General features: G+C 38.3%; 1 protein-coding gene and 2 pseudogenes across 1 annotated transcript; 1 reads left to right on the top strand and 2 right to left on the bottom strand.

Annotated features, from left to right (window-relative positions):
* Nucleotides 1–12353: 12353 nt before the first annotated feature.
* On the bottom strand, nucleotides 12354–15803 carry LOC132288466 (uncharacterized; annotated as a pseudogene).
* A 25488-nt stretch (nucleotides 15804–41291) lies between these two features.
* LOC132288453 (probable glutathione S-transferase parA) lies at nucleotides 41292–47495 on the top strand (annotated as a pseudogene).
* Nucleotides 47496–48371: 876 nt separating this feature from the next.
* Nucleotides 48372–49117, bottom strand: LOC132288442 (defensin-like protein). The gene is made up of 2 exons (XM_059789855.1): nucleotides 48960–49117; nucleotides 48372–48752 (listed from the first exon to the last, which is right to left on the bottom strand). Exons 1-2 carry the CDS (start codon nucleotides 49111–49113, stop codon nucleotides 48583–48585), a joined length of 324 nt encoding a protein of 107 aa, XP_059645838.1. The 5' UTR covers nucleotides 49114–49117; the 3' UTR covers nucleotides 48372–48582.
* Nucleotides 49118–72089: the final 22972 nt, after the last annotated feature.

Below are 72089 nucleotides of genomic sequence, written 5' to 3'. Positions count from 1 at the left end.
AATTGCAAAAAGGTTCTTTTTGAAAATATCTTCCAAATAAAATTACAAAATGGTCCCTAAGACGAAAAATAATTACTTTACAGTAATTACACAAATGACCCCAAAGGAAAGAGAAATTACAAGGAAGTGTGCATCCACACATCTAAGGAAGAAAGACCACAACTAGCATGTTTTTCTACAAAAGTAAAAATACACATAGCATGGAATTTAAATATTGTGGATGCATGCAAAACTGGAATCAAATCCGAACACGAAAAATGAGGTTATTCCAACAAAGTGACAACCGAGAAAAAGACGAAAAGTGAATAGTGTCACAAAAGTGAAAACGTGAAAATGACTCGGTCCTCAAAGGAAGTCGTTAAACCAAAGAAAAGAGTATCGGAAACCATTCCCGAGCACTCAAGATGACACTAAGTGACGAGAAGCCGAACCCATAAAAGAAAGATCAACGAAAAAAAAAATATCTGTAAAAATCAGAGGAAATGAAAGGAAGGAAAATGACCGGGTCATTACATTATGGGTATCATTTCTGATAAACCCTCACCAAACTTCACTCGTCCTCTAGGGATACCTAGGGGTTTAAAAGGATCGTCACTCCCACGGAAGAGGAGAAATGTGGATAATTAATTGTGTGTTTCATTTTATTTTTGCTAAGGGACTAGAAAAATGTAAGTTTAGGAGTGTGATAAGCGCCAAATATTGCATATTCAAGTGCCCTTAATTGCATTAGTTAAGCCCATTATTTGATCTTTGTATATAGATTATCTTCATTTTTTTTGTTTTTTTGTTTTTGCAAGTTTATTTACTAAAAAGAAATATAAATAAGGTTTTAAAGGTTTTCGAAGAACAAGTCATATCAGGCCTAAATATCAAGTGTTTTCCAAAAAGACATGCCCAAACATTTAATGGATGTATTTAGCACTGCAGAAGAAGGAAACCAAGCCAAGCATTAGCCTCGGGTCCGGACACCACTTCTCGCATCCGGACGCCATCTAGCTACACCTCGCGTCCGAACGCCATGTTTTGCGTTCGGACGCCAGTCTACGAGCCCCCATTTTGGATAAGTCAAAGTTTATTCCTTTTTAAGTAGGAATTCAAATTTTGACGAGTTATTTTGTTTAGAAACTCACTTTGGGATTAAGAGGGGGCAGAGGCCTGGATTTAATTAGTTAGTTTTGGATTCTAAAACGAGATAGAGAGGGAGAAAAATTTTCCTTAGGGTTTTTATGCTGAGTTTTGTAACAATGGGGCTGCAAGGAGAATCTTCTTCTTCTTCAATCCTTGATGTTGCTACTGTGTCCATGAGGAACTAACTCCCTTCCCAGGGAGTTTATGTAACCTAGACCAAGTAAATATGTTGTAATTGCTATTTCAATTTAGGAATTCATCTTCTATATATTAGTTTCATAAATTAGAAGTTGTTTACATTGAATTGATGTGTTTTTACATTGAATTAATGTATATGATTTTTATTTGAATATATAGTTATGTTGATATGTTTATCTTATCTTAGAAATCATATTGGCACAATTATGCACTTGATTTCCTATAGTGACAATGGAAATGAATTTATGAAATGATTTTATTGGCATGTTAATTGAGGATTTGAATAGATTATACATAAGGAAGATGGACCATGCTACACCTTTAGATTAATTTAGTTAGGTAGATGGTCCATACCAACTGAAGATAATTTATGATAGATAATCGAATTTCATGTGCTTCAACATACAATTGAATGACCTTGATAGGCCATGCCTAGGGAAGATGGTTAATACCACAACCTAATTTAGGTAGATAAGCCATGCCAACCAAAGATGGGTTATGCTTAGTCCTGAAATGTATGATTTTCTGGAAGATGTTGTGGTTATTTTTATACTTCTACACATCATTTTATATACATAGTTGTTTATCCCCAAGTTGAGTGCAAGTTAGCATGGTTATGAGGTTTTAGTGAAGTCAACTCCCTAGCCTTTATCTCTACAAGTTCAATCCATTTGAATTCATTTGATTTACTGTTTTTATGCAATTCCATTCCATAGTTTTAAGTGACAAACCAATCAAACTATCATCTCTTTTGTTAAACTAAAAAACAATTTTATAAATTTGGCTGCCATAAACTAGCAATCATTGTGGTTCGGAAACCCCTTACTATAGCCTTATTCTACATTGAATTGTGCTATTGCAAGTGGTATTTTAAGTGGTAACAATTTATATCACATCAAATTACTATCCTACGTCACAAATACTAAATAAGCTACAATTTAGTAACTAGCCTTCAAGGTAATCAATTGTAATATTCTAAACATGCTATATACCTACACAAGATATATCTACTCAAATATTTGATTATATCAAAAGAACCATTAAATAAATTTTAATTAATCCATTTAATTAAAATCTCTAGATTTCAAAACTTATTCGAATATTCTCAAATTCATATATGTTGAAGATAATAACAAAGCCTAATTTAATATCACATTACAAGTCAATTTCATACTAGATACAATCATGCGAATTCAATTTTCATACAAGAAAATAATTAAATAAAAGTCTCAATACTTATTCAAATATTCTCAATTTAATATATGTTAATAAACATATTAAGGCCTAATTTAATAGCATGCCACAATTTAATTCTAAACTATATACTGTAATACCCCTAATTTTAAAAGGATAGTTTCGGTATTTATTTATTTGTTTTAATTATATTTTTAATTATTTAATTAATTATTTGACTAATTGCTTATGTGTTTAATTGAATTAAGTATTACTTGATTATTTGATTATGTGTCTATGTATTATTTGTATTTGTCTATGTGTTAATTGTTTAATTAGATTATGTGCTTCAATGGTGTTTTGATTAATTGTAAATTAAATGTTTTCTTTTCTTTTATTATTTTATTTTATTTTTCTTTTATGGTTATGGTTAGTAGTAATGGGCCAACCAATTGGGTCCCATGGACTACTTGGATAGGAAGTTGGATGTGTATGGATTATTACTCATGGATAATGTATGTATATATATAGATATATATTATATACATATATAAAAAGGAAAGTAATTTATTAATTATTTTTATGGTAACTTGGGTAGTAATATTTAATCTGATATATATGTTTTATATTTAAATAATAAAAATATACATAGATTTGATACGTGTTATGTTTTAAGTTACTTTATAATATTATGGTAACTTAAGTATTATTGGATAATCCATTAATAAATAATGGAATGTGTATAATTTATTTATTTAATAAATATATACATAAATTATATACGTAACATATTTTACTTACCTTTTTAATATACATATAAAAGATAAAGTAATTTATTAATTACTTTTATGGTAATTTGGGTAGTAATATTTAATCTGATGTATATGTTTATTTAAATAATAAAAATATACATAGATTTGATATGTGTTATGTTTTAAGTTACTTTATAATATTATGGTAACTTAAATATTATTGGATAATCCATTAATAAATAATGGAATGTGTATAATTTATTTATTCAATAAACATATACATAAATTATATACGTAACATATTTTGCTTACCTTTTTAATATTTTTATTTTTATTTTTTTTTAGTTGCCTTGGATTGGGAAAAGAGTTAGGGTTATTTTATTTAGCCTATAAATATATAGCTATAGGTTGTAAAAGGGGGTTAGAAATATTCACGTGATATATGCTAGAGAGAGGAGAGTTAGAGAAGGAAGGATGAGAAAAACCCTGTAGAGAGAAGATTAAGGAAGAAGAAGTTTAACTTTCGATCCGAAAGTTTAAGGCAAGTTCTTCTTCTATCTCTTTCCCTTTAATTCGTGTTTCTGTACATGCCTAGGAAATTCCAGAATTTATAAAACACATAAAATTAAATAATTATGCATGTTTAATTGGGTTAGAACATAGGTTTTATGAAATTGGTTCATATCTGTTCTTGTGTTATGAATTGATAAAATGCATGATTTTGATTTGATTTCTTATGTGAATTTTTACATGTTTAAATTATGTATTTTTCATATTTATGGAATGATGGAACGTAGAAACAGGCCTAGGATTCCTGAACATTAAATAGGGACTAGGTTTGGGTTTTAATAAATTTAAATAGACTCAATCATAATGATACTTGCTATTTGAATGTTTTAAACAAACGAATGGATTTAATTTTTTAAAATATTTTAGCAATTGAGATTAAATGTGTAGGATGAATTGGATATAGAGAATCCTTATTTAACGGTATAATAAAATATCATCATGTATAAGATTCAGTTTGTGTAGGACATATGATATAGGAAGTTTAAAGAAATAATAAGTCATTCCTATTATGTGATAACTTGATATCATATTTATCATAGTTATTTATGGAATGTTTGATGTATTTCCTTAATTGTTACATCAATTGTTGGATTGTGTGGTTTAATGCACTGGTATGGGACGGTGGCATTCTAGGGATGGATTAACTTATCAGTTAAGTCCTACCTATTTTACATAAGGGAATGGATTAACTAAAACTAAAAAGTTAAGTCCTACTTATATTTAAGTCAGGTCAGCTGAACAAGTTGAATGACTTATGGAGGATTAATTTATTATATAAGGGAATGGATTAACTAAAATGTTAAGTCCAACTTATATTCAAATCAGGTCAGCTGAACAAGTTGAATGACTTATGGAGGATTAATTTATACTGGATAGGATGGTTACTGATCGGTTGGTCAATTAAACATCAACCTTCGCAATAGCACGAATCATTGTAAAATAGGGCTATTGGTCGGGTAAGTCGAACCACTGGGACTGCGCTAGTCTAAGGCAACCTAAATGTCTAGAATCGTTCTTAGAATGATGAAGGGGAAATAAGGAGTTGTTTGTTTGTCACTAAATTGAATATGTGAAGTGCATGAAATAGAAACTTGCAATAATTGAAGCGAGATAAGATACGAGTAAGAAAAACTAAGGAAGTGAATCCGTCTCCATCCCTATACACATGCTAGGCTAAATTTAAATTCGGGAAATCAACATAAACGATGGTCATGATACATAACAACCCTTGGTTGCTATAATATCCTCAAGAGGTTCATTGAATCAAAAACAAGAATAATCCATCAAAGAAATACATGCTTAAACTACCTAAACTAGGGTGTAGTCTTCAACATGCTCCCTAAGCCAAAGATTATCAAGCCCTTAATTGAATGATAAAAGCACATAAAGTTAGGAATCAAGAATAGACCATCAAAGGGGGAACCTAAGCAATGGACTATCAAATTTCTCCAACTTCATGCCATTAAAACTATTCCATGATCTCACTACCATTGTCACCATGAGAGTGCAAGCACTATGATTAAAAGAATAAACCATCTAAGATAGATAATTAATTCAACAATAATCATTAAAATACATGAAGATCCATTACAAGAAGCAAAATGCTCTAGACCATGAAAAGACCATAGGTTATACATTGAAATCCCAAAATAAAATCTACACTAGAACATGCTTACAAGGGAGGGACTTCATCACCTCCCTAAAAGAAGAGTTAGTTACCCATTGGAGCCTTAGAATGAAGAAGAAGCTTGAAGACCTCCTCCATTTTCGTGCTCCCTTCTTCAAGCTTGGAGAACTCTCTTTCTTGCTCTCTTCTCTCTCCTCTAATCTTGTAGAATTCAAGGATAGGATCCATGTGGCCCTTAGTTGCCTTATATCTATCAACTAAGCTCTCTCCCTCCTCCAAAGACATTCCCAACCACTCCATAAAGAAGGAGGGTGGAAATGTGGAAACCAATGCACAAGTGGGCTGAAGAGGGGTGCATTTCTGAGCTGCAATCTGGCTGATTTTTGAGCACTCGAAGAGTGGTCTCGAGCACTCTAAATTAGTGTAATGTGCAACATGCTTTTCTTGCTCAGCACTGACCTACTTTGGCAAAACTACTATAACTTTGTGCCCCGAACTCCGAATGATGATCTATTTGAAGATTTAGAGAGCTAATTCAGTGCTTCAAAAACTTCATGTTTTGATGAAGACCCAATTCTCAAGTCTGGTTGGTCGAAAATGGGGAGAAAGGCAGTACTTTAGTGCTGCCAGGCAGTTCTGTGCACCTCTGTTAAGAAGATCATAACTCTCTGTTCCGAACTCCGAATGACAAACCGCTTGAAGATTTGGAAAGCTGATTCAGAGCTCTAAATCTTTCATGTTATGATGGAAGTCCAGTTCTTGATTTTGCTAGGTCAAAATTGGCGACAAAAGTCAGGTTCTACCGTTGCCAGAAATTCAGAATTGGCACCCTTTTTGTTCGTAATTCCACAAGGCATCATTTTTGCTTCCTTTTTGCACTTTAACTTGAAAATGCTCAAAAACATGCAAATGGAGTTAATCTACATAAAATAATCAATTAATGGACTTTGTTAATGTAATTTAGGGCGCCTGAATATACAGTATTCAGCGCTTATCACACCACCAAACTTACATTTTGCTAGTCCCTTAGCAAAACCAAAATGCAAAGCTCAATGGAATGAAAACATGGGAATGCTATTACAAAAAATATTCACCATGGAAAAAATAAACATAAACATAGCTCAAATACAACTTGGAACAGAAAAAGGGCTGGAGATGGGATCATTGGGAAGACTACCTTGTATATATGAAGCATTGATACAAAAAATTGGGAAAAACCATTTCAACATGCATGCATCAACATCATAGTCCATATAAATAATTCAATTGTCATCTCTTAAATGGAAATAACTCAAACTTCAGTGAAAGTGAATTGAATTCTCAACATGCGGCTTTTACTTTCTTTTCCAATTCCAAAGCACAAGTTTTCAAATCATTGAATTCCCCTTTAAATGAGGTCCCTAAGGCATGATTTTATTTACAAGACAACTTTTATTGCTTGTTGATAATTTATTGTAACTCATAAGCGAAACATATAATGGTTGTGTAATGCTGAAGTCCCTTAAGCTTTCTAACCAACCTATGTAGCAAGCGTTAGGCCAACAGCTCCCAAACTAGATGGCTTTAGGGTGTTAAGTGTAGAGATACTCCTAGGGCTTAATAGCTCAAGTTGAAAAGGCTACGAACTCCAACGAACCATGTTTATTACAATTTTTTTTGAATGATCGTGCAATGTTTAAGTCCTTTAAGCTTTCTAACCAACCCTTGTAGCAAGCGTTAGGCCAACAACTCCCAAACCAGACGGCTTTAGGGTGCTAACTCCTGGGGCTTAATAGCTCGAGTTGGAAAGGCTACGAACGTCAACTGGTCATTATTTCAATTTTTTTTTTTTATATTTTATAATAATAACCTTGCCAAAGGTATCCATCTATCAGGTTCATCAAATCAGATTAACTAGGCTAAGGTCAAGGTCAATCAAGTTGCATGCCTCACAGTTAAGTTTCCAATATGCATCTGTGCATTGTGAAGCTTATAAGAGTGTAAATCCAGCAAGAATCTAATTGAGGCATTTATACAGACTACATTGTATTTGCATGATCACTTCAAATTCAAATTTCTTTATTTTCAAAAATTTCTCAATTGCTTCTATACACAAGGTATTAAACATATGCTTTGTCTCCGACAAGTTCCAAGTTACACTATCATTGCTTTACAAAAATATGATACCAAAACTATGCCAAGAATGCTTTGATGCACCCCCAAACTTAAACTACATAGTGTCCTCAATGTGGGACATGGATGTAAGTTAGAGACAAAAATGACAAAGAGTATAAAAAGGAACAACAATACCCAGGGGGAGGAAACGGCATGGTGATACAAAAACCCCCAAACTTGAATTGGACTGCGCAACCTGGAGAGCATCATGAAGAACAAAAAGAAACAAGCACAAACAGCATTAATAGCACAAGCAGAAATACAGAAAAAGAATGTACCGAAAGTTAACAGAACAAAAAGAATTTGCATTTCAAAAAGAGTTTACATGATTACAAAAAGAGCGGGACAGTGATCATGTCTACCAGAGCAACCTATACAGAGCAAATTCTTACTGTTCAAAAGGAAAACAAAAGATACAAGAGAAATAGTTACATATGAAACAAAAAGATAAGAGGCAACACTCGCAACAAGCTACGGTCCAGAGGGTAAACGGGTGAGGATGGAATGGAGGAGAGATTGAGTCTTACGCCGTTCAGCGGAAGCTAAATGACGTTCCTCGCTGCGACACGACGGTCTTCAGCAGCAAGACGACGATCTTCTTCAGCACGTGAAGAAGTCTCAAATAGAGTCCGAGTGTATGCGGACAAAGAATTCTCAAAACGATCCAGTCGCTCATGAATACCGGCAATGCTAGCCCGGATGAAAGCCTGGTCCTGGTGAGGGTCGACCGGAGGCTCTACCCTTGCAGCGGCTGCTGCGGTGGAAGCATCCTCAGAAGGAGGAGGAGGAGCTTGGATGAACAGGGGTGCAGCAGGCTGAGGGGTATTAGAATGGCTGAGAACATTGATCCACCGGCGCTTGGTAAAAATTTTAATCTTTTCGCCTTTTGGTTCATGGGGAGGAACAACGAAACCCTTGTGCTGAAGGAGCCGAGTGATGAAAAACGGCAAAGGCAATTTCCGATTTCCAACTCGCGGAACCCGTGTATTATGAGCGTCATGCCAAAACTTCATAAATGTGGTCCAAATGAGCTCTGGGATGGAGAACCATTGGCCTTGGTCCATGGCATATAAGGCTTGCAAAAGGAGGCCCCTACGCTCGGTGCTATGCACCAAAGGGCAGACATTATGCTTGAAAACAGTGTCAATGAACCAGAGGCGTTCCGGAAGATTGGTTTTGCGGATAAAAGACCGGGGCCTATTGGGATCGTCAACAGTGCAAATGGCAGCGGCAATCTGCTCCACAGTTAGTGTATCCGGCTCCTCATATAAAGGGAGATTCTCACGATTGACAATGTCATCGGGGCACTCAATGGGGCAACCAGAAACCTAAATGATGTCAGTCATAGTGAAAGCATAGGTGGTGCCATCAATGGATGTAGTGAGAGAAATGGGTGGTTGTTCAGGGCATTGGAGATTCTGGTAGAAGAGGCGCACTACACGGGGGTAGGCAACCCTGGCAAGGGGCGCGCAAATGTGCTGCAGACGCCGGTTAGTCAATTCGGCTACAGCCCACGAAGTTGTGGGTAGAATATCAAAGGCATCCGTGAGCGGAAAAGAAAGCTCGTAGTTGAGTTGTTTGCGATCCCAAGGATCACGTGGTCGCTCACGATTGACAGCATGGGCACCCGCAGAGGGTCTAGGAGGGCGAGAAGGACCGGCACGAGACATTTAGAGAGGTAGACTTGGTTGAGGAATTTTAGCGAACACCTGGCGTGCACCACAAAAAGGAGAAGGTAAAAATGAGTGGGACGGATGATGAAACCCAAAAATTTTGGCAAGAAAACAAGGTATATCATAGAGCAATCATCAAAAACATTCAACACAACCTCCACAATGCATCCCCACACTCCTTATAATGGAAATAAAGACAAAGAAATGAGGAGAAAATGAAGCTCACATACCTTGAGAAGAAGAAAAAGAAAGGAGGTGCCTGGATGGTGAGTAATGTGGGGTGGTGAGTGATGGAGGGATGGAGGTTGGGGTAGCCGAGAGTTCAGAGGGAGAGAAGGTGGTGGTTGTGGGTTAAGTTGAAGGTTGGGGATGAGGTGAAGGTGGGGGTTGGTTGTGGGTGGTGAGGACTTGGATTTAAAAGAGGAGGAGGGCGTGAGTGTGTGGGGTGAGGTGGGTTTTAAAATAGGTAGGAAGTGGGCTTGGTTCGAGTGCTTGAAGCTGGACTTCGAGCACTCGAAATGGTGTCAATGAGTTGGACGCATGGGTTTGAGAGGTCGAGCATTTACGAGCACTCGAAGCTTGGCTTTGAGTGCTCGAAAATATTACAGAGAGGTGAGGTTGATGTTTGGTTTGCCGGTTGGAGGAGAGAGTGGAGAGTGGTTAGGTTGAGGTGTGGAGTTGGGTAGGCTCGAAGTTGGTTGGGGGAAGTGGGTTTGCCGAGAGGTGGGATGGAGGTGGTTAGTTTGGGTTGAGGGATTGGTGCATGGTGTAGATGGTTGGGGTTGCATGGTAGTGATGGTGAGGGTTGGAAGGTTGGGGTTTGTGGTCTATGCATGGTGCACTCGGCATGGTGGGTTGGTGGAGAGGTTTTGAGGTGGCTGAGTGGTGGAGGGATGTGGGTGGAGGTTGGCTGCGTGGGTTTTCATGCATGGGCATGCATGAGGTGAGGAAGTGGGTGGGTTATGAGATGCAGAGGAGGTGTGTATTGGTGCATGCAAGGGGTTGGGTTGGGTTTGGTGTATTGGTTGCTATGAGCCGAGAGAGAGAGTGAGGATGATGGGTTGTGTATAGAAGAGAAATGAGGGAGGTGGAGTGAAGAGGAGGTTGGTTGGAGTGTGGGTAGAGGAGAGAGAAGTGGTTTGTATGTGGTGAGGTGAGGGGTTGGGAGTGGTTCGAGCATGGGTTTGGATATGTGGTGGCATGCAGGGTGGTGAGGTTGATGGTTGAGTGTGGATGAGGTTTGTTTGGTTTGAGTTGCCGAGAGTGAGGGTGGTGGATGGTGGGTTGGTGAGGATGATGTCGGGATGGTGAGGTGGGGTTGAGGTTGAGTTGGTGTGGTGGTGAGGTTGGTGAGGTGGTTAGAGGTTGGGATGGGTTTGCATGCAAGATGGGCATGCAGGAGGGGCTGCATGGGAAGGGAAGTTGATGGTTTAGTTGGTGCCGAAGTGGGGTAAAGGTTGAGATGCTGTGCAAAGCTATGGAGATTGTGAGTTGGTGTGGTGGTTGCATGGTGCTTTAGAGAGAGAGAGAGATGGTGGGTTTGGATGTTGGGATTGGCATGCAATCCAAATGGGTGCTAGAGGTGCTCGAAAATTAGGCAATGAGGTTGAGAGAGGTTAGTATGGGATGGAGCAAAATTCGAGCACTCCAAAGAGGAAGCTGGAGTGCTCGAGCTTGGGGCAAAGAGAATGGCCAAGCTGTGGAGGGATGTCGAGCACTCGAAATGCCAATTCGAGTGCTCGAAATTGGATCAGTAAGCTCGGGAAAATGAAGAGGCTTATGAGATGAAATGCTGAGCACTCGGAATGGGTGCTAGAGCCCTTGAACTGGAGGCAGTGAGCATGCTAGGCGGATGAAATCACTAGGAAGGATTTTTTTGAACAATTGCAACATTATGCCAATGGAAAATTTTCCAAGCTTGATACATTGCAACATGATGCAAACTGGATGAATTTCTCAAAAATGAAATTTTCAAGCTTGGCATGCATGGGAAGAAATGGAGACTTTGTATTGGAAAATCATTGAAAACTTTGCATGCTAGTCCAATCCAATGCATGGATAGATTTTTAGGAAAATTTTGAAAACTTTGCATGCCATTCCATGCATCGAAAATTTTTCATGTCATTCCCATGCATTGAAAAATCATTGCAAGCAGCAGCTTCAATTCAAGCCATGCATGGAAAATTTTAAAACTTTGCACATTATTCCAATCTAATGCATGGATGGATTTTTGAAGCTTTGCATGCATGGAAAGAAACTGAAATTTTGCATGGGACAATGCATGGGGAATTTTGAAAAATTTTCAAACATTGCAAATGCATGGAAAAATTTTAAACAGTGCAAGAATTTCAATGCATGGATGATTTTGCGAAAATTTTCAAGAATGTATTACAAATGAGACATTATGCACATGAGTAGCATTCCCAAGATCCGGTGAAATTGTTAGGAAGCGATGGAAATTTTCGGGAATGAAAATTAGAGTTGAGAAGGTCTAAGAAGCCAGTCTAAAAATGTGGAACACAACTTAAGATAGTTCCAGAGAAAGTTAAATTTTGGCATTTCTTAACCATTTCCCAGAAAATTTCATGGCTCAGACAATTGAACATTAGGGAGGCATTGAAGTAGAAAGAATTGCTCCCCATGGGTGCTAAATTTAATGTCGATAGCTAGACAAAGCTAGAGTAGGCACTAATCCTCATAAATTGGATTCGTTAAGAGGACTTCCTCAACTTTTCGGGTTAGGATTGTGCCGTCAATGCAAGGCTTAAGCCATCGGCCCTTTACCTTGAAAAGTGATCCACATGCAGGATCATGAAGTTCGATTGCTCCATGAGGAAAGACGGTAGTGACAATGTATGGACCATCCCATCTTGACCGGAGTTTACCGGGAAAGAGTTTCAAGCGGGAATTGAAAAGCCAAACCTTTTGTCCCGGGGCAAAAGACTTCTTGACGATGTGTTTGTCATGAAAAGCTTTAGTCTTTGCTTTGTAGATTTTTGCACTTTCGTACGCGTCATTACGCAATTCCTCAAGTTCATTTAATTGCAACGCACGATTAGAGCCGGCTTGTTTGAGATCAAAATTGAACCTTTTTATGGCCCAATAAGCACGGTGCTCTAATTCTACCGGGAGATGACATGCTTTGCCAAAGACAAGTCGATATGGTGACATGCCAATGGGTGTCTTATAAGCTGTCCGGTAAGCCCAAAGCGCATCGTTTAGCCTTAATGACCAATCTTTGCGGTCCGGTCTAACCGTTTTTTCCAAAATATGCTTAATCTCCCGGTTAGAAATCTCTACTTGACCACTTGTTTGAGGGTGGTAAGGTGTAGCAACCTTATGAATGACTGAATACTTAGCAAGGACGGATTTGAGATAACGATTTCGAAAATGAGATCCGCCATCACTAATGATTGCTCGGGGCGTACCAAAACGACTAAAGATGTGAGACTGAATGAAATGGATCACGACTTTATGATCATCGGTTTTGGTAGCCTTGGCTTCGACCCATTTAGACACATAATCCACCGCTACAAGGATGTACTCATAGCCATAAGAAGATGGAAATGGTCCCATAAAGTCAATCCCCTACACATCAAAAATTTCAACAATTAAAATGTTGGTGAGGGGCATCATGTCTCTTCGGGACATGGATCCAAGTTTTTGACATCGTTTACACGATTTACAAAAATTGTATGCATCCCGAAACAAGGTAGGCCAAAAGAATCCGCTTTGAAGGACTTTGTTAGCGGTCTTTTTGGCACTGAAATGGCCTCCACAAGCAAGAGTATGGCAAAAATTTAGAATGCTTGTGGCCTCTGTTTCAGGAATGCATCACCGTATGATTTGGTCCGGGCAATACTTGAATAGTTCCGGATCTTCCCAAAAGAAATGCTTGGCTTGGGAGAAAAACCGATCCCTCTCTTGTTTGGACCAATGAGCTGGAATTTTGCCAACCGCAAGATAATTGACAATATCCGCAAACCATGGAAGAGTAGAATGTGAAACTTGAAGAAGTTGCTCATCCGGAAAGGAATCACGGATGGCTGCGAATTCTGAAGATTTCTCAATAAGTAAGCGAGAGAGATGATCGGCGACAACATTGTCGGTCCCTTTTTTATCCCGGATATCAATGTCAAACTCTTGAAGTAAGAGGATCCATCGAATTAAACGGGGTTTTGTCTCTTTTTTCGCTAACAAATGCCTAAGAGCGGTATGATCTGAAAAGACGATGACCTTGGAGCCAAGAAGATAAGAGCGAAATTTATCCAAGGCATACACCACGGCTAGCAATTCTTTTTCAATGGTGGTGTAGTTCAATTGGGCATCGCAGAGAGTTTTGCTAGCATAATAAATGACATGCGGAAGTTTATCCACACGTTGGCCCAAAACCGCCCCTAATGCATAGTCGGATGCGTCACACATAATCTCAAAGGGAAGAGACCAATTAGGGGGTTTCATGATTGGGGCGGATGAGAGGAGAGTGCGAAGTTTGATGAAAGCTTCCATGCAAGCGTCATCAAAATTGAACGGAACATCCTTAGCCAAGAGATTACACAAGGGCCGTGAGATTTTGCTAAAATCTTTGATGAAGCGACGATAGAATTCGGCATGGCCAAGAAAAGAACGGATTTGACGGACGAAATTCGGAGGAGGAAGATTAGAGATTAACTCAACTTTTGCCTTGTCTACCTCGATTCCCCGCTTAGAAATGACATGTCCTAAAATAATGCCTTTTTGGACCATGAAGTGGCTTTTCTCCCAACTTAGAATGAGATTCGTCTCTTTGCATCTTTGGAGCACAAGAGATAAATTTTTGAGACACAAGTCAAAGGAGGAGCCAAATACGGAAAAATCGTCCATGAAAACTTCCAAGAACTTTTCAACCATATCGGAGAATATGGACATCATGCACCTTTGGAACGTTGCCGGTGCATTGCATAGACCAAAAGGCATGCGTCGATAGGCAAAGGTACCAAAGGGACATGTGAATGTTGTTTTCTCTTGATCTTGGGGGGCGATTGCCACTTGGTTATAGCCTGAATAACCATCAAGAAAATAATAGAAGCTTTGGCCGGCTAACCTTTCTAGGATTTGATCAATAAATGGGAGCGGGAAATGATCCTTCCTAGTTGATGAATTGAGTTTCCGGTAGTCAATGCACACATGCCACCCGGTGGTGGTTCGTTGTGGCACGAGCTCACCCGCTGAATTTTCAACAACGGTGAGACCGGATTTCTTGGGGACAACTTGTGTGGGGCTCACCCACTTACTATCAGAGATAGGGTAGATGATTCCTGCATCTAGCAATTTGATCACTTCTTTCATGACCACTTCCTTCATATTTGGATTTAACCGGCGCTGGACCTCTCTAGTAGGCTTTGCGTCATCCTCCATATGAATGCAGTGCATACAAATGGAGGGGTCAATTCCTTTCAAATCTGCCACTGTCTAACCAATAGCTTCTTTGTGCTCTTAGAGCACCGCTAAAAGGTTGGTCTCTTGGTCTTTTTGAAGGTCCGAGGCAATAATGACCGGAAGGGTTTGCTTTAGACCAAGGAACACATACTTGAGCTGGGCCGGGAGCGGCTTAAGCTCAAGTTGTGGCGGAGATAACAATGATGGGACCGGAGGAGTGGTGGAAAGTTGGGGAAGTGGTTCTTTTGGAATTTTCCAAGGAGGTACATCCATGATAGCATTGATATCAAGCAAGGAATTTACTTCTTGAATGGCCTGATCAATATCAAAGTTTGAGAAGTCAAAATGGGACATGCAAGTTTCAAGAGGATCTTTGCTTAGAATGAAGGGGAGAGATTCTTCGACCACTTCATCAATGACATCCACAAGAAAACAATCATCCTCATTGGAGGGATGTTGAGTTGCATATAAGATGTGGAGTTTGACTTGCATGTTTCCAAAAGCAATGTCCATCACCCCGGTTCGGCAATTAATTGATGCATTAGCCGTGGCTAAAAATGGCCTACCAAGGATCACGGGAATGTGCTTTTTTGGGTCATAGACCGGTTCCGTATCAAGAACCACAAAATCTACCGGGAAGTAGAATTTGTCCACTTTGATGATAACGTCCTCGAGAATACCTTATGGATGCTTGACCGATCTATCGGCAAGTTGCAAAACCACGGAAGTCGGCTTAAGATCTCCCAAACCAAGTTGTAGGTAGACTGAGTATGGAATTAAATTCACACTAGCTCCTAAGTCAAGGAGGGCCCTCTCGATTTTGCTGTCACCAATGACGCAAGAGATTGTGGGGGCGCCCGGATCCTTATACTTCGGAGGAGTGCTGTGCTGAATGATAGCACTAACATTTTCAGTCAACCTCACCTTTTTTGGCAAATGATTTTTAGAAGTGCGCTTTTGAGTGCACAAATCTTTGAGAAATTTTGCATAGGGAGGGATTTGCTTGATAGCATCCAAGAGGGGCAAGTTAATCTTCACTTGCTTGAAAACTTCCCACATGTCTTGAATTTTACAATTCTTGTTTCCAAAATGTGTCGACTCTTGAAGACGTTGAGGAAACGGAGCTTTTGGCTCATAAGTAGTTTCCACATTTGGGGTGACATGTGGGATTTCCGTGAATGGTATTTAGACAAGAGTTTGGATTAGAAGAGCTTGAATTTGGATTAGAAGAGATTGGATTCAGATTTTTCAAAGGAGAAACTTCCTCACTTTTGTCTCCATTGGCCTTGTTGTCAACCACTCTACCACTCCGAAGGGTGGTGATAGCTTGAACTTGTTCATGAGTCGGCCCACTCGGAGGAGGGGTTTCGTCAATCACTTGCATTCCTCTAGGATTTTCAAAAGGTTGAGAGGGAAGCTTGCCCTTGTCCTTTTGAAGCAATTGATTCACCGAATTAGCTATTTGGCCCACTTGATTTTTGAGATTAGCTATGGATTGAGTATGAGAGTGAACCATTTGGAGAGTAGGCTGCAAGGATGTCAAGAGTTGCTTGTTGGCATCCATTATTTGCTTATTTAATGATTCCATCATTTGCTTGTTTACAGCTACTATCTCGTCAGTTGGACACACAGGAGGTTGATTGGAGACATTTGGATTGTAAGGAGGACGGTAGCTTGAAGAGGCTTGGAAAGGTCTACCCTGATATTGAGAAGAGGGCTGATTTTGCCGCCCTTGGTTTTGGAATTGGGAATTTTGTGGGGCTTGTTGCCGCCACGAGAAATTCGGATGATCTCGCCAACCCGGATTGTAGGTGTTGGAATATGGATTGTTCCCGGGCCGCGAGAACATGGCATTAGCTTGCTCTTGGTTGGGATTAGGAAATTGCTCCGATGTGGGGCAATCTTCCGAGAGATGGAATGGACTAGTACATGAAGCACAAACTGAACTTGCCGAATTTTGAGACAATGAAGGAGGAAGATGTGGTGCCATCAATTGGTAGAATTTATGAGCGATGGCATCCACTTGAGATGATTCCTCCCTTATTGACTTTGGTTGACCAGGGTTGGTGTTGTTTGGAGTGGTTGCGGTCGGAGCCCTACGAGAATTGTGTTGAAGTGAATTTTCACTCAAATTCTCAAGTAAGGTCCAAGCCTCATCCGCATTCTTGGACATGAACATCCCACCACAAGAAGAATCAACCATAAATCTATGGGTTTCGGTCAAGCCAGCATAGAAAGCTTGCACTAATTGCCATTTTGGGATCAAATGATGAGGACATTTTCGAAGAAGATCTTGTAGCCTTTCCCAAGTCTCGTGGAGTTATTCTCCATCAACTTGAGAAAAGCTTAGAATGGAACGCCTCATTTGGTTGGTTTTACTCACCGGATAATACTTCTTAAGAAATTCTTGTTGCAATTGAGCCCAAGAAGTAATAGAGTTGGGAGCGAGGGAGTTCAACCAATATTTTGCCCTATCCTTTAGGGAGAATGGGAAAAGATAGAGATGAAGTGCATTATCCAGAAAACCTCTCAACCGGATGGTCGAGCAGATTTCAAGGAACTCATCAAGATGCTTATATGGATCTTCATTATCAAAGCCATGAAATGATGGAAGCATTTGAATGGTACTAGACTTGATCTCATATTGAGCTGCATCGATGTTTGGCATCACTATACAAGAAGGAGAAGCATAGGTGGTAGGAATGAAATGATCTCTAAGAGTCATTGGTTCTACATTAGGAATTTCAGCCCTTTCATTCCCCGGATTTCCTACGTTATCCCCCATTATATTGAATTCAGTTTCAAGATCCCTTGTAAGAGTGGGTTCCCTAAGGTTCCGTCTAAGAGTTCTTTCAAGTGAATTTATATCAATAGGCGAGTCAAGTGTGGGTAGAGAGAGTGACCTACGGCCAAACATCAACAATTCACAACAACATCATCACAACAAATCTTTATCATCAACTCCACATACGATGTTCCCTTTCTCCTCAATTATCAAGAAAGAAAATAAATGGCCACGACAAGGACCGATGCTTGTACACGAAATTAAACAAGATAATAGCCTCTATAAGGGCTTCACAACTAAATTAGCTACTTCTAAAATTAACATATGTACTGTATCCACAATTCGAAACTAGAAGTCACGAGACTTACCTGGGGTCTTCTAGACTTACAATTTGCTAGTAATTCCACAGCGAGCTTCGAGTCCCTAGAATCTTACAACACGAAGAAGATCAAAACACACAAGGAATATTCATAAGACACAATATTAACAATCAAACTAAAATTAACCCTAAACTTTGGTTGCTAAACCGTTTGCAGTCCCCGGCAACGGCGCCAAAAATTGATCGGTTGGTCAATTAAACATCAACCTTCGCAATAGCACGAATCATTGTAAAATAGGGCTATTGGTCGGGTAAGTCGAACCACTGGGACTGCGCTAGTCTAAGGCAACCTAAATGTCTAGAATCGTTCTTAGAATGATGAAGGGGAAATAAGGAGTTGTTTGTTTGTCACTAAATTGAATATGTGAAGTGTATGAAATAGAAACTTGCAATAATTGAAGCGAGATAAGATACGAGTAAGAAAAACTAAGGAAGTGAATCCGTCTCCATCCCTATACACATGCTAGGCTAAATTTAAATTCGGGAAATCAACATAAACGATGGTCATGATACATAACAACCCTTGATTGCTATAATATCCTCAAGAGGTTCATTGAATCAAAAACAAGAATAATCCATCAAAGAAATACATGCTTAAACTACCTAAACTAGGGTGTAGTCTTCAACATGCTCCCTAAGCCAAAGATTATCAAGCCCTTAATTGAATGATAAAAGCACATAAAGTTAGGAATCAAGAATAGACCATCAAAGGGGGAACCTGAGCAATGGACTATCAAATTTCTCCAACTTCATGCCATTAAAACTATTCCATGATCTCACTACCATTGTCACCATGAGAGTGCAAGCACTATGATTAAAAGAATAAACCATCTAAGATAGATAATTAATTCAACAATAATCATTAAAATACATGAAGATCCATTACAAGAAGCAAAATGCTCTAGACCATGAAAAGACCATAGGTTATACATTGAAATCCCAAAATAAAATCTACAGTAGAACATGCTTATAAGGGAGGGACTTCATCACCTCCCTAGAAGAAGAGTTAGTTACCCATTGGAGCCTTAGAATGAAGAAGAAGCTTGAAGACCTCCTCCATTTTCGTGCTCCCTTCTTCAAGCTTGGAGAACTCTCTTTCTTGCTCTCTTCTCTCTCCTCTAATCTTGTAGAATTCAAGGATAGGATCCATGTGGCCCTTAGTTGCCTTATATCTATCAACTAAGCTCTCTCCCTCCTCCAAAGACATTCCCAACCACTCCATAAAGAAGGAGGGTGGAAATGTGGAAACCAATGCACAAGTGGGCTGAAGAGGGGTGCATTTCCGAGCTGCAATCTGGCTGATTTTCGAGCACTCGAAGAGTGGTCTCGAGCACTCTAAATTAGTGTAATGTGCAACATGCTTTTCTTACTCAGCACTGACCTACTTTGGCAAAACTCCTATAACTTTGTGCCCCGAACTCTGAATGATGATCTGTTTGAAGATTTGGAGACCTGATTCAGTGCTTCAAAAACTTCATGTTTTGATGAAGACCCAATTCTTAAGTCTGGTTGGTCGAAAATGGGGAGAAAGGCAGTACTTCAGTGCTACCAGGCAGTTCTGCGCACCTATGTTAAGAAGATCATAACTCTCTGTTCCGAACTCCGAATGATGAACCACTTGAAGATTTGGAAAGCTGATTCGGAGCTCTAAATCTTTTATGTTATGATGGAAGTCCATTTCTTGAGTTTGCTAGGTTGAAAATGGTGACAAAAGTCAGGTTCTACCACTGCCAGAAATTCAGAATTGGCACCCTTTTTGTTCATAATTCCACAAGGCATCATTTTTGCTTCCTTTTTGTATTTTAACCTGAAAATGCACAAAAACATGCAAATGGAGTTAATCTGCATAAAATAATCAATTAATGGACTTTGTTAATGTAATTTAGGGCGCCTGAATATACAGTATTCAGCGCTTATCAGTTACTAGATTATATATATATAAATATGGTGCCATGATATGAGCTTGAGTCTCGGGATCAGTGGTTAGGGTGCGTATATCGCCAGGGATGTGTAGCTAGATATAGTGTAGTTGTGTACCCTGGTAGGTCTAGGTACTCATGCCCACTATATGTGCGTTTTGCATGTTGCCTACTATTCAGGTTGAGACAACCCTATAGTCTAGTGAGGTTCCTTTAGTGTGTATATATATGTATACGGACTACTAGTTACTGTTGGATTGACTAGGATGTATACATGTATCGGATCTCTGCTTGGACTGTAGTAGAGTAGAACTTGTTTGTGGGCCTGACCCACCATTATTTTTCAGGTGTTCGTCACGAGTAGAGGTTGTTCGTGCTGAGCGGGGATCAGTCCACTTCATTCCTCCGATGATACATAGGAGTTCCTTTATGATTCAGTTTCCTGATTTAGACAGTTATTGTTGTCATTTGTTTAGTTTGGATTTTCTAGGGGTCCACACAGTATGGATTCCCGAGTTGTATTTTGGAGGATCAGTTGTATCAGAAGAGTTTATTGATTAATGGAAATATATTTTGAGGTTTATTATTAAATTATCATTTTAGTTTCTTGTCAGCATTTTATTTATTTTTCTTTATTCTTTTGTACTCTGTGTTCGTTTATTGCCGATTCGTTTTTGATATCCTCGGGTGTTCGGGCGTGGGCCTGGCCAACCCGCATTCGGAAATCCGGGGGTATCACAGTTGGTATCAGAGCACTCCAGGTTCAAGTGTCCTTAGGAGTGTCTTTTGTTATGTGACTTCCGCGTTGCGTCTCTTAAAACTTAGAGCCCATATTAGGATTCGTTGTACTTTATTTACGGTTTGTTAGGAGGAGCTGGTGTCAATTATATTCTATAGTCACAGAATGGTTGGCACTAGAAAAAGGATGGGTTCAAGGCGAAGGCAATAAAAACCCAAAGGTGTAGAGGAGTATGTTATCGATTTCGTTGCCAGAAGGCAGAGTTAAGGATTGACGGTTTAGGTTCGTTTGGCGTTACTTTAAAAGTATAAGCCAAGGAAGGATTTAGGTGTACGTGATAGGTCACCGCATATCAGGACCAACACGACTTCAGTTGATCTCAAAAAGGAGACAAGTAAGGAGTAGGAGCCGAAGAGGATCCTAATGGAGGAGATTTATGTGTATCCAATAGAGAGGGTACTAAATCTTGAAGAGGGATGATTGCGCGAGGTGATCTGAATTGCTAATAGTATAGCGAATGTTATTAGTAGAATTGGGGTTGATCAATCTACAAATAATTAAATCTTTCTTAGCATCTCTAAAAGAGGTATATAAGAAGTATTGTTCAGGAGTTTGGGGATCAGATGTGTTCTTATCAGAACGAAATACATAATTTTTAAATCACATACAAAAAGGCATTGGTATTATGTTGTGACGTTCTAATTCAATTTATAAAGTCAAGTAAGACAGTTTACATTCCGCATATAAGGAGGATGAGGGTTAAGCCCTTGGTATTTGCTTTGGAAAACATTTGTGCTTCTAAGCGATGTTTTAAAGGATATGTTTCGAGGTTGAATGATTATTTACAAAACTATAAAAGTAAATTTTGAAACAATCTAGTAAGGTTGATTTTAAAGGAGACTTTCTTTTCTAAAAAGAACGATGTCCTAAGTAGGAGTATATTTTGTTCAATTGTGTTTATCATACGTGTTTTATTTTATTTTTTTGTTAATTACTCGGGATTTGGTATGTGGTTTAGTTGGGGATATAAGTGTGTTATCAACCAATTATTGTTTTAATAACATGGAGTCATAGCGCTATTTACGCTAAATTTGTGAGCATACGGTCATAGGATTTGGTAGATACACATAAATCTAACCAATCTATTGGACCTGGACATGTGTCATTATGGTGTGTTTTAGGATGGGATTATTAAACCATCACTACGAGTCAAACAATCTAGAACGATTAATTTGGTATACTTTACGTTAGGTATGGATTCGTATCATATTACAACGTTATGATATTGGTGATTGTTAATGTTTCGGTATGCGTGAGGTAGTGGTAAATAAAGATCACTAAAACGCCATGATGATATATCAGAGGTGCTAGATTTGCTGAACATCTTCTTAAAAATTTCAGAAGTTGTTACCAAGTCAGAAGGAGGATTTAGTACTGGATTAAGTACTTATTGGAATGACACCGAGTGAGGATAGGAGACTGAATAAATATTCATCAGTAAATTCTTAATCAAGAATTTATTCAAGAGGGTGTGTCATTGGGAGGAATTTGCCGGTGTTGCATATGGAGGAGGAAACTAAGTCTCTTCATTTCCATAAATAATATGAAATTATTTTTTTAGTCACAATTTGTAACAATTAGCTGTTGCAAGGAAATTGATGACTTATGTAGAGGATGGGAAGATTTCATATTCTTTTGAAGTTAGATAAAGAAGTCGGATTGTCATTAACTTATCTTAAAGAAGCAGGGTGTGTCAAAGACAAGATGGTGAGACCAAATACTTATATAAAGATGAGGTGCATGGTATGTATGGAAAGGTTGTAGTTTGTTGACTTTTGTTGAGTTAAAGTCATAGTTAACTATTGATAAATGGAATTACTGATTAACTTTCAATATCAGTAAGTTTATCACAGATCAGTGGTGGATAGATTTAGTTGCAGAATTCGTTTTTGAAGATGCTCCAATTTAAACAATGAGTACAGACGAAAGCTGGTGGTATCGGATTAACGGTATTTTCTGCAGACAAATTGGATAGAGGATGCAAGGACTGAGTTTCACAACTCTTAGTTCTTTATTTATCCTGGTGGAAACATGATACTTCATGTTATGAAGCAGACGTTTGGAGGACAGGCAGGAGAGGGGACATAGTTATTTTGTCTCCCAGTGTAATATTTATTAGATAGTAGAGATGGACCATCAGAGATCACTGGATTTTTGCAGCTATTTTCTATACTGAAATGGAAATGACAGAGCATTTTCACGGATTTAGTTGAGGGATTGCTGATTTAATGCAAGGGTCAGGATTCTAGATGGGATATTGGTTGACTGATAAAATTAAATCAGTTTCATTTTGTCTATTTTGATCGAGCTAGTAAGATATCAGTTCATACGAATAAAATGGATCACGAGACGGTTTAGATAAATAGAAGTGGTAATTCACACTTTATATCAAGTTCCGTCTGGTGGAAGCAATTATGGAAGTGGATGCTCTTAACAAATGATAGAATATTTAAATCTTTCGGTTAGTTGTTGAGTTATTAGATGCATTTATAGCAGGTGTAATAATAACACTTGTTATTACTAAGATAATTTAGGAGGTCAACTTTGAATATCGGAGCTGACCCTGGAGAAAGTGTTACCTTACTCAGATGGAGTTTAAGGTACTGGAGAAGGATTTAATAGTTTCTATAAATAGTGATATGACTGTCGGACGACTGAGATGGAAATTTATAATTTTTCTTGGTACACCCAGATGGTTAGAAGGTACATCACGACATCAAATGTCTGTTTTGGTGAACAAATACGGATAGGGACGTGTATATAATTGCCCTAAGTGTAAAACCTGCTACAAAGGTGGAAAGTTGATCATTAGATATCATAGGAATCTTTAGCCACTTCCTATAACAAATATGGAAGTTGAACTAAACAGGAGTGATAGTCAGTGGGAAGGATCGACATTGATTTGGAATTTCAATTTTCCATATGGAATCCGAGTGGTGGATTGAGAAAGATCGCTTGAGGACATAAATTTGAGTGATGCATATTTTAGAACTTCATAGTAGTTCTATAGTTCAATGATAGTGGTGTTATAGCATGTGGATGTCCATATTAGTGGATGTAAAGTGCTATTTCGAAGGAGCTTTATGAAGATTTTAGAGCAGCAGCTCTACTTCATATCTATAGACAGAGGAATTAATCGAGAGATTAAATTAGACCATAAAGGATATGTTTGAGGCGTATATCCTAGATTTTCATGGACAGTTGGAAGTGTTTACTTCACTTGTCGGAAATTTGTCTGTGATATTGTTGGCACAAGGAGGTTAGTGTGACAACTTTGGAGGTTTTGTATCTTTCACAATGCATACCTCTCATTTGTTGGTTGGAAATGGAAGTAAGGGTTGTACAATTAGACCTCGACTTCATTTAAAAATATATCGGAAAGAGATACTTCCCTTTGTAATGGACTGCGCACAATTTGGAGGCAGCAGTGGGATGTTGTAAATAGTCGACCTCATATACTAGATTTTCTATCAGGGAGTAATTTGCTCGTTATGTCTTCCATGTAGGAAGAAAGGCGAATTTTGGAGAAAGGTCAATTTTACTTATTATATTGACTTTTAGAGGATTGTGTTTCACAATTGAGGCAGTCACCTCTGGATTAGCATTACCAAATTATTAGTGCTAGGTGTATAGGAGTTTGTACGTATATTCTATGGCACTTGGAGGTATGTAGATCATTCCTTTGTTGACATGGAAGGATTACGTTGTTATTTTATACAACCTATGCATCGTATGATTATTGTGTTTCTTAAAATATAGGAACCCTTTATACCATTTGGTAAATTGGAGTTAAGTGGAGCCCTTATAGTGAGGTTGCGTCTACTTGGAAATAGGAGGATGTTTTTCGCTCACAGTTTCCAAGCATAATGGAAGAAGTAAGGGCGAATTCCGAGGACGGAATTCCTTTTATTAGGGGGGAAGAATGTAATACCCCTAATTTTAAAAGGATAGTTTCGGTATTTATTTATTTGTTTTAATTGTATTTTTAATTATTTAATTAATTATTTGACTAATTGCTTATGTGTTTAATTGAATTAAGTATTACTTGATTATTTGATTATGTGTCTATGTATTATTTGTATTTGTCTATGTGTTAATTGTTTAATTAAATTATGTGCTTAAATGGTGTTTTGATTAATTGTAAATTAAATGTTTTCTTTTCTTTTATTATTTTATTTTATTTTTCTTTTATGGTTTTGGTTAGTAGTAATGGGCCAACCAATTGGATCCCATGGACTACTTGGATAGGAAGTTGGATGTGTATGAATTATTACCCATGGATAATGTATGTATATATATAGATATATATTATATACATATATAAAAAGGAAAGTAATTTATTAATCATTTTTATGGTAACTTGGGTAGTAATATTTAATCTAATATATATGTTTTATATTTAAATAATAAAAATATACATAGATTTGATACGTGTTATGTTTTAAGTTACTTTATAATATTATAGTAACTTAAGTATTATTGGATAATCCATTAATAAATAATGGAATGTGTATAATTTATTTATTTAATAAATATATACATAAATTATATACGTAACATATTTTACTTACCTTTTTAATATATATATAAAAGATAAAGTAATTTATTAATTACTTTTATGGTAATTTGGGTAGTAATATTTAATCTGATGTATATGTTTATTTAAATAATAAAAATATATATAGATTTGATACGTGTTATGTTTTAAGTTACTTTATAATATTATGGTAACTTAAATATTATTGGATAATCCATTAATAAATAATGGAATGTGTATAATTTATTTATTCAATAAACATATACATAAATTATATACGTAACATATTTTGCTTACCTTTTTAATATTTTTATTTTCATTTTTTTTTAGTTGCCTTGGATTGGGAAAAGGGTTATGGTTATTTTATTTAGCCTATAAATATATAGCTATAGGTTGTAAAAGGGGGTTAGAAATATTCACGTGATATATGCTAGAGAGAGGAGAGTTAGAGAAGGAAGGATGAGAAAAACCCTGTAGAGAGAAGATTAAGGAAGAAGAAGTTTAACTTTCGATCCGAAAGTTTAAGGCAAGTTCTTCTTCTATCTCTTTCCCTTTGATTCGTGTTTCTGTACATGCCTAGGAAATTCCAGAATTTATTAAACACATAAAATTAAATAATTATGCATGTTTAATTGGGTTAGAACATAGGTTTTATGAAATTGGTTCATATCTGTTCTTGTGTTATGAATTGATAAAAGGCATGATTTTGATTTGATTTCTTATGTGAATTTTTACATGTTTAAATTATGTATTTTTCATATTTATGGAATGATGGAACGTAAAAACATACCTAGGATTCCTGAACATTAAATAGGGACTAGGTTTGGGTTTTAATAAATTTAAATAGACTCAATCATAATGATGCTTGCTATTTGAATGTTTTAAACAAACGAATGGATTTAATCTTTTAAAATATTTTAGCAATTGAGATTAAATGTGTAGGATGAATTGGATATAGAGAATCCTTATTTAACGGTATAATAAAATATCATCATGTATAAGATTCAGTTTGTGTAGGACATATGATATAGGAAGTTTAAAGAAATAATAAGTCATTCTTATTATGTGATAACTTGATATCATATTTATCATAGTTATTTATGGAATGTTTGATGTATTTCCTTAATTGTTACATCAATTGTTGGATTGTGTGGTTTAATGCACCGGTATGGGACGGTGGCATTCTAGGGATGGATTAACTTATCAGTTAAGTCCTATCTATTTTATATAAGGGAATGGATTAACTAAAATGTTAAGTCCTACTTATATTTAAGTCAGGTTAGCTGAACAAGTTGAATGACTTATGGAGGATTAATTTATTATATAAGGGAATGGATTAACTAAAATGTTAAGTCCTACTTATATTCAAGTCAGGTCAGCTGAACAAGTTAAATGACTTATGGAGGATTAATTTATACTAGATAGGATGGTTACTAGATTTTATATATATAAGTATGGTGCCATGATATGAGCTTGAGTCTCAGGATCAGTGGTTAGGGTGCGTATATCACCAGGGATGTGTAGTTAGATATAGTGTAGTTGTGTACCCTTGTAGGTCTAGGTACTCTGATAAGCGCCGAATATTGCATATTCAAGCGCCCTTAATTGCATTAGTTAAGTTCATTGTTCGTTTAATTATGTAGATTACTTTCATTTGTATGTTTTTGTGCATTTTCAGGTTCAATTGCAATAAAGGAGCAAGAAGGGTGTTTTGTAGAGTTTTTGAATATCAAGGTGCCAATTCTGAAATTCTGGCAGCAGTGAAGCCCAAACTTTGTTCGCCATTTTGACCTACCAAACTCAAGAACTGGACTTCCATCATAACATGAAAGATTTAGAGACCTGAATCAGCTTTCCAAATCTTCAAGAGGTTTGTCATTCGGAATTCGGAGCAGAGAGTTATGATCTTCTTATCAAAGGTACGCAGAACTGCCTGGCAGCACTGAAGTACTGTCTTTCTCCCCATTTTTGACCAACCAGACTTGAGATTTGGGTCTTCATTAAAACATGAAGTTTTTAAAACTCTGAATCAGCTCTCCAAATCTTTAAACGGTTCATCATTCGGAGTTCAGAGCACAAAGTTATAGCCGTTTTACCAAAGTAGGTCCGGGCAGAGCAAACCAAGCATAGGGCATTCTGGCCAATTTTCGAGTGCTCGAGGCCTTATTTCGAGTGCTCGAAATTAGGGCAGATTGCTTCATGAGATCAGCCACTTGTGCTCAGAAATTTGCTAACTTTGTAGGCTCTCTTTATGAGTTGGTTGGGGATGTTTCTTGGAGGAGAGAAAGGGCTTTTTGGGTGGAGTAACATGTCTACAAAAGAGGGGAGCCAATTCTGAAATTCTGGCAGCAGTGAAGTTCCATTTTGATTGCCACTTTTGACCTAGAAAGCTCGAGATCTGGACTTCCATTATCAAATGGCATATTTATAGCTCTGAGTTAGCTTTCTAAATCTTCAAACGGTTTGTCATTCGGAGCTTGGAGCAGAGTGTTATGGCCTTGTTACCAGAGGTGCGCAGAACTGCCTGGCAGCAATGAAATTCTGCCTTGATCTTCATTTTCGACCAACCAACCTTGAGAATTGGATCTCCACCAAAACATAAAGTATTTAAAACTCTGAATTAGCTCTCCAAATCTTCAAACGGTTCATTATACGGAGTTTGGAGCGCAAAGTTATAGCTGTTTAACCGAAGTAGGTCTGGGCGGAGCAAGGCAAGAATGGAGCATTCTGCTCCAATTTCGAGTGCTCGAGCCCTTATTTCGAGTGCTCGAAATTAGGACAGAATTGCATCTGGAAATGGCCCATTTTCAGCCACTTGCATCTTGGGTTCCTCAATTCTAATTTCCCTCTTTAATGTTTGGTTGGAGATGTTGGTTGGTGGGGGTTTCTAGAGCCTTATCTCTAGAAGATAAGAGAGGGAAGCCACACAATACATTAAGCTTCATTTTTACAAGATAGAGGAGAGAGAAGAGAGCAAGAAAGAGGGGTTCTTCAAGCTCCAAAGAGGGTGCACGAAAATGAAGATGAGGATGATGCTTCTTCCTTCTTCTAGCTCACCAATGGGCAACTAAACCTCATCTAGGGAGGTGATGAAACCCCTCCCTTGTAAGCATGTGTTAGTATAGTTTATTTTTAGGGATTACAATGTATTTTTGATAGTCTTTCCATGATTAAGAGCCTCATTTTTGTTGTAATGAATGTTGAATGTTTATAAATGATTATTGTGAGTTATTCATCTTGTCTTGGATGGTTACTTTTCTTAATCATATTGCTTGCACTTCCATGGTGACAATGGAAGTTAGATCATGGAATGGTTTTAATGGCATGGAGTTGGAGAACCTAAATAGTTCATGGCTTAGGGTTTCCCTTTGATGGTCTATACTTGATTCTTTGCTTTATGTGCATTCACCATTTAAATTAGGGCTTGATAATCCTTGACTTAGTAAGCATGTTCTAAGCTACATTTTAGTTTAGGTAGTTGATCATGTGAACCTTTGATGGTTTATTCTTGTCTTCCTATTTAAATGAACTTCTTGAGGATATTATAGCAACCTAGTATTGTTATGTATCATGACTATCATATATGCTGTTTTTCCCTTAAATTAATCTTAACCTAGCATGTGTCTAGGGATGGAGGTGGATTCATTTCCCTAGCCTTCTTTACTTGTACTTCACTCCCTTGAATTCTTGCAATTTATTGTTTTATGCACTTTTAATTTCCTAGCTTAAGTGACATCCAACAAAACCTCTATAAACCCCTTATCATTCTAAGAACAATTCTAGACACTTAGGTTGCCATAGACTAGCACAGTCCCAGTAGTTCGACTTACCCGACCAATAGCCCTATTTTACAATGATTCGTGCTATTGCGAAGGTTGATATTTAATTGACCAACCGATCAATTTTTGGCGCCGTTGCCGGGGACTGCAAACGGTTTAGCGACCAAAGTTCTAGGGTTAATTTTAGTTTGATTGTGAATATTGTGTCTTGTGAATATTTCTTGTGTGTTTTGACCATCTCAATGTTTTAAGTGTTGTAAGATTCTAGGGACTCGAAGCTTGCCGGGGGAATGCTAGCAAATTGTAAGTCTAGAGGACCCCAGGTAAGTCTCGTGACTTCTAGTTTCGAGTTGTGAATATTGTGCATGTGTTAAATTTAGTTTTAGTTTAGTTGTGAAGCCCTTGTTGAGGCTCTTATCCTGTTTAAATTTCGTGTTCAAGCATCGGTCCTTGTCGTGGCCAATTTAATTTTTGTCTTGATAATTGAGGAGAAAGGGAATATCATATGTGGAGGTTATGGTGATGAAGTGTTGTATTGATTGCTTTGTGTGTTGTTGAATTACTCCTAGATGGAGGATAATTATCTCCCAACTCAATTCTACACACCACATGCGTTTTGTGCTTTTTGCTCTAGTAATTCACATCATACAAGAGATTGTCTTCCAACGAGACAATTCTCGGATTTTTATCTAAAGCAACCAAATGAAAATTTCTTTGAACCGGGTAGTGATCCATACTTCAATGGTTACAACTCGGGTTGGGGAGACCAACAAAACTTCTTGTGGCATGACATAGGAAATTCAACCCCACAATCTCATATGCAACCTTTTCAACCCAATGATCATTCTTTCCCGCCCTCTTCTCCTTTTCCACCATCTCCATTGGATGAGCTAATTGTTGCTAACAAACAAATGATGGAGTCTATGCACACGCAAATGATGGACTCCAACAATCAACTATTGGCTTCTCTTGCTAGCATGCAATCCACAGTAGAGTCTATCAATCAAGTGGTACCATATCACCAGTCCCAAGTTAGTGCAATGATAGATGACCAAATATCTCAAATTCAACAAAGGATTAATGCTAAAAATCATGAAGAGGAGGAAACATTTTCATTTGAATTTATGGCCAATCCAAAAGAAAATTCTATGAATGATGAGATTACTCCTAGTAACTTTCATCATGAGAATGATCAAGTGGTCATCACATATGAAAATGATGAAATAGTGGTTGAAGATCAAATTGTTGCCACTCATAAAATGGAAGAATTTGTGGTTAAAAATGAGGAAAAAGATGATGAGATTGCATCCTTTAAAACTCTAGAACAACCCCTAAATAATCCTTTGCTTGATGCACCTCCTTCAATGGAGGATCCTCTAAAAGCTTGTTTGGCTCATTTCAATTGTGAGGATTTTAATGTTGACAATTCCATTTCGGAGGTGAATTCTTTGCTTAATATTCATCCACCTATTCATTCTCTTCCTTGGTCAACATCAAATGTATCTCTTTCTTGGGAGCTTGCATCACATCTCATTCCTTCTCCTGAGTTATCTCAAGCTATTGAGCCCGAACCGCCGGATAAGTGTGAGGAGGATGTTGAAAGTTTGAATGATAACTTGTTGAGCATTCCCGTGCTCAATATGACCCTTCATAAGTCGTTGCTTGGTGCACCTTCACCTAATCCATCTTCCTATAATCCAAATTAGCCCCATAGTCCAAAGTTCTTCATTGAGGATGAAGAGTGGATTGAGGTCTTTCCATTACCTCTTTCCAACTTTTGTCTTCAAGCTCTTTTTCTTCCGCTTCCAAATGAACTTTCTTACTTAAGGAAGCTTGAATCTCTAGAGAGACATGGTATAGGGTAAGGAGGACTAACCCGATCTCGGTGTGTCTAGCTATCGAGATTTTTGAGGATTAGTGCCTGCTCTAACTTCGTCTAGCTATCGACATTAAATTTAGCAAAGCAAGGGAAGAAATTCTTTTGATGTTCAAGCTTCCCTCTCCCAATAAAATTACCTGAGCCTTGAGTTTTCTGGAAATTCGCTAAGGAAAGCCAAAAATTTGACCTCCTCCGGAAGTGTCTCTAATTGCGTTCCAAACTTCACATTAGGCTTTCCTAGACCTTCTGAAACTTTTTCTTTCACTCTTGGAAATTTTCAGCTCTATCCGGCAATTTCATTGGCTTTGGAATGCTACTCATGTGCATAAACTCTCATTTTTATTGCATTCTTAAAAAAAAAAAAAAAAAATTCTCAAAAATTTTCAATGAATCGTGTGAGGTTGCAAAAGCTTAAAGTGATGTGGAATGGTTTGAAAATTTTCCCAAATTGTTGCAAAGTTTGAAAATTTTCATGCATTGGAGATGTTGAGAAGAAGGAAGAAGCTCCATCCATGCATTGGATTGAGGTTGACAAGTTTTTTTTTTTAAAAAAAATTCTATGCATTAGAGAAAAGTTGCCAAGTTTAAAAATTTTTCTACATTCATCCAAGCATTGGTGCACAATTGCAAAGTTTGAAGAATTTTCAAAAAATTAATCCATGCATTGGATTGACATTGCAAGTTTTAAAAATTTTCCATGAATTGTGTGATGTTGCATTGAAGAGATATTCAAAAATTCCAAAATTTTCAAATTCATTCAAAGTTTGGAAATTTTCCAAAGATGATGCAATTTGAAAATTTTCTTCAGTTCATTCAAGCATTATGAGACAATTTGAAAATTTTCAGAAATTCTTCCATTCCATGGGAATGACATGCAAAATTTTTTGTTTTCAAGTCGCCAACTTGCAAAATTCCTGGAATGATGTTGCAAATGCATGAAAATGCATGCAATAGTGCTCACTGTCTCCCATGGAATGAGATTGCAAATGCAAATGCATGGAATTTCCATGCATGGACTCCATTTTGAACAGCTTCCATTTCCATGTTGCTCACATTCCATATTCCATTGCAACAAATTCAACTTCCATGGTGCTCACTGTCTTGCATGTTTTCCCTTTCACTCCTTGCTTCAGTCCTCACAGCCGAGCTCACCCCCTAGCCTACTGAGCCAATTTCGTGCCCTCCAAATCCCATTCAGATTGCTCCAAATTACCACACCAATTTTGCCTGCCCAAGTTTGGAGTGCTCTAGCACCCATTTAGAGTGCTCTAAATGTGAACCAATCTCATCCCAAGCTACTGCCTTCATTTAGAGCACTCTAGCTCCCATTTGGAGTGCTCTAAATGTGAACCATCAATCCCAAGCTCACTGCCTTCATTTAGAGCACTCTAGCTTCCATTTAGAGTGCTCTAAATTTTCAGCCCAACATCCCGCAACCACTGTCTCCAATTCGAGCACTCGAAAGCCAAGCTTCGAGTGCTCGCAGCTGCTATCCCACTGCAACCCAACATACCGAACTCTCTGTTTTCAAATCGAGCACTCGAAATCCCATTTCGAGTGCTCGAAATCTCTTTCTCACCCAAGGCATCCAACCATGCAACCAACCACCATCGGCACCATCCAACCATGCATGCTAACCTTCCTAAACCACCTCACACAACACCAACCCCACCTTCTCGGCATCTTGCATGCACCATCAACTTCCACCACCTCAACCCATAAACTAACCTCTCGGCAACCCCTCATCATCCTCAACCATGCATGCCTTCCACGGCCACCCTCTCAACACAATCCCAACCATTCACATCAATACCATGCACACACCAACCAAACCGACCACCACCCCAAACTTCACCCCTCTCTCATTCACCAACCAACCCTCACACAAGCCTTCTTTTTCTCGGCATCTACACACACCAACACCATGCAACCCCCATGCATGCCCCTCTCAGCATCCTCTTTTTTCCCAACCATCCAACCAACCTCACTAAACTTCCTCACCTCACCCCACCATGCATGCCACCATCTCTCTCTCGGCACCTTCACTCCCTAACCACCCACCACCCTTCACACTCAATCAACCCCATCCTCAATTCCTCCACAACACCCTCATGCATGCCATTCAAAAAAAAAATGGCACACTTTTGGCATTCTTTTGCTATCCATTTTACACTTGTGGCTAATGTCTGCATTTGTGTTTTGTTTGGATTTTTATCTTGCACTACAATTCAGGTTAGTGTTTTTAATTCTGTTTTGATTTTCCTTAAGAGCCTATGCTTTTACATTTGTATATTAGTTGTGTTTTGCTAGGTCTTCATGTCCAAGTTTGGGGGAAGCACTTGCACATTCACATAGATGGAAACCTTTGCCTTCCTCACTCCGCTTGGTATTATTGTTCTTTAACCCTCTCTGTTCTTATTTTCATTTACTTGTCTTCTCACATTGAGGACAATGTGACATTCAAGTTTGGGGGTGCATTTATGCATTTTTGGTTTTGCATTTTTGCTAAGCAATGATATTGTAATTTGAAACCTGTTGGAGATGAAGCATATGTTTAATACCTTGTGTATAGAAGCAATTGTGACATTTTTGAAAATAGAGAAAAATTTGAGTTGAAATGATCATGTAGATTCAAATTAGTCTGTATAAATGTCTCAATTAGATTCTCGCTAGATTTGACACTCTTTTAAGCTTCACAATGCACAGATGCACATTGGAAACTTAACTGTGAGGCATGCAACTTGATTGACCTTGATCTTGGCCTAGTTAATCTAATTTGATGAACCTAATGGATGAATACTTTTGGCATGAATCTAAAAAAAATAAAAAAAATAAAAAAATAAAAAAAAAACTGAGAAGGAAAGAAAATAATGACCAGTTGACGTTCGTAGCCTTTCCAACTCGAGCTATTAAGCCCTAGGAGTGTCTCTACACTTAGCACCCTAAAGCCATCTGGTTTGGGAGTTGTTGGCCTAACGCTTGCTACAAGGGTTGGTTAGAAAGCTTAAAGGACTTAAACATTGCACGGTCATTCAAAAAATAAACTGGTAATAAACATGGTTCGCTAGAGTTCGTAACCTTTCCAACGTGAGCTATTAAGCCCTTTGGAGTGTCTCTACATTTAACACCCTAAAGCCATCTGGTTTGGGAGTTGTTGGCCTAACGCTTGCTACTTAAGTTGGTTAGAAAGCTTAAGGGACTTCAGCATTGTACAACCATTCTATGTTTCGCTTATGAGTTACAATAAATTGTCAACAAGCAATAAAAGTTGCCTTGTAAATAAAATCATGCCTTAGGAACCTCATTTAAAGGGGAATTCAATGATTTGAAAACTTGTGCTTTGGAATTGGAAAAGAAAGTAAAAGCCGCATGTTGAGAATCCAATTCACTTTCACTGAAGCTAGAGTTGATTTCCATTCAAGAGATGATAATTGAGTTATTTATATAGACTTTGATGTTGATGCATGTATGTGGAAATGTATTTAGCCAATTTTTGTATCAATGCTTCATATATGCAAGGTAGTTTTTTTAATGACCCCATCTCCAGTTTTTGTCTGTTTCAAGTTGTATTTGAGCTATGTATCTATCTCATTTTACCATGGATGATATTTTTGTAGTAGCATGCCCATGGTTGTCTTTTCATTAAGTTTTTCATTGTAATTTTGCTAAGGGACTAGCAAAATGTAAGTTTGGGGGTGTGATAAGTGCCGAATATTGCATATTCAAGCGCCCTTAATTGCATTAGTTAAGTCCATTGTTCGTTTAATTATGTAGATTACTTTCATTTGTATGTTTTTGTGCATTTTCAGGTTCAATTGCAATAAAGGAGCAAGAAGGGTGTTTTGTAGAGTTTTTGAATATCAAGGTGCCAATTCTGAAATTCTGGCAGCAGTGAAGCCCAAACTTTGTTCGCCATTTTGACCTACCAAACTCAAGAACTGGACTTCCATCATAACATGAAAGATTTAGAGCTCTGAATCAGCTTTCCAAATCTTCAAGCGGTTTGTCATTCGGAGTTCGGAGCAGAGAGTTATGATCTTCTTATCAAAGGTGCGCAGAACTGCCTGGCAGCACTGAAGTACTATCTTTCTCCCCATTTTCGACCAACTAGACTTGAGATTTGGGTCTTCATTAAAACATGAAGTTTTTAAAGCTCTGAATCAGCTCTCCAAATCTTTAAACAGTTCATCATTCGGAGTTCAGAGCACAAAGTTATAGCCGTTTTACCAAAGTAGGTCCGGGCGGAGCAAACCAAGCATAGGGCATTCTGGCCAATTTTCGAGTGCTCGAGGCCTTATTTCGAGTGCTCGAAATTCGGGCAGATTGCTTCATGAGATCAGCCACTTGTGCTCATAAATTTGCTAACTTTGTATGCTCTCTTTATGAGTTGGTTGGGGATGTTTCTTGGAGGAGAGAGAGGGCTTTTTGGGTGGAGTAACATGTCTACAAAAGAGGGGAGCCAATTCTGAAATTCTGGCAGCAGTGAAGCTCCATTTTGATTGCCACTTTTGACCTAGAAAGCTCGAGATCTGGACTTCCATTATAAAATGGCATATTTATAGCTCTGAGTTAGCTTTCTAAATCTTCAAACGGTTTGTCATTCGGAGCTCGGAGCAGAGTGTTATGGCCTTGTTACCAGAGGTGCGCAGAACTGCCTGGCAGCAATGAAATTCTGCCTTGATCTTCATTTTCGACCAACCATCCTTGAGAATTGGATCTCCACCAAAACATGAAGTATTTAACAATCTGAATTAGCTCTCCAAATCTTCAAACGGTTCATCATACGGAGTTCGGAGTGCAAAGTTATGGCTGTTTAACCGAAGTAGGTCTGGGCGGAGCAAGGCAAGAATGGAGCATTCTGCTCCAATTTCGAGTGCTCGAGCCCTTATTTCGAGTGCTCGAAATTAGGACAAAATTGCATCCGGAAATGGCCCATTTTCAGCCACTTGCATCTTGGGTTCCTCAATTCTAATTTCCCTCTTTAATGGTTGGTTGGGGATGTTGGTTGGTGGGGGTTTCTAGAGCCTTATCTCTAGAAGATAAAAGAGGGAAGCCACACAATACATTAAGCTTCATTTTTACAAGATAGAGGAGAGAGAAGAGAGCAAGAAAGAGGGGTTCTTCAAGTTCCAAAGAGGGTGCACGAAAATGAAGATGAAGATGATGCTTATTCCTTCTTCTAGCTCACCAATGGGCAACTAAACCTCATCTAGGGAGGTGATGAAACCCCTCCCTTGTAAGCATGTGTTAGTATAGTTTATTTTTGGGGATTACAATGTATTTTTGATAGTCTTTCCAGGATTAAGAGCCTCATTTTTGTTGTAATGAATGTTGAATGTTTATAAATGATTATTGTGAGTTATTCATCTTGTCTTGGATGGTTACTTTTCTTAATCATATTGCTTGCACTTCCATGGTGACAATGGAAGTTAGATCATGGAATGGTTTTAATGGCATGGAGTTGGAGAACCTAGATAGTTCATGGCTTAGGGTTTCCCTTTGATGGTCTATACTTGATTCTTTGCTTTATGTGCATTCACCATTTAAATTAGGGCTTGATAATCCTTGACTTAGTAAGCATGTTCTAAGCTACATTTTAGTTTAGGTAGTTGATCATGTGACCCTTTGATGGTTTATTCTTGCCTTCCTATTTAAATGAACTTCTTGAGGATATTATAGCAACCTAGTATTGTTATGTATCATGACTATCATATATGTTGTTTTTCCCTTAAATTAATCTTAACCTAGCATGTGTATAGGGATGGAGGTGGATTCATTTCCCTAGCCTTCTTTACTTGTACTTCACTCCCTTGAATTCTTGCAATTTATTGTTTTATGCACTTTTAATTTCCTAGCTTAAGTGACATCCAACAAAATCTCTATAAACCCCTTATCATTTTAAGAACAATTCTAGACACTTAGGTTGCCATAGACTAGCGCAGTCCCAGTGGTTCGACTTACCCGACCAATAGCCCTATTTTACAATGATTCGTGCTATTGCGAAGGTTGATGTTTAATTGGCCAACCGATCATACTCATGCCCACTATATGTGCGTTTTGCATGTTGCCTACTATTCAGGTTGAGACAACCCTATAGTCTAGTGAGGTTCCTTTAGTGTGTATATATATATATACGGACTACTAGTTACTGTTGGATTGACTAGGATGTATACGTGTATCGAATCTCTGCTTGGACTGTAGTAGAGTAGAACTTGTTTGTGGGCCTGACCCACCATTATTTTTCAGGTGTTCGTCACGAGTAGAGGTTGTTCGTGCTGAGCGGGGATCAGTCTACTTCATTCCTCCGATGATATATAGGAGTTCCTTTATGATTCAGTTTCCTGATTTAGACAGTTATTGTTGTCATTTGTTTAGTTTGGATTTTCTAGGGGTCCACACAGTATGGATTCCCGAGTTGTATTTTGGAGGATCAGTTGTATCAGAAGAGTTTATTGATTAATGGAAATATATTTTGAGGTTTATTATTAAATTATCATTTTAGTTTCTTGTCAGCATTTTATTTATTTTTCTTTATTCTTTTGAACTCTGTGTTCGTTTATTATCAATTTGTTTTGATATCCTCGGGTATTCGGGCGTGGGCCTGGCCAACCCGCATTCGAAAATTCGGGGGTGTCACATATACATCCATGTGAATTAAATCTTATACAAAGAAATAATTAAATTAAATTTCTCGATTTAATACAAAGGCATGTAAACAAGTTGTATAAGCATGGCAAGCACTCAATACAATACATACATAATCCTAAAACATCCCCTACCTCAATTTGAGACGAAATCTCAAATACCACCAAAATGAAACCGCTCCGAATCCTACGATACTTCGGCGTTTTGTTGGGGACAACATGGTAAACATTAAACCCTAAGGAGTTCACACCAAAATCCAAACTTGGCTTCAAACCTGAACTTGAAAAATGGCCAAAAATGGATTTTAATAAGGGGGAAAGGACTGCCTCGCTAAGGCCTATGATAAACACTAAGGCACTACGGCATTTATCAAGAGGGAAGTGGGCAGAAAAGAAGGAAGAAGGGTGGCAGCCTCTTGGCTTCCATGGATTCCGGCCAAGAGAGGAAGAAGAAGATGAAATGTTGACTTTTCATTTTAGAACCCCCTATTTATAGAAAAACTGAAAAAGTGCCTTAAACGGGTCTTGTTCGGCCCGGAAAAGTGGAATTTGAGCAGACACACTCAAATAGAAAAATATCGTGAACAAAAAGAACCGAAATGAGAAAAAATGAACAAAGGAAGAAACGGCATCGAAAACCGAGTCCTGAGCAATGAGATATGTCCTGAACAAGTTCGGCAGCAATTGAGGTCAAAAACCCAAAAATTGGGGAGATCGACCGCAAGACAATTCTAAAAGTACACAACTCGACGAAATGTGAAAATGAATCCCATACGAGGATTCAAGCCCCAAGGAGACACTTTGCAATTAACTTTCATTAATTGCATAAAGGCCCCTACACAAAAGAATAACTACGCAACTAGCCCAGAATGAAAGATACTTTCTTAAAAACCCCTAATCAAAATATCTCCAAAAGATATTTATAAAAAACACCCCAAGAAATATCAATGTTTCTGAAGATTTCTTTCATCCACGCCCCTACGGGAAAAGGAAACAACTGCGAGCTTTTCTCCAAAAGTAAAGTTAGGCGTTTCGAGGAAGACAATTAGAATGAAAACTCATGAAGTCAAAACCCAACTTTGAACATGAAAAGTGAGGTTACACCCAAAAAGTGACAAACGGGAAAAAAAGACGAAAAGTGAATAGTGTAGAAAAAACGAAAAAATGGAAATGACTCGGTCCTTTAGGGAAGTTGTCAATCCAAAGGAAAGTGTTTCGGAAACCATTCCCGAGCATTCGAGATGACACTAAGTGACGAGAAACCGAACTCGTAAAAGAAAAATCAACAAAAAAAATTTATCTGTAAAAATGGAGAAAAAGGAAAGGAAGAAAAATGATCGGGTCATTACAAATTTCATCATTTTTAATATTAAAAAACCATTACACAATAAAAAAATCTAGTACACGAATTATAGTTGTTACAAATATAACCGTTAGGAATATAACGGTTAGAAATATAGCCATTAGGAAAATGTTAAAAAAAATAATAATTAATTAACTATATTTTTTTTTTTTTTGGAGATCGAAAATCCGAAGAGCCTGAAGGAGTGTCTATTTCTGGAGAGCGAAAACTATTAACATGGCTCTTAGAATTACTTACATGACTCTTAAAAAAACTGAAGTGCCATTTTTGGAGAGCCAAAATTCAGATAGGCGGGTGCAGATGCTCTTATAGTTATTAATTTATTCTAATGAAATGAGGGTATTATGGTCATTTTAAGTCTTCAGGGGCTATTTGTACCAAATTAATAGTATATGAGTGTTTTACACTATACATAGACTATTTTGCACTATATCAATAGTAGATGGAGTTTTTTACACTTAACACGTCCTCTTTATTAACTCAATTTAGATGAATTAAGTCCATTTGATAATGTAATTTGTACAAATTTTTGATGAAGAGCTTCTGCAATGGAATTGGTAAAAGAGAAATTTTGTATACGTAATGAAGAGCTTCAGCAATGGAGTTATGTATATATAGAGAACATTTATATTATATAGATAGAAGTTATAAGAAAACAAATGTCTTTTTACATAAGTTTAAATGAATAAAAATGTCTTCACATACATTTCAAGGGTATAATAGGTGTTTTAGGATGAGAGAGTACTGATGATATTAACTAGGGGTGGCAAACAGGCGGATTAGGTCGAGTTTGTGCAGGGTCAAATATGGGCGGGTCAAATATGGGTTGTGACCTGGCCATATTCAACCCGCTTGTGACGGGTTAAATATGGGTTGGATGAAAATGTGTCGAGTCAACCCGTCATGACCCACCACCCCTTTTTAAGGAAGAAAAAAGAAAAAGTTATTATTTTGGATAATCTAATTATTATAGTTTTTTTTTATTTTAGATGGATAAAAGCTTGTAAAAATATTTATGGATAACTGTAAATCCTCTAATTTATTCTTTAAATTTATATTATTTTATTTTGTGACTAGACATGCATGAAGGTAAGATATTATATATATATATATATATATATATATATATATATATATATATATATATTATATGAAATCATCTGTTAAGATTTTTATAGAATAAATAATTAAATAAATAAATTAAGTCGTTTTACTTTGAAATATAGATGTAAACGTAGGTTTCTTTCAGGCCGTAATATTACATACACGAGGAGTCCATGATATAGAGAGAATCTTAGAGAGAGATTTTAGACCGAGATAGTGGGAGAGAGAGAGAATTTGAAATCGTGTGAGAGAATTTTATAAATGAATCTGCGAATTTGAGTCAAATAGATGTTGTAAAACTGGGTCTCTTATATAATGGGTGAAATATGGGTCAAAATGAGTAACCCATATTCTTTTCATTTTACTATAAAATGGATAGAATATGGGTCACCCATTTTGACCCATATTTTAAAATAATTTACCCATATACATTTTAAAATGGACGGATATGAAAGAGTTGGTGGGTCATGACCTATTTTGCCACCCCTAATATTAGGATTGCATTTGTTACAAATATGTTAATTACAAGAAAGATAACTGTGATTTAAAAAAACACACTCGCACACCAACTTAGTTGAAGTTCTCCAAACAAAATAAGCTTAAGCAAAGTTAAATTAAACGTGGCTCACTATCTCACCAAACAAAATCTTCCTCCCTTTCTTTCTGCAACTATATACAGGTCTCCCCTCACAAATTTTAAATCGAAAAAAAATTGAAAGAAGAGGGCTATAAGAATATATATCCTAATTAAAATAAACAATAGTGGATCCATTGTTAAATGTAATCTATACCATATACAGATTACATTTAACATACATTACTGAATTTTTCAATTGATCAAATTAATAGATCTAATTTGTAGAAAAAAAAACAAACAAACAAACTTAACAGATCTAATTGAAAATTTCAATTGAATTAACAAATCAACGTTAAGGTTTGGGTTTTTCTTTAAAAACCTTTTATCCAAAAATTTTCAATTGTTCTTATAAAAAATCAGAGTGGGTAACAATTACCTTCACTGTATAGCTGGATCTCCTGACATTAACAATAATTAGACAAGTAATTCCTAATGAACAGATTTTGTTAAAATTGTATAATACTATAAAAACCTTGAATTATGTGGCCTATGCTGATGTGTCATTGGTACATCCACATCAGCCAGAGATACATATATCCAAAAGCATGGACGCAAAAATTTTCAACGAAGTTTTGCGCGTGAAAGGAATAAAATTGTCTCGTTCAAACGACAAAATTGACTAGTCTATGTTATCAAATCTTGAGAAAGAAACATAGCAATCATAATAATAATAATACATCTTGTAAAGTTCAACGCATGCAATGACATAGACAAATATAGATTATTCAGTCCAGAACTATTATAAATAATTCTCGTCATCTTTTGGCCCAACATCAAGTGTTACTTTCTCACTCTACATTCACATTTTTCTGCTTCCCAAAATTTGAAATGGATCAAGACAATGTGGTTCTGTTAGATTTCTGGCCAAGCTCTTTTGGAATGAGAGTGAGAATTGCATTGGCTGAGAAGAGGATTGTGGAGGGAAAAAACTCCCTCCAATAAAAAGCGCACACGTCATCACTACCCATATCTATATTCCAAGGACTTATAAGGCCCATCATGCTCAAGCCCAAATTTACAGCCCAAGACCATTGTTATTTGTCCTCCAACCTCCATCAAGACCGAATCAAGAAGTCATCAGCCCAGCTTATTAATATTTAACATCCGGCCTGTTACTCAAGCCCAGCCGGATCAAAATATGTTCAACCCAGTTATTCAAGAATACACAAGTCCTACCAGTTGAAGGATTTACTGTAGAAGGAAAACTCTGAGATAGGAAGTTCTGTACAAGGCAAGTTCTATGTATGGAAAATTCGACAATGGAAAGAACTCTATTAGAAAAAAATGTTTATATAGAAAGAATTGGAGGGCAAGCAACGCGAGTCCTACCATAATTTTGCAATCTGTTGTATATAAATAGAGACTAAGACCTCCAATAAAGCAATTCTACGCTTCGCTATATACTGTTCTTGTTTATTTTCATTATTTGTTGAGTGAGTTGTTTTATTTTTCTCAATCATAATTGGTTGAGCGAAATTCTGCACCTACACTTTGGCGCCGTCTGTGGGAAACGTATAAAAATATACTCCCACTTGTTCTTCAAATCAAATCCTTAGTCGTGTCTGGAATGTCAAACGGAGAGTCAGCAATGAATCAATAGATAGAATTGATGCAAAAGATGCGAGAAGAGTTCTTGCACCAATTTGAGACACTCCGGCAAGCAAACGATACGAGTGTCGCCCAGATAGCTGCGCTTCAGCAGCAGACTCATACGCTGCACACGGCCATGGCCAGGCTAACGCCACAACCACCACCAGGCGATGCTGCGGCACCACCCCCCACCCGGAATTTACCTCCGGTTCACGAGCCTCCAGCCAACGAGACACCACCCAACGGGGCTCGACCTAATGAGGTTCAGCAAAAGCAAGGGACGAGGTCCGAGGCGGTTGCTTCGGATAATCTCCCGCATCGCATACAGGACGAACAAGCCGAGTCCAGCCATAGGCTTACGGTATGGTCCAATGGTGTTCCAGATGGCGCACGCGCACAAGATGCCTTCGACGAAAAGAAGCTCTTAAGAGTTCAGACACCAGCCGAGATGGCTAGAGAGCACAAAAACTCCTTGGTCAAGACCCCCTTTACTGACGAGGTGTACCTTGTGGAGAGACCAAAGAAGTTCACTATGCCATCCTTCACCCAGTTCGATGGGGCAGGAGACCCCTCTCGGCATCTCGATCATTATGCGCAAAAGATGGCACTGGACGATCATAACGATCCATGGATGTGTAAGGTTTTTCCTACCAGTTTAATCGGAGCAGCGTTAGAATGGTTCAAGAATAGGCCACACAAGTCTATCCCTGATTATGAGACCTTGTGCACTATGTTCTTAGCCCAGTATTGCGGAAATAAGAAGCAGAAGAAAAGTATCGCCAGCCTTTTCACCATAAGGCAAAGGAAGGGAGAAACTCTGCAAGATTTTTTATCCAGGTTTAACATGGAGGCCTCGGAGATAGCAGATTGCCACCCCGCCACGGCAATCGAAACATTTAAGTTGGCAATGATCCAGGGAACCAAGTTTCACACATCCTTGGTCAAATATTCCCCCCCGGATATGCAGACTTTGAACGTTAGGGCACAAATCTACATTCGGTTGGAGGAAAACGTAGCCCACCGTGCACAGCACGCTACCCTCGTCATAGTGGAAAACAAGTCTCGAGAGAAGGCTGCGAGCACAAGGATGCAGAAGGTTCCTCATACCGCCACACAAGTCACCCAAGCGTCTGAGAAGAGGCGAAGGACAGAGGACAGGCTTACCCCTCTCCGTACTACCTTGGCGCGCCTATTCCAAGAGAATAAGATGAGGTTCGCAACTCCTCAGCCCATGAAACAACCCTTGGAGCAGAGGGACAAAAGCAAACATTGTGCCTACCATAGAGACTATGGGCATACCACCAATGACTGCAGGTCCCTTCAGCGGCAGGTAGAAAGCATGATAGCGAGAGGAGAGTTGGTGAGTATCTCGCCACGAAGGAGCACGTAAAACCTCGGGAGGTTAACCCTCAACGGGTAGAGGGCGGTCAGGTAAAGGTTATCCATGCTATACACGGAAAGTCAGAGGATGATGAAGAGTCTGAAGAGTTGTACAGATCCAGGCTGAGAGAGGCTCATACGTTACGAAGATTGTCTTCGGTAAACATGGTTGCACCAGGCAGCATCAACATCGGATTCGGTAACAATGATCTTTCTAGAGTCCAGCGCCCGCATGAGGACCCCTTGGTCATTAGCCTCCTGGTAGCGAATTATATGATCAGGAGAGTGCTGATAGATCCGGGAAGTAGCGCCAACATTATTATAAAAACAGCTTTTGATCAGTTAGGGGTTTCGCCATCGTCCATCAGGCCAACTTCCAGCCCCCTAATGGGATTTGATGGTACTAAGGTGAATCCGCTTGGGGTGATCGATCTATCCGTTACTGCAGCAAAGAGGACTCTGAAGGAGAACTTTGTCGTGACGGAGATTCATCCATCTTATAACCTCATTATGGGGAGAGGTTGGATCCATCGTATGAACGGAGTCCCCTCTACCCTTCATCAAGTAATGAGGTGTTTATCCCCAGATGGCAGGGAAGTCATCGACCTCTGGGGAGACCAGGTGGCTGCAAAAGAATGTTACATGCTATCACTACATGAAGCAAAAAAGGCGTCAAAATCACCTCAGTTAAAGGCGAATCCCAAAGGCGCAATCAAATAGCAGTTACAATATCCTCTGCCCAAGTATCTTAAGGCAGAGGAAGAAGCCGAGGCTGAAGCACCTACCGAGGAGTCCCTCGAAGCTATAGAGGTAGTCCTCGGAGACCCTCAGAAGGTCACCTACATTGGCTCATCTTGCACAGTCGAAGAGAAGGAAGCAGTGATCAGGATCATTCGGTGCAATTCAGATGTCTTTGCCTGGGATCACTCGGACATGGTGGGGATCGATCCTATGGTCTCATGCCATAGTTTGAGGGTTAACCCATAATTCAGGCCGGTCAAGCAGAGGCACCGACGGTTCGCACCTGAGCGGAATCGCATAATAGCCGAGGAAGTAAATAAACTATTACAAGCAGGATTCATTCGAGAGGTGCAGTACCCACAATGGCTCTCAAATGTAGTAGTCGTTCAAAAGAAGAATGGGAAATGGAGGGTATGCGTAGATTATACCAACCTTAACAAAGCTTGCCCAAAAGATAGCTTCCCTCTGCCCAAAATTGATCAAATAGTGGATGCTACGACTGGTTATGAGAGGCTCACATTCCTCGATGCATACTCCAGCTACAATCAGATTCCCATGAATCCTGAAGATGAGGAGAAACCCGCTTTCATTACAGAGACGGGCACTTACTGCTACAGAGTGATGCCCTTCGCCTAAAGAATGCCGGAGCCACCTACCAGCGACTTATCAATAAAATTTTCAATAATCTGCTGGGGAACACAGTTGAAGCCTATATCGATGATATGGTGGTCAAGAGTATACGGAAAGAGGACCACCCGAAGCACCTCCAGGAGGTCTTTGATACCCTCAAGAGGTACAATATGAAGCTGAACCCCACCAAGTGCTCCTTCGCCGTCTCATCAGGACAGTTCCTCGGGCACGTCGTAAATAAAAGAGGAATAGAAGTAAGCCCAGCTCAGGCAAAGGCACTTATACAGAACCAGGAGCCAAAAACCCGTAGGGAAGTGCAAGTTCTAACCGGCCGAATTGCGGCTCTCAGCCGGTTCATATCCCGATTATCTGATAAGTATAAGCCTTTCTTTGATGCTATTCGATCCAAAAGCAAAGATATGTGGGGACCTCAGCAGCAGGAAGCTCTCAACCAATTGAAAAGCTACATGACGAAACCCCCGATCCTTTCTGCTCCAACGCCCGGAGACACTCTCATCCTGTACTTAGCAGTATCAGCTGTAGCAACGAGCGCAGTGTTGATCAAAGAAGAAGGCAAGTTTCAGCACCCAATCTTTTACACAAGCAAAACGATGACGGATGCCGAGACACGGTACAGCAAGACGGAAAAGGTAATCCTGGCGTTAATTTATGCCAAGAGGAAACTTCGACATTACTTCGAGTCTCACAGCATAGTGGTACTTACAAATCACCCAATACGAGCTATCCTAGCTAAACCAAACCTGTCTGGTCGAATTACAAAATGGGCTATTGAACTTAGCTCTTTTGACATCACCTATGCACCGAAGGTGTCTCACAAGGGGCAGTCAGTAGCGGATTTCCTACTAGAGTACGAAGATCAACCTGAGGAACCGACACTTCAAGAGCCATACTGGGAGTTACGGGTTGATGGCTCTTCCAACCGGAAAAGGGCAGGGGCCGGGATTGACATCACAACACCCGAGGGTACCAAGCTGCAGCAGTCAATTTTGCTAGATTTCCCATCTACTAATAACGAGGCCGAGTATGAGGCATTGCTCGACGGACTTCGGCTAGCTAAACAGCTACAGGTACGGTGTTTAAAAGTTTTTAGTGACTCACAGCTTGTGATCAATCAAGTGACAGGGCACTATTCTCCCAAGGAGGAACGTATGAAGTCATACAAAGATGCTGTAGAGAGTGCTATCCGGGAGTTCGATCAAATCGAGTTCCATCAGGTACCACGAGAATGACGTGTGCGCTTTTTATTGGAAAAAAACTCCCTCCAATAAAAAGCGCACACGTCACCACTACCCATATCTACATTCCAAGGACATATAAGGCCCATCATGCTCAAGCCCAAATTGAGGGTATTTACAGCCCAAGACCATTGTTATTTGTCCTCCAACCTCCATCAAGACCGAATCAAGAAGTCATCAGCCCAGCTTATTAATATTTAACATCCGGCCTGTTACTCAAGCCCAGCCGGATCAAAATATGTTCAGCCCAGTTATTCAAGAATGCACAAGTCCTACCAGTTGAAGGATTTACTGTAGAAGGAAAACCTTGAGATATGAAGTTCTGTACAAGGCAAGTTCTATGTATGGAAAATTCGACAATGGAAAGAACTCTATTAGAAAAGAATGTTTATATAGAAAGAATTGGAGGGCAAGCAACGTGAGTCCTACCATAATTTTGCAATCTGTTGTATATAAATAGAGGCTAAGACCTCCAATAAAACAATCAAGCAATTCTACGCTTCGCTATATACTGTTCTTGTTTATTTTCATTATTTGTTGAGTGAGTTGTTTTATTTTTCTCAATCATTATTGGTTGAGCGAAATTCTGCACCTACAGGGATCAAATATGAAGCTCGAGAAGAGAACTTGCAAGACAAGAGCTCTTTGCTTCTAGAAATGAACCCGGTTCATAAAATGATTCCAGTTCTGATTCATAATGGCAAACCCATCACTGAATCTCTCATCATCCTCAACTACATTGATGAAGTATGGCATGACAAGTCACCTTTGCTCCCCTCTGATCCCTACAAAAGATCACAAGCCAAGTTTTGGGCTGATTACATTGACAAGAAGGTACATAACCAAATTTTACTCTTTCATCTCATAAAAATAGATGCACACATACATAATCGACATATATACATGAATAGGATTAATGAGTCATGATTCCGAATCCATCTTGATGTTAGTGGTGGGCCCACGCTCGCCACTCACATCAAAACGGTTAGTGTTGTCCGATTATCAAATTCTAAATGATTTTTGAATTTATACAGATATACAGTATTGGGAAGAGGGTGTGGATGGGAAAAGGAGAAGAGCAAAGAGGGTGCAAAGGTGGAGTTTGTTGAATGCTTGAAGACATTGGAAGAGGAGCTTGGAAAGAAGCCATACTTTGGGGGTGAGACCATTGGGTTGGTGGACGTTGCGCTTGTTCCTTTCTATAGCTGGTTCTATTCCTATGAAAGTTGTGGAAACTTCAGTATAGAGGCAGAGTGTCCTGTTCTTGTCGCATGGGCTAAGAGGTGAATGGAGAGAGAAGGTGTGTCAAAGTCTCTTCCTCACCCTCACAAGGTCTATGGCTTTGTGTTGGAGCTCAATAAGATATTTGGTATAGAATAAGCAGCTGATCGAATGCCTAAAATGCCTCAAGACTTTACCTTATGATGCATTATCAATGTCCTCTCTCATTCTGTGGATCTCTTGAATTTTGGGATCTTATTATATTGTTGTCCTTCGCTTAATTTTACCCTTTTTTTTCCTACCTTCTCTCGTGGAGGGTGAAATAAAACAGCTAGTGATTACTGTTTCATAACTTTTGTGTTAATATCGTTGCAATACTGGATTGCTTAGTTAGAAATAAACAATTTTAAATAGTTAGTGATAAATAATGAAATATATCAAATTCATGGATGTACTTTCATAAATATTAAAAGACAGTGATATGAAAATGACATGGGGAAAGTTTCTTCCACCCTACTATGTTCTATTATAAATTTGATGTTTTACCAAACACGTTTTATATTAAATTTAATTCATTTGCTTCCCTCTAATCCTTAATTACAAGAGATCATTGGCCAATTAATAAATCATGCATAGTGATGTCCTCTCCAATTCTCTTAAATATATTTGAGGTTTTATTTTACTATATTTATGCTTAATTTTACTTTTCCTTTTTTTAATTTTTTTTATGATGAAATAAAGTAGATAGTGATCGCTGTTTCTTAATTTTTGTATTAACCTGTAATAAACCTTGGCTGTAGTGAATTGCTTAGTAAAAAACAAAAGAATTTTCTTTGGTCATCGGCATTGATAATGGTGACTCTGGTCCTATATCAATGACTATTCCTAATTGGTTTCATGGGCTGGGCTGTTCAGATAAGATTATTTTTTGATTGGGCTACTTGTTAGTATTCTGTTTTGGGTTTGACTATTGCAAAACTAAATTGTGTGTTTGTCATACACAGAGAGACAAAGGGAGGGAGAGATTTATAGTAGTAAGATTATAAAAAACCATATTCATCAAAGATAAAAAGCCACAATGTGACATATTACATAAGATAACCATCAAAAACAATAAGCAGAGAAGCCATACTTAAGACGGAATTATTGTTATTATTTGGACACACAAGTAGTGAAAGACAGACATATATATATATATATATATATAGAAATTATCATTGATCACATGCACTGGCCAGGTAGTTAACTAGCAGTGTTTGGAGCAGAAGCAACGACGACGGAAACCCCTGCAGTGTCCACCATGGAATCCCTCGGTCTGGCACACAGAGGCGCAGTTGCTCTTCCTCAGGCATGTTCCCTTGAAGCGGTGGCTCTGAGACTCGCATGTCCTGCCTTCCGCAACCATTGGACCCATCTCTGTAATTAACACATGCATCATCAATATATCGACAAATTAAATCAAACTATATACTTGCTTAATTTAATTAGTATTACATATGTGCAATTACAAATAAGAATTAATTAATTAAACTCAATAAATATGTGTAAATTAACAAGACTTATATATATGCCACATTTTTTTAGCAATAACACAGGCTAAAGTAAGAAAGAGAGAGAGAGAACCAGTGGCTACGAGAAGTATCATCACGATAAAAACAGTAGAAAACAAACGCGCAGAACGCTCCATCTTAGAGAGAGAAGTTACAAACTCAAGGATAAGAGAGAGGGGGGGTTGGGAATGCAAAGAGAGGACGTGTTTGGTAGTTGATACATGCATAGCGTGGTTGCTTTATATAAAGGTTGAATATGCCTACATAGTAGATACACATGTATGCATTACTTTGAATGATAAAAAATAAAAAATAAATGAATACACAACATCTGTCATGATTACTCAGCATGCACCTGATTTTTTTTTTCTTTTTCGGATGCATGCACTGATTGATGTTTGCTTTTTCCTTTTGGATATATATTTTATATGCGTGTGTGTGTTTTTTTTTTGGATATATATTTTATATGCGTGTGTGTGTGAGAGAGAGATCTGTCTATCAATTTTTGTCCACATGTTCATACACACTCACGTTTTTTTTTTTTTTTTTTTGAACTTTAGAAATTAACCACGGTAGTATGTAGTAGTGGAACTTCATCACTATGGATTTATTTGGCAATGTTTTTGTTTTGTGCGTCTTATTACACACTGTTTTTTTTTAAAAAATGGTTGAATGTTTGTAAAAAAAAATATTGTAGTTAAATTGTATAGGATTTTTTTGTCTAAAACAGAAAGAAATCTCTATACAGTAGTAAAAGAGGTGAAACTAATTTTCTTTTTTCAAATTTTGGGCCCCCCCCCCCTTTTATTATTAAACATAGGGTAAAGTGTAAAAATAATCATGTTATCTAAAAAATGTGAAAAAAAATACCCTCCATTTTACCATAAGCATATAAATACCTAACATTTTAAAATTTGTGCAAATTGACCGGATCATCAATTTTGCAAATATAAAAATCTTAAAATATCCTTAATAAAAACCTCAAAAAATAGGTGTTATTTATTTATTTTTTATTATTATTATTTTCCTATAAGGGCATTTTATGTATTTCAATCTTCAAATTATTATTTTTTATTTGCTAAATTTGAAAAAGTTTCTTGAATGTTTTTTTTTTTTTTTTGGGATAATTTCACTGACACCCCTGAAGTTTGGCCAAATATCAGTCTAAAACATCTTTCGAAAATAACTATCATTCACGTTACAAACGTTTGTTCCGTTTTTCACTCACACCCCAAAAGTTAGTTGAAAGGTGTGTCAGACCACTTTTTGCATATAAAAAGACATCCTTACCCTTTGACTTTGGTTTGACCCATTTAAGTATTTCTTTAATGATTGAAATGACATATTTACCCTCATTCAGATGACATATTTACCCATTTATACCCTCACATATTATTTCAATTCACCCACGTGTCTACGTCCTATTGGTTGCTGACCATATTTTTTTATTTCACCTTATTATTTGGGGCCAAACAGTGACACGTCACTCCAACGACGACTAGATAGAACGACGATGATCGGCAGCCACAGTTGACGATGACGATTACAATTGATGAAGATTCCGGCGATGATGAAGGCACGTGGCTCTGCCGACGAAAATCTGAGGATGGTGTGGGGCTTCCGTTATCGACGACGACGACGTGGTAGCGAGAATCCGACGAGAATAATTGCCAGAAAATTGTACGATGCCGGCTAGAAACTGTTCTGTTTACGACTTGTTTTCAATGTCATACAGCTCGCTAGAATGATGTGGGTCTGTTTTGTAATGCCGAAATTGTTGGTGATGTAGTTATATGTTGTTAGCTGAAAATAATGGAGGTTTCGAATGGGTTTTTGTTGGATTTGTATGATGTGTCGTTATGGGCTGTCTAGTGTCGGTAGCCTCAGAGTCTCATCATCTTGCTCATGATTTGGATAGATGTATGGAGGGTTAATAATAGTTGTTCATTTTCGTGATGTCTGTGTTTTTTATGTGTGTTTTTTGTGTTATTGAATTTGATTTTTTGTGTAATAGATTGGGTAGGTTTGACACGAAGAATTGGAGGTTTTCATACAAGGCTCTGATTGTGCTGGAATACTTGTTGACCCATGGACCAGAGAGTGTTGCAGAGGAGTTTCAGAGTGACAAAGATGTTATCTGCTAGATGGGAAGCTTTCACTATATTGATGAGAAAGGGTCTTTTTTTCATTTTCCTCATTTGGGGTTTTTTTTTATTTTATTTTTATTTGTTATTATAGTACTATGATTGTTATCATGAGCTTCTAAAATTTAATTTGCAGATTCAATTGGGGACTTAATGTTAGAAAGAAATCCGAGAGAATACTAAAGTTGCTTGAAAAAGGGTCTGTTCTCAAACAAGAAAAGGATAAAGCTAGGAAGCTAAGTAGATTGAAGGGTTTGGGAGCTTCTCAGAGAGGTCTTCTTCAGCACAGAGAACTCTTACAGAATCCGAGAGACTTAGATATGGAAGGTGTCATTCTGAATCTACTAGTCAAAGAACTCAGGATGATTGGTTTTCATTCTCGAAGGACGAAGGTCCATCCGAATCAGAGCATGAAATATCTCAGCAGACTCATCTGGAAAATGTAAATTTGGTGTCCATCAAGAAAATGGAGAACTCCAACTCTATGGGTAGTTTTAGTGATGATGAGGTACTTGAAAAGTTTGGTGCTAGAATAAGTTCCAACAAACCGTGGCCGTAGGAGAACACGACCCTCCGTCCCACACCGACAATCCACACACGACGGCCACGCAAACTGCTGGCGAGAAGACTGTTACCCGCGACTCATGACAGTGACCCACAGTCGACGACGCAGCAACCTATGGTTCGGCGTCTTCCTACCCACCAAACCACCACCGTCCGGCGACCCTCCCGCACTCTCTGGTTCTGCCATCGCTGCAGTGCCCAACCGATCTCCCTTCGCCGTCATCGTCTCTGTGCCTAAGCGGATGTCTTGGCCGCCGTCTTTTATGCGATTGTTACACATATATATATAGATACACGTGATTGTTATATATATATATATATATATATATATTTAAGTAGCTGGTGTATTTTGTATTAAATGTGATTAAAAAATTAAGGGCAAACATGTCTTTTCACACTTTTTAACGAAGACGGTAACGGAAAAGTGAAATTGGACCTAACTAATAGATATTTTTGAAAGATGTTTTAGACTAATATATGGCCAAACTTCAAAGGGTGTTAGTGATATTAACCTTTTTTTTTTTTTTAAACACAGTTGGTATATATAACAAAGCAGTTTTTTTATACATTAGTGTAAAAAAAAAGTGACAAACATTACCAAACATATTTCAATCACGTGTTCATGTTTTTCACATATTAATAACAAATACATGAAATAAAAATAAAAAAATATAAAAATTGCAAAATAATTTATGTAATTATGAAATTTGATACATATATACGTATGCAAAAAGTGTCGGCATCAATCCTTGTATATATTACATTATCTGTCCATTCAGCTTTTTCCCATGTGCCTCCACTAATTCAACGTTCTCCATTCACCTCATTTGGCAAGAACTTTTTTATTTTGGATTTCAAAGAGAGCTTAGTTTCTTTTAAATTAGAAAGGAATATATGACACCTACAGCTATTTGAATGAAAAGCTAGAACACTCAATTAAATCTCCACCAATTCACAATGGATAAGAATGAAAGATAAAGCAATATCCAAAAAATATATTGATTATATTTGATACACCCACACTCAATGTGTGTAATGCAGCTTTAGGAATCGCAATGCATGAAGCTGTTGTACATTTCACTAAATTCAGTATAAAATTGAATATATGGAGTATATTTAATGGCGACAACTTATAGAATGACATCTATGAATGTAATATCACATATACATCGGTCGAATTAAGTCCAAACGCATGCACTTTGTTACAGTTAGTGCTAAACTAGCTAACCTTTTTTTTTACCCTCGCAAACAACAACAGCAGCAAAAATCAGATCAAACAGTCCTTAGCCGCCAGATCAAGAACATCACAAAAAATATGAACAAAAGCAATATCATTCTGAATATGCCGACATGAAAGCACTAAACTAGCTAATTGAAAATGCATGTTATTCAGATAAATATCTTAGTCCCATGTATGTAAGCAATATTTGTAGCATCATCTAGCTTTTTTAAAAGAAAGAAAGATATTAAGGGCAAAAGGCCATTAAAGTATACCTAAAGGAAATTTTTTGACTTTTGTACTAATATATATGTCGGCAGATGTGTTAAGAGTTCAGATTATTGTGTGGTGTGTGCCAAATGTGATTGCTTGTAGTGTTGAGCAAAGATTCCCAAGTCCTAAAGGAGAAGGATATGGATCAATAAAATGTTGAGCCATGTAAGATACTTTCAGTTACTCAGCTCCCGTAGTAAAAACTATTAGTTAGTTCACCGACAATAATAAATAAACTGAAAATACCATAAGAGATACACGGACAGAAGTAATAAAGACGGAACGAAGTCGACCTCGGAGAGGGAGCAATGGAGGGATTATTCCTTCATCTGGCATATAATATCATCAAAATTCCACCAACATTATAACTCATAAATGTGAGATATAAATTTGTGAGAGTTGCGGAGTGCGGAAGTGTTAGTTAATTTAGTTGTGATTAAATCTTCTAAATGATTGACCGGTTGCCTCTTTTACAAGGGTCGCGATACCAAGTCAAGCTTGAAGAGTTGTGTGAATTTAGGAGGTGGCAAAGTTTTACATTTATAAAAAGCCACTACTACCTTTCTCTATATAAAATATAGATAGGGCGAGTAGGGATCGTCCCAAGGGATTTGATGGTGTATCGAATTGTGAAACTATGGTAATTAGAGTTAGTAGGTCGAGTGATCACACAATTGGTTGGTTGGTTGATTAAGTTAAATTGAATTCAACTAAATAAAATAATATGAGGTAAACAAGAGAGAGAGAGGTCTTGGGGTGTAGAGATCACCACCAAGCAATACTTTTCTATACTACTAACAAGTGATCAATTGAGGGTAATGGATGTGTTGCAATATGATAAGGGTGTGTGTGCATTAGGTTGATTCAATTGGCAAGGATGACAAATCAAGCAAGTATTGTCTAAACATCATGTGAAGAGCACAATATATCTAAACAATAGAGCATATATTGTCTAGATAACATGGGGATAGTACAATAGATCAAAATAAGTCATTAATCCTTCATTAAGCTCACAATCCACATGCAACACAATATTAGAGGAATATACCATTTGGACTCACAAGCATGGAACATCAAACATCAAGAGTAGATTGTCCTCCCATCTAACATTATACTACCACTACACTAAATCTACACTACTAGCATGAAAATAAAGCTATCTAGGCTAGGGGAGAGGCACAAACCATCAAGAATAGGTATAAACCATCAAATGAACCAAAATAGCATTCATTAAGCATATCATCTTGATAATATCTAGATCTATAGCATCAATACACATAGACATGCATCAAAAACACTAAATCTAGAGATAAGCACATGAATATCCTACTCTAGCATACATAGACATATGGGAAGAATAGAATAGTCAATTGGAAGCATTAAACCATACAAACCATGAAATAATCAAGCTTTATATATACATGAATATCAAGATGTATCATACAACACTAATCCCTCAATAATACACAAGATTAGAGTATAGAAAGCATGCTTGGGGCTAACTCTAGCCCCAAGAAGATGTCTAGCCACTCATGGTAGTGATGATCCAACCCTCAAGGGCTAACTCCATGGCTGCTCCTTGTTGGTGAAGATCTCCTCCAATGGTTGCTCTAGCTTCCTCCCTTCTTCCTCTCCAAGAATAGCCTCTAAGATGATTTTCAATGTGTGACAAGAGACTCTAGAGACCTCCCAAAAAGTGTATCATATTCCTTATATAGGTAGGTCAAATACACCCTATGATGAGCTGTGGTCGTGCAAGGCATATTCTCCAATGATTGGGTTAAGGACGGAATAAATGAGCTGGACTTTAACTTTTCTCGCTGGAGGAAGTTCGATCGATCGAACCTTAACTTGGATCGATTGAAGATGGGTTCGATCGATCGAACTGCATCTTGGATCGATCGAAGTGGTCTGACTCCTCCGGATAAGGACGAGGTTGAGATATTTCGAAGATATTTATGGGGAAAAGGACAAAAGTGGTTGGTAGGCGTACAACTGTGGATAAGATCAATCATTTGAATAGGACAAAATAGGGTTCGATCGATCGAAGATGATGTTGGATCGATCGAACTTGGAATTTTAGCAAAGGCCAAGGTTGGATCTATCGAGAAGTACTGTGATCGATCATAGATGTTCGATCGATCGAACTCTAAGTTGGATCGATCGAACTTTTCAGCTGCACAACTTTGATTCCTTTTTGCTCCTTTCTTTCTCCACTTTGCTCCCTCCTTTGGTTTATCTCAGGATTGCTTCAATTAAGCTCTTATTTGGCTGAGTTAGCTCAATTTTGGGATTAGTGCCTGAAAATATAAATAACACGTAATAAGTCTAAAGCGGCAAAGTAAGATAGATAAAGGTACTAGAATGCTTAAGCTTAACGGGTTTAAATGCGCACTTTTCAGTGCTCATCACACCCCCAAACTTAAATATTGCTAGTCCCTAGCAATGAACTAAGAAGTAAAGGAATGAAATGAACAACTAAACAAGTATAAACTGGAAAGCAAGTAAAATGATAACACCATTTTCGTAGGGAACACGATTGCATTTAGCATACGCAATAAGCCTTTTAAACCCCTAGGTTACCCCTAGTGGACGAGTAAAGTCTCGTGAGGGCTTCTAGAAATGATACCCACAAATATTAAGCTCATTCTTTCAAAAGAGGCACCAATATTGTAAACAAGCATCGGGAGAAAACTACCTCAAGTATGCAATTTTTCAACCATTTCCAAGCAATCTCCCAAATTTTCAATATCAAGCAAGCAAGTATGGTCCTCCACACATCAAGAAAATGATCATGAAAATCGAAACAAGTCTAGAATCCATGTGAGAGGTCCGGCATCAAGTGTGTTGCTATCTTAGCCAACTAAAGAAGTAATCACATCCTTACCCTCAAACTAGCACACAAATCTAGTACCGATCATCAAGATAAGAGAGTGGACCTTTTATTAAAGTTTTATTATTCTAGGTGCGCTTATTCTTTTCACTCTATTTTTTTTCTTTTCTTTTTTTATTGAGGATAAAAGATGGAAGTATTGTGCAATGTGTTGATCTCTTAAGCTTTCTAAAAGATTCATGTAGCGAGCTTTAGGTCAATGACTCCCAAACCAGATGGCTTTAGGGCATTAGGTGTTAAGACACCCCTACGGACTTACAAACTCAAATCAACTAGGCTACAGATCAAGACAACAACCATCTAATCATTTCCCACTTCTCGCCTTTTGAGAGAAGTCCTTACTTTTATTGCTTTTTGCAACTTCTTTTCTTTTTTTTTTTTTTTTTTTTTTAGTCAATTGTTAACCTAGAGTTTGGGCCCTCCACCTTTCGGCGCTAGAAGTTCACTGCTTAATGAGGCAAGAATCCCGGCTACTCAATGAAAAGGGATTGTTATCCACCTTTATCAAGAATGAAAGCTTTCAATGCACTACTAGCCCAATTGGGATATAACCAATTCAATAATCAACAAAGCATGTACCCCACAATTGAATGCTAGCGTGCACCGGTGCTAGTGTAGAATCCTAGAATGAATCTCAAAACAATCACAAATTCAGGATGATGTGGACCACAAATGCAAGCAAGATATCAATCTTTTGATAAATTTACTCCTAAATGGCATCCTCAAGGCATACAAGGAGTATTGGACTCTCAAGTCAAGCAATTTTTAAATTTTAAGCAATATAGTCCTCAAAAGATCAAAATCATAGCTAGAAATGGACCAAGTATAGAAATATCCCTCAAATACACAAAACATGCTCAAAATTTGAATTTTAAAGTAACACTGAAACATACACCAATACCCCCAAACTTAAACTGCACATTGTCCTCAATGTGTGAAGAGAACAAAGGAAAGCGTATACCAGTGCTTTAGACATGAATGATCGGGATAGAAGTATCCAAAGTGGGTGGCATGGCCCCCCCAAACTTGGGATAAACTGTGGTCCTAAAAAGTTTGCACTCGGATAAACTCATTAGATAACAAGATAGGATAATCAGTGCACAGTGGACATGCAAGTGTAAAATGGGATAAATAGAGAATAAAGAGAGAGGTGTAAGAGTGGTCCTGAAAAATTGAGCAGCACTCTCTCACTGAAGTCACTGTGGTGTACCTGATGGAGTCAAACATACAAATATGAGATACTAAGAGATATCCATAATCAAAAAGCAATATATAGAGAATATAAAGTGCAGGTACATCGATAAAATAATAAAGCCGACAGACCGGCTGCAAAGTATAATACAGTAACAGTGACAGTATAATACAGATCCAGAATAAAAGAAATGAAAGCATAGAACAACTGGAAGTGGAGTCTCAGGAGGCCTGATCGTGAAGATCTGCAGTGGCTGGAGGTGTAGGTGTGGGTGCAGGTGCAGGGAGTCGGCTGGAGAGATCGGCAAAGCAAGCCATGACATCCGCGCTGAAAGAGGTGAACTCAGCTCGGTGGGCAGTGATGTCGGCTCGCATGGCTGCTACGTCCTCCTCCAGTGTCTGCAAGAGTGCTCTGAATCCGGGAGTGGGAACTGGAGACTCAGGCAGAGATGCCTCTGAAGAAGACTCCCGAACTCGCTCCTGAGCAGCGGCTCGATCACTGGTATCATCGGTATCAGCATCATCTGCAGCATCGGCATACTCCTTCGCAGGTCGCTCCAGGTCAATGTCCATGCGATCGGTAGCCGGACCGACTGGTGCATTGTCCGCTGCGATATCTGCTGCTGCTGGAGGTGCCGGCTGTGCCTGGGCTGCCTCCTCCTCCTCTAGTTCAGCTGCTGCCTCTACAGCTGGCTCCTGAAGACTCCGAATAAGAGCATTGTAGCTCTTATTCCAGTTGCTCCTCCTATAGAAGCTGGACCGTGCAAGGGGCTCCTCATCTGCGGGCACTCTGTAGCGCTGGTCAAGAAGGATCTGCGTGATGAGGTGTCCGAAGGGCAGGACCTTGGACCGCTTAGGGTCCTTCCTGGAAATGAAAGAATCATACAGCAACCTCATCATGCTCCAGATGAGGACTGGGATAGATACCCAACAGCCCGTGCAAAAAGCGTAAAGAGCTGTCAAGTAGTCATGACGCCTCTGGATCTTGTGGCCCGCCATGTAAATGTTCTGGAAGAGAACTGTGTCGATGAACCAGAGGTCATCAGGCAAGAAGGTCCTGGTGGCGAATGTCTGACCACCGGCATGATGGCCTGTTAAGAAGACAGCCATGTCAGAAAATGAAGGCCTATGCAGCCTCGGGTATGTCTCTGCAAGCTCAGGTGGACACCGGTGTGGGCACCGGCAAGCACAGGCCAGAGTGTCAACTGTGATGACAATCTCGTGGCCGTCCAGTGTAGTGATCATCTCTGCGGTAGATCGTGGCGAAGGCCGGAGATGCTGAAAGAATAGCCGCACCAGTCGCGGGTATACAAGGCCGGTGACTGGGGCAAAGATGGCTGAGAGGCCCCGCTGCATGATATCCTGATAGCCAGACCGGGTCAGGATAGACTCGGAGAAGTATTCAGTATCGAAGTACGACTCCTGAGCCACGGTCATTGCTGCATATCTCGGCAGCAACTGGTCACGGCGCTGAGCCGGTAGAGGTGGCTGCGGTGATGGTATGGCGGCTGCATCTGCCTGATGGCGCACAGGAGAAGGTGATGGTGTGAAGGCTGGAGGAGCCTGGGATGTAGATGGCATGTGGTCAGCTCCCTCCTCAGCCTCATGGGATGGGGACTGAGGGGGAGTAGCCTGTGCGGGCTCCTCCTGAGCATGAGATGGCTCTGCAACCATCTCTATCCTGGGCTGCATATGTCTGCGGGGTCGCTGTGGCCCCGAAGATCTCCTGGCTGTACTCTTGTACTGCGGAGGCATGATCTGTAAAAAGACAAGAAAATTTCAATATATAAGTCAGTGCCAGATATATAAGAATTTAAGTGCATAATAGAAACATGTATGTCAAATAAGATAGACAAAATATGGATGACATGAATCTATGATAATAATGAAATGTGAGTCATGCTAAGCAATGTAGGTATGAAATGCATCCAATGTGGAATATCACAGGCATTGTGCATATAAAGATAGCATGAAGACAACATGAGATGAATGGAGTGTGTATGTGTGATCTGTGAAAGTTCGATCGATCGAACTTTAAGTTCGATCGATCACCGAAAATTTTCGATCGATCGAAGTGAAAAATGTTCAAAAGTTGGATCGATCGAAGTGAATTGGATCAATCCAACACTTGGATCGATCGAAGCATGAAAGTGCACAAGATTGGATCGATCGAAGATAGTGAAATGAAGTTCACTACTTCGATCGATCGAAGCACAAGTTCGATCGATCAAACTATACGAATGCCGAATCTGAAAAGTCGCAGATCTGTGAGATCTAGAGCACGGGGCCCACACAAACTTGTTTGTGGGCCCATCTACACACCAAACATCCAATCCTCAACACCCAAACACTCCCCAAACTCCACAAATCACATCACAATCCCCAATTTGGTTCGGCCGAATGGATATGTATATGTATATCATGTAACAGGAAATTCAAGCTTCAATAATGGACGATTTACACATTTATAACATGATTCGACATAGAAAATCAATAACATGCATCAATTTAAGCTTGGAATCAAGAAAATTGCATTCGGTTTACCTCTAAACCAAGAGAGATGAGATGAGAGAAAGGTGTGAAGCCGCGGGGAAAATGAGACTTGAGTTGGCCGGAATTTGCTCGCCGGAGATGAGGAAGATGATTGGAATTGAGGTTGGCCGGATTGAGATGAGATTGAGAGAAGAGAAAGACTAGGGTTTGGTTTCCTTTTGAAGTTGGATCGATCCAAAGTGATTGATCCAACTCGGTTATATTTTAAAAACATGATATGCAGAGTTCGATCGATCGAACTTAGGTCTCCACTCTTAATGGCATTTTTTGAAATTTTGGATTTTTTTTTTTTGAAAAATCAAAGGAAATTAAATCAATTAGATGCAAATTTCGATCGATCGAAGAAAGATTTCGATCGATCGAAGAGGATAAAGAATGTACAAGTTTAAGGGTTCAAGAGTTGATACGTGTTGGAACCTTGGATCGATCGAACTTGGAATTCGATCGATCGAACATGAAAAATTTTGAAAAGTCCCGAGAGCATGCATTTTGGAATTTGGATGCAGGTCCAAAATTTTTCTAAGTGTTGGGACTCATGATCGATCGAACTACATGTTGGATCGATCGAAAAGTAGTTCGATCGATCGAAATGGTTTACGATCGATCGAACTTTTGAAAATTTGGAGATCCCGAGAGCATGCATTTTGGAATTTGGATGCAGGTCCAAAATTTTTCTAAGTGTTGGGTGCAAAATGAGAGCTGGATTGATCGAGTCCATAGTTGGATCGATCGAACCAATGTTCGATCAATCGAACCAAAACTTGGATAGATCGAAATTATGCCTAAATGCTCAAAATGACTTGAATGCTCATGCAATCCCTTACTCAGTTCCTTCCAATGTATATGAACCACAAAAACAGTATCTAGACTTCGCAAGAATCAAAATGCAAGATAGAAATGAGGGAGGAATAGAGTTTTGACATCTTACGAATTTCGGTGCTAGTCTTTAACGTCTCTAGCAAGACCTAGGGTTCTTTTAACCCGGATCAAAGATCTTGCAATGCATCCCCTCCTTTTTGGGATGAGAGATGTTTCGAGTTACTCCCAACAAATGGTTCTTAGAAGAACTTGTTGGGGTAAACTCAAAAGACGTCTTGAGTTCCTTGTCAAAACTTTCATTGGGCTTCCACGCCCTTTCACAACAAGAATCCGAAATCACTTTTCTGGCATGCAATGCTGAAGATGAAGATGAAGGCTTTGAAACATTGTTTATGCACAAAAGCTCATTCCTTTCACAATCAAGATCATGATATTCCTCTACCACATTAACCACTTCTTCATATTTGTTAAATGGATTGGGTGTGGGGTTAAAGATGTTCAACTTCACTCTCATGTGCCCAAAAGAAATCTTCATTATCCCCGTCCTACAATTTATGTTGGCATTTGAGGTTGCCAAGAAAGGACGGCCAAGGATAACCGGAATTTGGTTCTTTGGATTGGGCACCGGTTTCGTGTCAATGACGACAAAGTCAACCGGGAAGAAGAACTTATCAATCTTAATCAACACATCCTCAATTATCCCCCTAGGCTTCTTAATGGATCGGTCGGCAAGTTGTAAAACTACCGACGTCGGTTTCAATTCACTTAGGCCTAATTTGACATAAACCGAATAGGGAAGAAGGTTAACACTAGCCCCTAAGTCAAGAAGTGCCCGGTTGATGACATGTTCACCAATGACACAAGATGTTGTAGGTGCACCGGGGTCCTTAAACTTTGGCAAAGTGTTGTGTTGTAGAATGGAACTCACTTGTTCGGTTAAGACCACTTTTTTTGATGTTTGGCTCTTGTTCTTCCGCTTTTGGGTGCATAAGTCCTTCAAGAATTTGGCATAAGCCGGAATTTGCTTAATTGCATCCAAAAGTGGAAGATTAACTGTGACTTGCCTAAACATATCCATTATCTCATTGTTCTTGGTCTTTTGCCTTTCTTTTGAAATGGACCCTTTCAAGGCGTCCGAAAATGGAGCTTTTTCAAAAACTCTTTCAGCATTTTCTTTCAAAGAATTTTCAGCATTGGACTTGTTCGATTCATTGGATTTTAAATCACTTTTCAAAGAAGAATCATGAATAACATTTTTCAAAGAACGTTTCTCAAACATATACATGCAATGAATGAGGAACGTTTTTCAAAGAATCATCTTTTAACTCACAATTTGAGGGCTTCTCATTCTCAAGATCATGTACATGCAATGAATGAGGAATAGTGTGTGGAACGGGACGGGTGACAACTTGAGGTTGTACCGGTTCACTCTCTTCATTAGGAATTCTAACTTGATTGTTTACTACCCTACCACTTCTCAAGGTTGTTACCGCATTGACATGCTCAACATTATGCCCTTCCAATGAGGATTTGGTTTCTACAACACATTGTTGTTTGATTGGGGCATTCATGTGCATCTTTCCTTTCCCTCTAGCATTAAGTGTTTCAGCTATTTGCCCTACTTGGGTTTCTAGCTTGGCAATTGATTGAGAATGAGAATGCAACAATTGAGTATTTGCTTCTAGAGTGCCCAAAGCATTTAAAACCTTTTCCTCAAAAGCATAACCTCTAGAATTTCCTTGAGAATATGATTGGTTAGGAAAATGAGAATTAACAAATTGATTTCCTTATGAGTTATATGGTCTTGAACCTTGGGATCCTTGGTTTTGAAGTGGAGGTGGAATGTATTTCCCTTGAAAACCGCCTTGGGAAGAGTTCGAGCCCTCCCCTTGGTTTTCCTAAGAAAAATTAGGATGATTCCTCCAACCGGGATTGTAATGGTTACCATAAGGATTGTTCCCTTGGTTCACAAATGTTGCATTAACTTGCTCAATGGGTTTATTTTGGATTTGTCCATGAGGACAATTAGAAGTAGAATGAAGAACACTAGAATAAGTCATACATGATTCATTTTGAGCTCTAGGAGAATGGTTAGGAAAGGAAGACACTTGATTCGCCAAGTTTTGATTGATCAATTGATCAAACTTTTGAGATAAAGACTTCATCTCGGCGGTTATATCATTTGAGTGGTCAACTTGATGCAAGCCAACACTCTTCCTACCTTGAGAATTTCTACCATTCCTAGATGACAATGTTCTATACAAAGAGTTTTCACTCATGCTCTCATAAAGACGCCACACGTCTTCCTCTTGCCGGTCTATATAAGAACCTCCCATTGAAGCATCGACCATGCCTTTATAATTGTCCGATAAGCTTTCAAAGAAGAATTAGACCAATTGCCATTTAGGCATGTCATGGTGAGGACACTTCCTAAGCAATTCATTGAAGCGTTCCCATGCCTCGTGGAAAGTTTCTCCCTCCCCATATGTGAATTCCCTAATGGCGGTTGTCATAGCATTGGTCTTCGAAACCGGATAGTACTTTTTCAAAAATTCTTGTTGCATTTCTGCCCAAGCAGTTATAGAAAAGGCCTAAGGTTGTTAAACCAATACTTCGCCTTATCTTTAAGGGTGAATGGAAAAATTTTCAGCCTTAAAACTTCTTCCGGCATGTCCGTGTATCGAACGGTAGAACAAACTTCAAGAAACTCATCCAAATGCTTGTAAGGTTCTTCACTAGGAAGTCCATGGAAGTTAGGTAGCATTTGGATAGTTTGTGCTTTAATCTCATAATGGTGTGCTCTAAATGGTGGCAATTGAATGCATGTGGGTGCATTATACTCATTAGGCACATAGTGATCTCTCAATGCGAGTGGTGGATTAGCAACTTGAGGTGCAACATGGACACCTTGGTTATATTGAGCTTGATTAATGATGGGGGGTTGTGGTGCATACATTGGCCTTGGAATTCCCATTGGAATTTGGCCTTGTTGTTGAGGAGGTTGATGAATGTATGGCCTAGGCATGCCTAATGGAACTTGCATATTATCATTTTGCATATTAGGGTGAAGGATGCCTTGTTGGTCTATGTGACCAAGGTCTTCAACATGATCATCATTGAGAGCATCCATTGGTAGATTGGTTCTATGTGAACTTCCTCTTCCCCTTGGATTCCTAATAGTGGATTCTAAATGCAAATCAAGAGGGACAAGAGTAGGTCTCAATGAACGACGACCATGCATGCACAATGCAACACGAATAAGCAACTTTCTCAACAATGCAATTAAACTTCACAACCACAATTTTCAAATGCAATGTATGTCAAATAAATGCCTCCACGTGGGCCCCAGATTTAATTAAGGAGATTGAGTAAGAAGGTCTCACAATAGTCCTTTAGCACTTCAACTCCAAATTTAAAAGCTTAGCTTAGCAATTTTTCATTTTAAGCATTTTTCCTTTGCTTTGCTTTGCTGCTTAGCTTGGAATTACTTTGCTAGCTCCTTGCTCAATGCACCTTGTTAATGAAGAACAAACTTAATAAGTAATCAAAAACAGAAAATAAAAAGAAAGTAAAGACACGATCAAAAGAGTACTAATCCTAATTGAATTTCACAATTCGACGTTGCCAATTTAAAATCCCCGGCAACGGCGCCAAAAACTGACCGGTTGCCTTTTTTACAAGGGTCGCGATACCAAGTCAAGTTTGAGAGTTGTGTGAATTTAGGAGGTGGCCAAGTTTTACATTTATAAAAAGCCACTACTACCTTTCTCTATATAAAATATAGATAGGGCGAGTAGGGATCGTCCCAAGGGATTTGATGGTGTATCGAATTGTGAAACTATGGTAATTAGGGTTAGTAGGTCGAGTGATCACACAATTGGTTGGTTGGTTGATTAAGCTAAATTGAATTCAACTAAATAAAATAATATGAGGTAAACAAGAGAGAGAGAGGTCTTGGGGTATAGAGATCACCACCAAGCAATACTTTTCTATACTACTAACAAGTGATCAATTAAGGGTAATGGATGTGTTGCAATATGATAAGGGTGTGTGTGCATTAGGTTGATCCAATTGGCAAGGATGACAAATCAAGCAAGTATTGTCTAAACATCATGTGAAGAGCACAATATATCTAAACAATAGAGCATATATTGTCTAGACAACATGGGGATAGCACAATAGATCAAAACAAGTCATTAATCCTTCATTAAGCTCACAATCCACATGCAACACAATATTAGAGGAATATGCCATTTGGACTCACAAGCATGGAACATCAAACATCAAGAGCAGATTGTCCTCCCATCTAACATTATACTACCACTACACTACTAGCATGAAAATAAAGCTATCTAGACTAGGGGAGAGGTACAAACCATCAAGAATAGGCATAAACCATCAAATGAACCAAAATAGCATTCATTAAGCATATCATCTTGATAATCTCTAGATCTATAGCATCAATACACATATACATGCATCAAAAACACTAAATCTAGAGATAAGCACATGAATATCCTACTCTAGCATACATAGACATATGGGAAGAATAGAATAGTCAATTGGAAGCATTAAACCATACAAACCATGAAATAATCAAGATTTATATATACATGAATATCAAGATGTATCATACAACACTAATCCCTCAATAATACACAAGATTAGAGTATAGAAAGCATGCATGGGGCTAACTCTAGCCCCAAGAAGATGTCTAGCCATTCATGGTAGTGATGATCCAACCCTCAAGGGCTAACTCCATGGCTGCTCTTTGTTGGTGAAGATCTCCTCCAATGGTTGCTCTAGCTTCCTCCCTTCTTCCTCTCCAAGAATAGCCTCCAAGATGATTTTCAATGTGTGACAAGAGACTCTAGAGACCTCCCAAAAAGTGTATCATATTCCTTATATAGGTAGGTCAAATACACCCTATGATGAGCTGTGGTCGTGCAAGGCATATTCTCCAATGATTGGGTTAAGGACGGAATAAATGAGCTGGACTTTAACTTTTCTCGCTGGAGGAAGTTCGATCGATCGAACCTTAACTTGGATCGATCGAAGATGGGTTCGATCGATCGAACTGCATCTTGGATCGATCGAAGTGGTCTGACTCCTCCGGATAAGGACGAGGCTGAGATATTTCGAAGATATTTATGGGGAAAAGGACAAAAGTGGTTGGTAGGCGTACAACTGTGGATAAGATCAATCATTTGAATAGGACAAAATAGGGTTCGATCGATCGAAGGTGATGTTGGATCGATCGAACTTGGAATTTCAGCAAAGGCCAAGGTTGGATCTATCGAGAAGTACTGTGATCGATCATAGATGTTCGATCGATCGAACTCTAAGTTGGATCGATCGAACTTTTCAGCTGCACAACTTTGATTCCTTTTTGCTCCTTTCTTTCTCCACTTTGCTCCCTCCTTTGGTTTATCTCAGGATTGCTTCAATTAAGCTCTTATTTGGCTGAGTTAGCTCAATTTTGGGATTAGTGCCTGAAAATATAAATAACACGTAATAAGTCTAAAGCGGCAAAGTAAGATAGATAAAGGTACTAGAATGCTTAAGCTTAACGGGTTTAAATGCGCACTTTTCAGTGCTCATCAATGATCGACTTAAATGAGATTATTAGGTTAACTTGTCAAATTTTTGTGATTGATTAATTTACGCACGAACATGATCAATTAAACATACACAATCACAAAACTAAATACTAAAAAGTAATGTAAAAAAAGTAAAGAAATGACACTAGGATTTTAGCGAGGAAACCAATTAGAAAACCTCGAGGTTTTGTGCGCTTTCCCAAGCGTAAAACGATCTACTATGTATGAAATAAAGTATACTGAATTTTGACTCAAACTGACTCAATCCGTTGAACACCACTCGCTTTGCGACTTCCTGCTCAACAGCTCTCGATTTTAAATTTATGTCTCGAACCTTGTATAATGATTACTGGTAGATCAACCACACTCCGCAAGTGCCTTGATCCCTTCAAAGTGTAATCGAAAGATCTTCTTCGAATCTGAATTTGTTGTAGATGAATGATAAACCCGCTTCTCAGAATTTCTGAATCTTCAATTATGCTCCACTTCCGATAAGATAGAAAACACCACTCCTAAATCACTCGTGTATATATGTGTGTGCTCTCAAAACAAAAACAAAAAAATCAGATTTGATTTTTTGAAAAATATCTCTCAAAAAGGCTCTCTCAAAATAATGAATTTTTGTTCCAAAAAACCATACTTAATTTGGAGTAAAAGATAGATTATATAGAAGTTTGGAAGACCTAAAAATACTTAGAAACCAAGTCAATTTCGTGAATATACAATATAGAGGAGTCTACCCAAAATAGGAATCAAAACAGACCAAAAAACAAAGTTACCATAAAGATTTGAAGACCTTGAACCGGTTCAGGGTGTTTGAATCGGTTCAAGTTGGCTAGTGATTTTTCGAGGGTAATATAAGTTTGATACTTGAACCGATTCAGGGTGTTTGAACCAGTTCAAGTTAGTCAGACTTGAAAAACACCAAAAGACCTCAAAAGTTGAACCTGTTCCAAGAGACTTGAACCTGTTCAAGTTGGGCAAAATGTAAAGTCTTCCCAAAAGTTTAATTTTAAACCTCCCAAGTATACTCACACACTCTCTTACCTTTCTAAAGTATTGTTCTCATCATCTCGGAATGTATTGAAGTATAAACATTTGAACTTCTTCAATTCTGCTTCCGATCGTGAATCTTGAAATTCTGAACCGAAATTTTACAACTCGATCGGACTTATTTTGACAACGAAATTAGCCAAAATACAAATTATATATCTCACAATCTCCCCTTTGGCAATTTGGTGAAAAATAAAATAAAAAAAACCCTAAAAACAACATGTAACGTATCCAAACAGGAAAAATAAATTACAATGATTGTCCAAAAATAAATAAAAGTAAGACTCTTCTTGAACCAAATAAAGCTTCAACACTTGTAGATTTTCTAACATGTAATTTGCACATCGGCTCAACAAAACTACCTGTGAAGCTAATCAAGAAAGACAAACACATGCATAAAATAACAATGAAAGCTAATAATGCCCAAAAGTTAATGCAATGCAAATGCAATGATCATGAGCTCTCCCCATTAATGCAAAAGTATCTCTCCCCCTGAATGATAACACTCTTAACTCTCTCTCCATTTTTGTCAGAAATTGACAAGGGTATGAAGGAAGAAATATCCTAGAAGAAGGAAGCAATCAACCACATAGAACTTGTAAATTGAACCCAATGAGAATATAAACTCCATAAGACTATATGAGCAAAACAAGTATAGTAAAATCAATTCGCTGAAGTTCCATAAACTTAGTAAGTGTAGTAAAATCACCACCAAGTTCCAAAAACATATAATCTGTCAATTGTTTAGATTTTAGATAATAAATTAATGATATCACATATCATTAGAAATCAAACAATCAACATGTGCAAAAGACTTTATTTTTACTCTCTTTGTGCTCCATTTTTTTCTTTTTGCACATATGACGGCTTTCACGCTTAGGGGAAACCAGCTCTTTCCCTTATTCCCATTTTTTTTAATCAAGGTAGTTTCGAACAACTCCCACAGGTAGCATTTTTCATCTCTCATTTTTTTCAACAACAATTATTTTTTTCAAAACTTTTCATTCCAAGTTGTTCTTTTTTTTTTTTTTTTTTCACTCTTTTGGTTTAAAAACACATAAAGCAAGTTTAACTTCCAAGACAATTCTTAATCATGTCAACGTTATCTTTGACCAAAATAATGACATAAAAGATAAATAAAAGTACTATCAATGATTCATTTACTATACGAAATAAGTAAGCAAAACCAATTTCATTAATTTATAGCTATAGTATGTTCTACACAGATAATACATGTGTCGTTAAGCCGGTATTTACTATAATGACACATTTGCCCCTGTTGCAAGAATTGAATCCATTAGAATGCTAATATCTTTTGTCTGTCACACACAAGTCAAAGTCTATCAAATGAATGTGAAGTCTGCATTCTTAAATGGAGACCTTAATGAAGAAGTTTACCTAGAACAACCTAAAGATTTTGAAGATCTACAGCTCTCCTCTCATGTGTTTAAACTAAGTAAGGCCTTATATAGTCTTAAATAAGCCCCTAGAACTTATTATGAGACGCTACATAATTTCTTGATTGAACAAGGTTTCAACAGAGGCAAGGTGGATAGCACTTTATATGTCAAGATTCATCAGGATCAATTCCTTATTCTGCAAATCTATGTTGATGATAGCATGTTCTATGGCTCAGATACTTCACTAACCTCAGAATTTGCCAATCTAATGAAGACAATGTTTGAAATGTCTCTTTTGGGAACTCTCGTATACTTTCTAAGCCTTCAAATTCATCAAATAGTCACAGGAATCTTCATCTCTCAAGAGAAGTATGCTAGTGAGCTACTTAAGGAATACAACATGGGTAAAAGTAACACAAAGCTTACACTTGAGTGTACCACAAAGGCAATTCCTTCAACACTTTACAGGTCTGTCATTGGAAGTCTGTTATACTGATATTATGTATTCTATGGGGTTGGTTGCAAGATTTCAAGGCAATCCAAGGGCTTCTCATCTTCAAGTTGCAAAAAGAATCCTTAGGTATATCAAATGAAGTATTTCCTATGGACTTTATTATTTGTTTTCACCTATATTGCCTATTGAAGCCTATTCAGATGCTCATTGGGGTGGTTCTTTACCTGACAAAAAGAGTACTTCAGGCTGTTGTTATCTCCTTGGCTCCAATGTAGTGTCTTGATTAAGCAAGAAGCATGATATAGTGCCATTTTTATTGCCTAAAATGGACTCTGGGGGGGGGGGGGGGGGATAGAGTCCTTGTCCAACTAAAACAAGTTCAATGATTTGAAAAAGTATTCTTAGAAAAACTACTGAAGCTGATATGCAATAGTGAGATGACAGAATCGAATTAGATAAATCAGCATATAAATGTAAGCAGTAATGTAAAGAGGAGAGATAGAGATATTGCAAACATAGACACAACGATTTTAGCAAGGTTCGGAAGCTCCTGCTCCTCGGCTCAAGACCCCTCTTGAGACTTCCCAATCCAATATGGCTCCTCCTTATGGGTGGAGAGCAAACCTTGAAAGAAATAGTTTCTTCCTGCTGAGAGACTTTCTCTCAAAGTCTTAAGGCCAAACCAGCCCTTACAGTAATTGGACTAAGAGAATTTCTTCTCCTAATCTTACAAGGAAATGAATAAGTGTGTTACAACAATCTCTCTCTTACAGTTTACAGTTCACTCTATCTAGAGAATCAAATGATACAAATGAAGCTCACTCTCTCTAAATGATGTATGTGTGAGAGAAGAAGAATCTAAAGTTCAGCTTTGAGGATTAATAAGTGGAGGGTAGCCAAACTTTCTTTCTCAGTAAGATGATATGAATGACTTGTTGAAAATGAGGCTCTCAGACTTGTAATGTGCAGCTTGCTTCTCATAACATATATAGAGCCCTTTCATGGACCATAACCGTTGTAAATCCTTGACTTAGTTGTTGAAAATCCTTTTCTTGATTAAGATTTGCCATAACTCATTTAGAAGAGAAGCTTCCCATGACAGAGATTCCTTGTTTGACAGAGGTGTTCAGTGCATAGGGTAGATAAGATTTGAAATCATGTGTATGATCCTTTAATAGATAAAATGGCTGTTGACATCAAGACAGGAGCTAGAAGACACAAAATATGTTAGTGAACCCATGTGAGTCAAACTGTAAAAGCATAAAGAGAAGCACGGGTTGAAATATGGAGGATTTCAATGCAGATTTGGTTGACCATCAATTAAGTTGACTCAATTGTGAATTGAGTCGGCTTGGTTCAAGAACAAGTCGACTTGGTCAATAACCAAGTTGGCTAAGTTGGATAGATTCAAGAATTTCAAAAGGCATAGCCTTGGCCTAACTAAGTCGACTGAATTTTCAAACTGAGTCGGCTCAGTTGTGAACTGAGCCGGCTGATTTGTTAATTGAGCCGACTGAGTTACCTTCCTGAATTTGTTGAGTCTCGACCTAGTCTAGTCGGCTGGATTGCTGACTGAGTCCTCTGAGTTCTATCTTAACCTATTTAATTGCTGCTGTGTGATGCCTCAAGGTTTAGATACTTAGTGTTAATGATTGGAACTTTGATATGCATGAGTGTGATGATCTGAAGTGTGTGAGAGATGAATGATCTTACAAGGAGCTTTAGATGATCTCATAAATTGTTTACATTTAGTTCCTAAGTCACTCACCAACCTGTCTACCCCATAGATACGCTTTTATGATCTTTGAAGTTACATACACTTCTTTGAGCCAGTTGATCTTGATGAATATTCGTGTGTGATTTTAGCTTCAGTGAGTTGGATACTTCCTTCCTGTCCTTATAATGTTCCTTTTGATCTGGAATTGAACTTCAATGAAAACATTAATCTATTGAACATCATTAATGGTTTGTTATCATCAAAAGTACCAAATTGCTCTTACGAGAAATCCGTAGGGTCAACAATCTCCCCCTTTTTGATGATGACAAATCATTGATGTGTTCTTTATAAACATAGAAAGGGTGCTCCCCCTGTCAGTAGGCATTAATTTAAATTTTGTAACATATGCTTTCAATAAGTAGACTGTAAATTATATTGAGTATAAGATTTATATAGATTTTCAATCTCCCCCTATCATTATGTAGACATGGACTATATTGAAAGAAGGCACATAACATAACAAATTGAAGTGAAGCACATTGTAACATATATATCCAAAAGAAATGTCAATATATTTAATGTAGAAGTTAGTGCATGATTGACATTGAGACAAAACAACTAGCTTTAATAGAGTTGTGGAACCTCAAAATATCCTAAGCTAAACCTAGCATAAGATTGACATGATACTTCAATAATACTTCCTCTACATGATTAACACATCAACTACTCATTTCTCCCCCTTTGGTAGCATCAAAAAGGGGGGAGGTCCAAAGTGCTACGAATCTTAGCAAGGTTGGCTTGCATGTCATCATAGCGAAGAGCCAATGTGTCCACATGGTGGGTGAGTGCATCCATCATAGTTTCCATGCGACGCGAGATGTTGAGCTGCTCCAATAAGATATCTCGTGTGGAAGACGCATCAGATGGGATGTCAGTATCAGCGAGTGCAGGATCATCCTCATGGTCAGCCTCATCATCAGTACCGTGAGGTTCGTCATCATCACTATCCTCATCAATTGGATCTTCTCCCTGAGCAATGGCGTCTTCCTACCTTTTCTATCAAGTGTAGAACCAGGTTCCTTGCTCATCCTGTTCAAGTCCCATGAGTTTCATTTGAGAAGGACTAAATTTATCTTTCAGCCTAAGCGTTTCAGATTCTTCAAAGTCCAGAGGAAACTTCCATCTTGTAAATAAGAGAGTCAAGTGAATAGTATATAGGAGAGATCCAAATTTTTTTTCTTTGCACTTGAGCATGTGACGGAACAAAACATAGGGGAAGTCGAACAACTTGCCATTGAGAACACACCACATCAGAAACACTTC

This window comes from Cornus florida, unplaced genomic scaffold (assembly GCF_030987335.1).
Source record: "Cornus florida cultivar Cherokee Brave unplaced genomic scaffold, ASM3098733v1 CherokeeBrave_3.0.0_Hap2_Chr02, whole genome shotgun sequence".
Lineage (NCBI taxonomy): Eukaryota > Viridiplantae > Streptophyta > Magnoliopsida > Cornales > Cornaceae > Cornus > Cornus florida.
The sequence above is the reverse complement of the archived record's forward strand: the minus strand, read 5'-3'. Positions and strand labels throughout refer to the sequence as shown.

What these genes read in the sequence shown, in the direction of transcription:
- LOC132288442 (XM_059789855.1), bottom strand. Translation starts at nt 49,113, where the DNA reads ATGCATGTATCAACTACCAAACACGTCCTCTCTTTGCATTCCCAACCC. An exon ending in GATACTTCTCGTAGCCACTG is followed by an intron (nt 48,753 to 48,959) that starts GTTCTCTCTCTC and finishes TGTTAATTACAG; the next exon opens with AGATGGGTCCAATGGTTGCG.